Source organism: Schistocerca gregaria, chromosome 5, assembly GCF_023897955.1.
Source record: "Schistocerca gregaria isolate iqSchGreg1 chromosome 5, iqSchGreg1.2, whole genome shotgun sequence".
Taxonomy (NCBI): Eukaryota; Metazoa; Arthropoda; class Insecta; order Orthoptera; family Acrididae; genus Schistocerca; species Schistocerca gregaria.
This window is the reverse complement of record NC_064924.1, coordinates 266,066,927-266,139,015: the sequence shown is the minus strand read 5'-3', so window position 1 is coordinate 266,139,015 and position 72,089 is coordinate 266,066,927.

The window sequence follows — 72,089 nt, the reverse complement described above, 5'->3', positions numbered from 1 at the left end:
ATAAATTTATATTTAAAGATGCTATAACTTTCATGGTATTGTATGCCTATGACAACCTGCATCGATCTACACCACATAAGTTCACAGACCTTCTGCCTTCAGCAGGAATACCAGACAAATTGAGTCAGTGATATAGTCAGTACATAAGTTTCTTTTTTTTTTAACTGTAGTTTACTGTACTTCTGCAATTTCTTTTAATACTTTCCAGGTCAGCCAGTAAGACACCACCTGAATATTCAGAGAGATCTCTCCGATAGTTATCTCACGCATAGAGTGGTTGCCGTGTATCTTCAGATTTCAGACTTTTTTCAGACTTCTAAATAGAAAAGTTATGCTAGCAGACTGCGCCACGCATGATCACTGCATTTAGTTTTACGACGAGGTGGGTGGTCAACGTGTTATTGAAATCACATTACAAACTTATTACAAATGTTCATGTATGACTACTTTTCTTTAGTTTCGCTAAGTTGTTCACTATGTGATCAAAAGTATCCGGACACCTGGCTGAAAATGGTTTATAAGTTCCTGGTGTCCTCCATCAGTAATGCTGGAATTCAATATGGTGTTGGCCCACCATTAGCCTTCATGACAGCTTGCACTCTCGAAGGCTTACTTTCAGTCAAGTGCAGGAAGGTTTCTTTTAGAATGGCAGCTCATTCTTCAAGGAGTGCTGCACTGAGGGGGGTATCGATGTCGGTCGGTGAAGCCTGGCACGAAGTCGGCGTTCCAAAACATCCCAGAGGTGTTCTACAGGATTCGGGTCAGGACTCCGTGCAGGCCATACCATTACAGGGATGCTGTTGTTGTGTAACCACTTCGCCACAGGACGTGCATTATGAACAGGTGCACGATCGTGTTGAAAGATGCAATCGCCATCCCCGTATTGCTCTTCAACAGTCGGAAGCAAGATGGTGCTTAAAACATGTGTAGGCCTGTGCTGTGATAGTGGCACGCAAAAAAACAGGAGATGCAAGCCCCCTCCATGAAAAACACATCATCACCATAACGATGCCGGCTCCAAATTTTAATATTTTCAGTAAAGACTCTGCCAGATGACGTTCACCAGACAAAGTGGTTCAAATGTCTCTGAGCACTATGGGACTTAAGTTCGCAGGTCATCAGTCCCCTAGAACTTAGAACTACTTAAACCTAACTAACCTAAGAACATAACACACATCCATGCCCAAGGCAGGATTCGAACCTGCGACCGTAGCGCTCGCGCGGTTCTAGACTGAAGCGCCTAGAACCGCTCAGCCACTCCGGCCGGCGTTCACCGGACATTCGCCATCTCTACTCTCTGCAATCTGATCGCCACATTGTGCACAGAGATTCGTCTCTCCACACAACATTTTTTCACTGTTCAATCGTCCTATATTTATGCTCCTTACACTAAGCAAGGCGTCGTTTCACATTTACCGGCGTGATTTGTGGCTTATGAGCAGACGCTGGACCATGATATCCAAGTTTTCTCACCTCCCACCTACCTGCCATAGTACTTGCAGTGGATCCTGGTGCAGTTCGGAGTTCCTTTGTGACGGTCCGGATAGATGTCTGCCTATTACACGTAACGACCCTCTACAACTGTCGGCTGTCCCTGTCAGTCAACAGTCGAGGCCCGTCTGTACGGGTCCCTTCATGTTTCCACTTCACTATCACATTGCGAACAATGGACCTAGAAATGTTTAGGAGTGTAGAAATCTCGCGTACAGACATATGATACAAGTGGCACCCAATCACCTGACAACGTCTGAAGTCCGTGAGTTCCGCAGAGCGCCCCATTCTGCTCTCTCACGATGTATAATGACTACTGAGGTCCCTGATACGGAGTACCTGGCGGTAGGTGGCCGCACAATTCACCTAATATGAAAAACGTATGTTTTTGGGGATATCCGGGTACTTTTGATCACTTAGTGTACCTTCCCTCCACTGTGCCATGGCGGTCAATGCGAGGGGGCGCTTTTATTCGACAAGAAGATCTTTGCAATAATTTCGAAAGGTCGGGTAGAGAAACTATCCGCGTAAGATCGGCGCTGCGGTGCGAACTGAGAGACGAGTGCAGACAACGGTTGCGAGAAGGAATTGATAGGAGTACCGTGGGCGTGGACGGAGAGTGGAGACTGGCCCGGAGTCAGTAGGCTGCTGCTGCCTTGGTCGGCTACGATTGTCCTTCGCTGAAGCGGTCCGTGGAGCTATCAAATGGTGCCTCGTGTCTATCAGTACCAGTATTTACGCTGCCCGCTGGGACCAATTCTGGCTATTAAAAGCGGTGAGCATTGCTGCGCACCGGAGAAAACTGATAGTAACGACTGTCTGTTATGTGGCGAGTTGGATGTGATGAATCGAGCTTAATGCTTGGCACCGTGTATGCTGGTCAAAGGTCTCACAAGTGTAGTGGGCACAAACACGCATTTGCATGTGACTTTGTGGTATAGCTTGGTCAGCTGCATTACATGATCTAATCTGTTAGCATTCACAACTGCAAACCCTCCCTTGCCTTGTCGTCTATGCTGTAATTACATAAATTGAACCTCATTATTGCAGACTGCCACTAACTTGGTACATTCATGTATCATTATTGTCAGGTATTATCTCAATTCTCATGTGCCATGCGCCACTTTAAGCAACATAAACGTTTGATGTGGCCAACTATTATTCCTTAGTAACATTATGAGCTTGATCTGTTTTAGTGCACTACCACTCGGGTCCTGTAATCGGTCGCCTTTCCCACCATGTTGTTGGGCAAGCAATTCAAGTTGTATGTGGTGGTCCAAGTAATCTGGACCGATCAATTGATGGAGGGAGGAAACTGCACAATGCAGTAACCGTATTTGTAATGTCGCAGAGACAAAGGACAATTGGTTGGCACCTTGGACTTGGATTATTATGAACTAACTTGTGTACATAGCGGTTCTGTCAAATTTATTATGTTTAAAGGTTTGTTAAAGTGCTTCGCTTAATTTGTTTGCCACTTGGCAATTGAACTGTGTTTAAGTGTATGCGTACCAGTATTTACTTACATTCTGTGTGGGTGCACGAAATTCATTTAATCACCTTTTAATATTTGTAAATTATTATCAGCCAGTTATTGAATGTGGGTTTTACCATTTTAGCCAGTTGTGTGTCCTGAGAAACGATTGTTTCTGAAATGAAATGTCTAACAGTCATATGTGTTGCGATTCTTAATATTATAAATTTTAACACTCAGATTCTTAACTTCAGTATTTGTTAACCTCAAGCTGTGGCACGAATTCAGGGAGTTGCAAGTAGTCTAGATGTTGATTGCCTTAATAATGGCTAAATATGTAAAGCAAACATCTTACTTAAAATACCATTTTATTGGGATTTGTTGAAGTCATTTATGATATAGTGTTCTTAAGAAAATTTTTATCTTTTTAAATGAACATTATTTTAAATATATCTTGGATTGGTCAAGCTGAGTGAGGCAAGGAAAAAAACTGAAGATTTCACTATCATAAATACATGGTACATCAAATTAAGTTTGCTAATTGTTAAGTAAATTTGGGTTACCCTTGAGGTACCCTTGGGTTCCCCTTTCACACCACATCCCTTGTGCTGACCTTTGCCGCCCCTTCCTGAAACTCTTTTCATTCACTAAGTTCCTTTCCCTTTCTTAAATCACAGATAGCGTTACAAATTATTTATTGGATCCACAGAGAAGAGAGCACTTACCCAGGGAATGTTTCTGGATACGATAAACAAGTAATCCGAATACTTGAAGAACATGAACATCAGGTGAACGCCAGAGTGATTTTTAGCAGAACACACCTGATTTCCCGGCCATAAATGACGATGGGGCACTGAGATGTCCACTTCCTCCTTCTTCGTTTTGCTGCTCATCTATAGAGCCTGATAAACAAGTTGTTGACCATACTTATACAAACCTCGAACCATCACCTTCACTTTAGCAAGTATCTACTGAAAGCAACATCGATGTACGCTATATACAGTTACAATGGTTCTACGAAAACCATAGCCCTGTTTCTCCAAATTTCTCCCCAGTCTAAACGTTCAACACCTCCGAAACCAGAGGAAATTTGACAGAGTAGACAGTATCAAAGAAGAACGAGGTTCAAGTGCTCATAAACCATTCCACCAGCTTTTGACTGCTCTAAACCGAATAAGCTATACATTGCGATAAATTACACGGAACGTTAGTAACGCTAAGAATTTACTGGAAATAATATTCGTTCGATGAAATGAACGAGCTGGTATAGATAACATTTTACGCTCGAGTTTCTCTTCCAACAAGATCTAAATGTGGACTCTACGGGTATCGCGTAATCTGTTCAGAACATTAAGCACAGCTCTTGCAGAGATAATGCGTATTACGGGTAATGGCACTTCAGAGAATGACGCATTACGACCTCGAAATGTCGGCTAATTGTTAGTAAAGGGCACTGAAATAACTCAGCGTCTGCATTATCTGTATTTCTATTGGCGTCCATGATTCAATAAAGCTGTCTAGTAGTTTCTAGTAACATATTTTCGTCACGCTAACGAAGTAGTGCAAAAAGTAGAAAACGTAGAACACTTAATAGGAGTGCGATACATTCAGCATCCACAAGTTTTGCGTAAAAAAATGATAATTTTATTGTGTATCTTAATTTTGACAAGTAAAGATTTTAACCTTGACATCTACAGGTTTTAATGAAGTGTTTGTAGAGGTAAAAGTAAAATACAAAAATCTACTTAATACAGTGTGTGCATGTGTAATGTACGAGTAACAAATGTACCAGACGCCACCTGTCGGTAATAGCTTTATAACTAATATAAACGACGTGCATTCTGCCAACCATTTTTATGTGACGCAGCATGTGAATGTTGCTGTGAGTAAATGGGTTACTCCTATAACAGAAGTTGAAGACATGTTATGGTACATTTGATGTTGGTCGGACAGGATGAAAAAGGTTTGCATTTGTGAAATAGTAAATTACTATCATTATCGTTTCAGATCTGAAGATGGTTCTAGAGGAACCAAAACCGGTCATGTGAATAAACATTTTTGCAATCAAGACGGATTATAAGTAACATAAAACTGCAATATTTACCATATGTGAGTGGTTACTGCATGGTGGTGTCGAACATAGGCCGCAGTCACATTAATGTAACTGAATCGTGTACAATACGCAGTGCCCATATTACAAGTACTTATATGATTACAAAAAACTGTTAAATTATATTCCTATTGTTACTTTAAAACTGTAGAAAGTCATTAACTATCTTGTTTTGTATATGGAATCGTATACTTACATATAATGAAGTTACCGGTGACTGTAAGATAACGCTCAAACAATCAAAATTCTTTTCAACTTCGGAAACGAACAACAAATTGAACTCATTTTTTCCGATTTCCGCTACAAAAGAGCTTACTTTTGAAGTTTTTCCACGCACATAGTTCCCAATGCCTTGCAGCTATCGTGTCTGGAGAACAGACAGACTTTGCAACTCTTTCGCTACTTCTTTTCTCCGAAGGTTACGTCAAAAAATTTGCCGTTTACAGTGCGTCACAAGATAGCGAAAGCTCGAGAACAGAAAAAAAGATGCGAACCTTTAACAGGCTTTCATATTGAAGTGTGTAACTTAAGAGAAGAAATAACGTTAGACAAAGTTGCGACTGAAGTTATAACAAGCAATTATTTGCTTGCTTTTACTTAATTGCAGAAGGCGGCAGTGATTCACAACAAGTACTGCCTGCTCACCATACAGATTTCTCATGCTGCTTTCTCCCCTTCCCCCACCCTCTCTCCCATTCCCCTTCTTCCGGGGAAAATAAAAGTCTGGTGGTGTTTGCTGTAGTTGGTGCTAGAAGACTTGCGTTGTTCACAACTCGCAAAGGTCTCTGCTTAGTAGGAATTATACGCGATTCTGTGGAGAGCTGCAAGCGTGAGGCAGCGCACAGTCGCAATTAGATAGAAGGGCCCTTCCCCTGCTGCATCCTTATGTGCTCCCAATAATCTACGAGTGGTGCTTTGCACTTCGTTCCTGGGATAGAAGTGAGCTCTCACTCCGCGAAATGTGTCTTTCTCCCTTAGTCATACCGCGTTTCAGTGGAATACTGTGGGAGTGTAAAACAAAAAGAAGAAATTGTAACTTAGAGTTCAACAGAATCTTGTCAAAAATGTGCATCTTAAGATAGCAACTTTTTAAAGAAAATATAAGTATATTCTACACAAAATCAAAACTGTAGGGCTTGTATACTACTGTAATCATTCATACCGGATCCTTGTTGTTGTTTACCTTTTGTTATTTATATGGGTTTCATAACATAACATTTACATTTTTTGTTGGATGATAATACACGGAGGATCTCTCAGCGTTGTCAAAGTGTTTCAAAATGATTGTGCCACAGAAACTGTGGCGTATTTGAACGACTGGCTCCCTTGTCGAAAATATATTACACAGTATACTCATCTAATACTTTTTTTATTCTGCTTTTGGAAGTACATTCGACGCAAAGCACCACAAATATTAGGCGTTCTGACCACCTACCCACAAATTCTGTTTTCGGTAAACTGTGAGCTTTTATTAACCATCACTACAATCATTTATCATCTGTGTAGCTTTGCTCCTTGCATGATAACAGATCTGGGATTCACCAACAGACATTTTTTGTACTTATATACGTCTCTAATAGCCAGCAAATTAAGACAGAATCGTGCGATTCTCTACAGGTTATTCAACATTAGTATATACACACTCGAAGGATCCGGCGATGTAACCTACGAGGAAGGAAAGCACCCCACAACATAATGCGAATGTAAGAGAAACAATGTCGTGCAATGACTAATATCTTATTAAGTGAGAATTGCAAGAGATGGCCCAATTAAGCATGAAGGTGTGGGCGTTGCACCTCATACAGACATATTACTAAAGAAATTCATAAAACCACAAATTATTTACCCCCTGTATCAAATATATAAACATTTAATAAATGGACAAGAGATTGCAAATACGAACTATTGCCCTGGTGGAGGAACATGGAAACATGGAAACACAATATGCAACTAAATCTCGAACAGGGCCAATTACTGTCAAGAGCGTTAGTTTTTTGAGGAATATTCCCCAGAAAAGTAAGAATGAACCCAAGTTATTTCATTGCAACTAGCTGGCTATGAATATAAGATCTGCAAAATAGCACCCAGATGCAAATTAACTAACTTTACGTCGCTCTCGCCTCAGCAGCTGTATCAACGGAGCATGCTTAATGCAGGTGTGGAAAAGCAGTAGCGGCTGAATATTCCGCGTTCACCTAAGCCTTTGTACTTCGCTCTAAGTGGGAGGCATCTATCTCTGCAGTTCTCTGCATCGCCCGGCAGCAAGTATCCTCCCCCCTCTCTCTGCAGCAAGTATCTCCTCGCTAGCCTACAGAGCAGTATCTTTCTCTCTTGTCTCTTGTCTCTTGAAGGAACGTGGTCTCTCAAATTTAGGTGGTTCTGCCATTATCGAATCTCGTCAACCATTTGCAGCAGACCTCGGGAGTTCCGACCAATAATAATTTTATACACAATTTTAACGATTTTCTGCTCTCACAGATTTTGTCATGGTTAACCAATATGATAGATTTCCAACCACAGCCAGCCAAAAGTCCCCATGTACATACGAGTGAGAACTCCCCCATCCTCCTTAAATAATTACTGTAAGCCGCCCATAGAAGTCCTTACTAGGATTTTAAAAAACATTCCTACTTCGCATAGCAGTGTTCAGCAAGTCGTCCGACGCTATCAGGCTCTGTGTTTTCATCTCGACTTAAAATCTTATCTTTCTAAAAAGGATTTCTACGGAACACAGCCCGCTTCTGCGAAGGTCCTGTTGTGCAGACATGGCACACTGCCATCCCAATTCCCTAACTGCCTACATACGCCATCCCTGAATTGCTCTTCAACAGTGGGAAGCAAGAAGGTGCTTCAAACATCAGGGTAAGCCTCCGCTGTGATAGTGCCACGCAAAACAACAACGGGTGCAAACCCCCTCCATGAAAATACCTGGAACAGCGTCAGGTCTGCGTCTTTTAGCTATTCTCCTTGATCGCTGTTCGTCTTAGTCCCTTCACTGCATGTGTTCCCGTTTTTATGTGCTTGGGCGCTGATGACCACGCTGTTTAGCGCCCGTAATCCTCAAACACACACACACACACACACACACACACACATGAAAATACCACCGCATCCGAATTTTACTGTTGGCACTGCACACGATGACAGATGATGTTCACCTGGCATTCGTCATAGCCACATCCTACCATCGGATCGCCACATTTTGTACCATGATTCGTCAGTCCACACAACGTTTTTCCACTGTGAAATCGTCCAATGAGTACGCTCCTTACACTAAGCGAGGCGTTGTTTGGAATTTACTGACGTGATGTATGGTTTATGAGTAGCCGCTCGACCATGAAATCCAAGTTTTCTCACCTCCCACCTAACTGTCATAGTACTTGCAGTGGATCTTGCAGTTTGGAATTCCTGCATAATGGTCTGTATAGATGTCACCCTATTACACATTATCACCGTCTTCATCAGTTGGCGGCCTCTGTCAGTCAACAGACGAGGTCGGCCTGTACGCTTTTGTGCTGTACGTCTCCCTTCACGTTTCCGCTTCACTGTCGCATCGAAAACAGTGGACATAGGGATGTTTCGGAGTGTGGAAATTTCGCGTACAGACTTATGACACAAGTGATACCCAATCATCTGACCACGTTCGATGTCCTTGAGATCCGTGGAGCGCCCCATTCTGCTCTCTAACTATACTCCTGGAAATTGAAATAAGAACACCGTGAATTCATTGTCCCAGGAAGGGGAAACTTTATTGACACATTCCTGGGGTCAGATACATCACATGATCACACTGACAGAACCACAGGCACATAGACACAGGCAACAGAGCATGCACAATGTCGGCACTAGTACAGTGTATATCCACCTTTCGCAGCAATGCAGGCTGCTATACTCCCATGGAGACGATCGTAGAGATGCTGGATGTAGTCCTGTGGAACGGCTTGCCATGCCATTTCCACCTGGCGCCTCAGTTGGACCAGCCTTCGTGCTGGACGTGCAGACCGCGTGAGACGACGCTTCATCCAGTCCCAAACATGCTCAATGGCGGACAGATCCGGAGATCTTGCTGGCCAGGGTAGTTGACTTACACCTTCTAGAGCACGTTGGGTGGCACAGAATACATGCGGACGTGCATTGTCCTGTTGGAACAGCAAGTTCCCTTGCCGGTCTAGGAATGGTAGAACGATGAGTTCGATGACGGTTTGGATGTACCGTGCACTATTCAGTGTCCCCTCGACGATCACCAGAGGTGTACGGCCAGTGTAGGAGATCGCTCCCCACACCATGATGCCGGGTGTTGGCCCTGTGTGCCTTGGTCGTATGCAGTCCTTATTGTGGATCTCACCTGCACGGCGCCAAACACGCATACGACCATCATTGGCACCAAGGCAGAAGCGACTCTCATCGCTGAAGACGACACGTCTCCATTCGTCCCTCCATTCACGCCTGTCGCGACACCACTGGAGGCGGGCTGCACGATGTTGAGGCGTGAGCGGAAGACGGCCTAACGGTGTGCGGGACCGTAGCCCAGCTTCATGGAGACGGTTGCGAATGGTCCTCGCCGATACCCCAGGAGCAACAGTGTCCCTAATTTGCTGGGAAGTGGCGGTGCGGTCCCCTACGGTACTGCGTAGGATCCTACGGTCTTGGCGTGCATCCGTGCGTCGCTGTGGTCCGGTCCCAGGTCGACGGGCACGTGCACCTTCCGCCGACCACTGGCGACAACATCGATGTACTGTGGAGACCTCACGCCCCACGTGTTGAGCAATTCGGCGGTACGTCTACCCGGCCTCCCGCATGCCCACTATACGCTCTCGCTCAAAGTCCGTCAACTGCACATACGGTTCACGTCCACGCTGTCGCGGCATGCTACCAGTGTTAAAGACTGCGATGGAGCTCCGTATGCCACGGCAAACTGGCTGACACTGACGGCGGCGGTGCACAAATGCTGCGCAGCTAGCGCCATTCGACAGCCAGCACCGCGGTTCCTGGTGTGTCCACTGTGCCGTGCGTGTGATCATTGCTTGTACAGCCCTCTCGCAGTGTCCGGAGCAAGTATGGTGGGTCTGACACACCGGTGTCAATGTGTTCTTTTTTCCATTTTCAGGAGTGTATGTCTAATGACTAATGAGGCAGCTGATATGGAGTACCTATCAGCAGGTGGCCGCACAGTTCACCTAATAAGAAAAACGTATGTTTTTGGGGACGTACGGATACTTTTGATCACCTAGTGTATGTGTAGCCTTCCTAGTATCTCATAAACAGTTTGAGATATCGAAATAAGATTTTAGCAAGCAATAGTATGCAAGAATGAGAGTATTTTGAAGTATCATTAAAAGGCGATCTTCCATATCTAACCAATATCCTAGCAAATACAGATTTTTCTAATGAAATTATGTCATTTTTAGGGGCCAGAGATAGTTGATGAAAAGCAGATTGTTACAGATTCCTAGAAACCAGAAGAAGTTTTCAAGACTTGGATCAGACATTCATAATAGTCAACTACTTAAGCGATACGAGATTGCCTGTAGCCACGCCAAATGTGAATGTCTTCTGATATTATTTTCAGAACAACTTAAATGATTTATATAACGTACAGAATTTTCCAAATGCACATTTGTGTAAAATTCACATAAAATTCTGGTACGATGTTTTATAGTTATGTAAATTTCCGTTCAATCGTACTACAAGCAGTTGCAGATCCTCAGGGAAAATTCATTGTAATCGATGTCGGGGAATATGGGAAGGAAAGCGATGGTCGTATATTTTATTCTTCTCGTGTATTTCACTTGATACAAGAACACAAGCTTAATATGACGCTGGACTCTCGGCTACTGAAGAAATCATGTGTGGTGATTTTTGTATTCGTTAGAGACACATCTGAAGCATTTTGTCCAATCTTAGAGTCGATGAGGTTTGGATACATGGAATGAATATTTTCAGCAAACACTTTTCCAGTACACAACGATTAATTGAATGTGCTTTCGGAATACTAGCATAATGTGGAAGACAACAGAAACTTCGCGAGAATTTACTGACGGTATAGTGAATCGTATATGCACTCCACGAGCACCTGAGTATTAAGGAGCAAAATATCGCAGATATCGAGCGTTCTATCCAAATCACTTGTCAGGCAGGACGAAATGTCAGTAGAGTTTCAAATGTAGCTGTCCAAATGGAAAAACTGTTTCTCACACAATAAAACGTGATATTCATGTGTTTCTCAGCTATGCTGCCTCAACTCTATTATCGTTCTCGTTTTATGACAATGGTTCAAATAAAATATTAAAACAATGTACTATATACCTGCAGTTTGTTTAATTTTGTTGGAACAGGTTCACGTAACTTCTTCAAACTGAATCAGTTGTGGTAATTGTTGTTCTGCTGGTCCCATAAAGGACGCCGCGTATAAATGGCTCCTATCAAGGCTAATGACATTAACTTAACAGTACAACAAATTAGCTCAAATGCCAGCAACAGTACTCACTCTGCTGTCCGGAGCAGCAACTGAATACTGCCGGTGGTACCCGAATGCAGCCGGAGTCCCTCGAACGCTCTCAGAACCAAACGTCTTTTATTCGCACAGCGCCGCTCTGTATCGCTCTGCTTACAGCGCCACCATAATGACGCGCACTTATAAGCGTAACTCCCCATCGCACACCCCTCGGATTTAGTGGTAATATGGCGCAGTGGATAGCCCTTCAAAAACTTAACACAGATCAAGCACGAAAACAGGAAGGAGATGTACTGAATTACGGCAAATAGAAGGAGGGTCCAAGAACAAGAAGTCTAAGGAAGAGCAGATTGAAACAGCTACAGCGTTGTGGGTGAGTGGTCATGGCGTTGCACTGTTGAAATGTTTGTTCTCTTTCTGTAATCTTGACAGTTGTCATACTATACATTGGTTACAGAATATGAGTCATGTGGTAAGAATACGTTACTGACGCTAGTAAATGTGATGATTAGTGAGAGCAGTCGAGATATCACACATATATCTCACAGAAATGAAATCAACAAATAAACGGGTGTGAACTATGTTACAACAAAGGAATTCACGAGCAAGAATTTCAAAATGCAACGCAACTGGAATACGTTAAAATCATACGTTTTGACAGAGCACAGAGAAACTGTGTAATACTGAAACTGTTGCGTTTGTGACAAACTACTACGCTTTCATCATTTCTTTGGGGGTGATCACATTCACATTCATACGAACAACTACATCGAGCAAGGAGGCATATCTCTCTCACTTACCATTCGTACACATTCGGTGCGTCGATAAGAGATTCGTATCATATGACACACGCACTCTCATTAACGCCGTGTATGACTAACCAGACGTCTTTTCCCGGTGGAGAATTCGGCTGACTTGTTGCCTTGTCATTAAACGTTTTCGGCTGCTAATAGTACTCTACTAATAGGTAATCCAAAATATATGAAGATGACATGTATGGGAAACATATCAGATAGAATTACTAATTTATTCAAAAATTCTGGAATAACAATAGAATTCACAACTGACAATAATTTAAAACAAAAATTAAGACATAGCATAAGTAAAGATAATGAAAAATTTACCAGATCAGGAGTGTATAAGATGCAATGTAGAGACTGTGAGAAAATATATATCGGCCAAATAGGTCGAAATTTTGCAGTAAGGTACAAAGAACATACGTCGTGTACCTCGCGAACAAAATCTGTATTCGGCCATCACATAACATTCAATAATCATGCTCAGGGGACAGTAGAGCAGAATATACAGTTTCTTCATTATGCAAATAAAGGTTTACTTATGAATATCTTAGAAGAAATCGAGATATTTGCTCATTTGAAAACCAAATCGCCAATGCTGCTCAAAGAACAATAAGACTATCGCGAAAAATATTTTTACGACCTTTTTGACGAAATTTTATAATGAAGATACACCTACTCTTTTGTTTTAAAATATAAGATTAGTTACACCCATGGCAAAAGCTATGTATGAAAAATATGCTATATAACATAAAATCTTTATTTTAATTGAAATTGATTACTATAAAAGCTATTAGATCGATGACTTCTAAATATTTAATCAGCGGTCTCATCAGTTATTCAGAGAAACATAATTCGGAACATACTCTTGCCAGCTACCCTACTGTTATAAAGAATGTTGCTATGCAAACGAGTAAAGTAAGACGATTCTGCAACATCCATCAAAGATGCAATTGTGATGTAGGCAACTGTGTATAATTAATGTATACCACAATTCCAAGGACGTTTAGATCTTTGATTTAACTGACACAGTAATAGTATTAAGGTTGCCCATAGAGGGCATAGCTATTACACATCGTAGTTTACCGTTTTTATCTAAAATACACTCCTGGGAAATGGAAAAAAAACACATTGACACCGGTGTGTCAGACCCACTATACTTGCTCCGGACACTGCGAGAAGGCTGTACAAGCAATGATCACACGCACGGCACAGCGGACACACCAGGAACCGCGGTGCTGGCCGTCGAATGGCGCTAGCTGCGCAGCATTTGTGCACCGCCGCCGTCAGTGTCAGCCAGTTTGCCGTGGCATACGGAGCTCCATCGCAGTCTTTAACACTGGTAGCATGCCGCGACAGCGTGGACGTGAACCGTATGTGCAGTTGACGGACTTTGAGCGAGGGCGTATAGTGGGCATGCGGGAGGCCGGGTGGACGTACCGCCGAATTGCTCAACACGTGGGGCGTGAGGTCTCCACAGTACATCGATGTTGTCGCCAGTGGTCGGCGGAAGGTGCACGTGCCCGTCGACCTGGGACCGGACCGCAGCGACGCACGGATGCACGCCAAGACCGTAGGATCCTACGCAGTGCCATAGGGGACCACACCGCCACTTCCCAGCAAATTAGGGACACTGTTGCTCCTGAGGTATCGCCGAGGACCATTCGCAACCGTCTCCATGAAGCTGGGCTACGGTCCCGCACACCGTTAGGCTGTCTTCCACTCACGCCCCAACATCGTGCAGCCCGCCTCCAGTGGTGTCGCGACAGGCGTGAATGGAGGGACGAATGGAGACGTGTCGTCTTCAGCGATGAGAGTCGTTTCTGCCTTGGTGCCAATGATGCTCGTATGCGTGTTTGGCGCTGTGCAGGTGAGCGCCACAATAAGGACTGCATACGACCAAGGCACACAGGGTCAACACCCGGCATCATGGTGTGGGGAGCGATCTCCTACACTGGCCGTACACCTCTGGTGATCGTCGAGGGGACACTGAATAGTGCACGGTACATCCAAACAGTCATCGAACCCATCTTTCTACCATTCCTAGACCGGTAAGGGAACTTGCTGTTCCAACAGGACAATGCACGTCTGTATGTATACCGTGCCACCCAACGTGCTCTAGAAGGTGTAAGTCAACTACCCTGGCCAGCAAGATCTCCGGATCTGTTCCCATTGAGCATGTTTGGGACTGGATGAAGCGTCGTCTCACGCGGTCTGCACGTCCAGCACGAACGCTGGTCCAACTGAGGCGCCAGGTGGAAATGGCATGGCAAGCCGTTCCACAGGACTACATCCAACATCTCTACGATTGTCTCCATGGGAGAATAGCAGCCTGCATTGCTGCGAAAGGTGGATATACACTGTACTAGTGCCGACATTGTGCATGCTCTGTTGCCTGTGTCTATGTGCCTGTGGTTCTGTCAGTGTGATCATGTGATGTATCTGACCCCAGGAATGTGTCAATAAAGTTTCCCCTTCCTGGGACAATGAATTCACGGTGTTCTTATTTCAATTTCCAGGAGTGTACAAATAAGTTCTACACATACTATCTATCTGTTAATCAGACATTTTAAATGAATCAATTTTATGTTATTAGTGTATTTCGTATTTTTATACTTTGACGATAGCGTCATATTATGAACGCTGATTGACAGTTGTGGAGTAGTGTGAGAGGAAGTAGGCGGAGCCTGTGCATATTTAAGCTCATGCTCAGCTTTCATAACCCTCAGTTGACTTCGGAGCAGCTGAGGACAGCAACGCCTACCACCCTCCAAGGAAGCAAATGGGTATAATAAGTTTTATTTTGCCTTGTTAAAATTTGTCGTCATTAGACACTTTTTTATATTATTTTAAGATTGTTTTCTAGTTTTTCTAAAATTAATTCACAGGCCTTAAGATGGTTATATAAATATAAACGAAACCGGTCACCTATGTTATTGAGACACAAGTGTTGTGATCAAGACTGAATGAAGGTAAAATATGCTAATAGAACAGTTGTGCAGGATTAACTTTCATGATAGGTCACTTCCTTACACCGCGCTGCTACAAACGGACGTTACACCACGACACAGACACAAATATGAGTGAAGCGAACAGCGGGAAAAAACAAGAAGAAATTCTACGAGGGTGGTTTGAATATGGGTCGTCTGCTTGAGGGTGCAACACCGTGAACACATAACCATGACGTCACGGTACTGAAACGTTATTCAATATTTCACCTGTTAACCTTGGATCGTTTACTGTTTCTATTTTTCTTTTTTTTCAGAGTCCGGTATGCGTTCTGCCGGTTTTTATGCTTGATCTGTGTTCAGTTTTTGACGGGATGTACACAGGGCTCTGCTCGCCGCATTGCTCTGTGATCGTGCCATGCCACTCCCCTATAACCGCAGCCTAAGAAGATCCCTGACAGCTCTTGTACGATGACCTCGACAGCTACAAGCACATGCCTCGACGAATCCCGAAAAACGATTTTGTTACTGTCACTACGGCAACATTTCGGTGTTGTAGCTACATAGGCTATTTTATGTGTGTAATACAAAACATGTATTGAGTTGAACAATATTACGCGAATTAGAGAAAAATAAATATTTTTTCAAAAAGCAATTTACCCTTTGATTCTTGAATTATTTCGTATTTGTGAAAGTGCTTTTGTTAGTTCATATGTGCTACTCGATACGATTCAGAGTATTGTATACAACGATTATAGAATCTTTAATTTGTTGAGTCCGTACTTCCACACTCTTAGTTTCATAACGCATAAAATAATGAAAGGAGAAAAATTCTTCGCTGTACAGCTGTCCCATCAGGCACGAATTTTCAATTTACTACTTCTTTACTACTGTCTGTATTCTTGAAACTTTTTGCAGACATTGTTCACTTATAGCAGCGAATGTATGTGCAAAATTATATCACTGCGTGGTGCAAAGTTCAGGAGATATGACATCTTAAACTCTGAAATGCGTGTAAAATCGGCACGAGGTTCGAATTTCATAAGACCTCTGTTCGCAACACGTTTAGAACACATTATCTGTATACACCACTGAATATATCTACAAACGTATATCTTTGTACACCACCGGGAGAGGGAGATTGACAGAGATTTGGAAGAGTAGTACATTTACAGAGAAAGGTGGAAGAGGGGATGGATAGAGAGCAGTAGGAGTAGTAAATGCACAGAGAGACAGGAGGAGATGGACAGAGAATACAGACAGAGGATATAGTATAATAAAAAATATATAATAAATGTTTAGATATATAGAAATAATGAGATTAATTTTTCGGCGAGTCGGACAAGCACAATAAGCTGAACTATGCCTGTAAATGTGGAAATAATCTTTTCATGTTAGTTCCAGATTACCAAAATAGTCTTTCTATTGTTGTAGATTTATGCTTACCAATTTATAATACTATGTCCGATAGCTGTATCCGCCTACAAAATCTTGACCGTGTTCATCATTCTTTTCGTAATCGGATCTTCGTAATAACTCCTAAGTACACACGTAGGCTTCTTGGATTTTTATATATTACTGTACTACTTGGAATAATAACTCAAATTTTCACTGATAAAATACGACTCTATTATTTCTTCTACACACATAAAAAATACAGACTTTTTACGTATTCTCGTACCCAAAGAGGCTACCGCCGATTTCACTCTAAAATAATGTGCGCCTACCTTCGTTCATTAACAGAGAGCAAGTCCTTCCTTTTACCGAGGAACAGGAAAAACATTTTATGTTTTTCAACATTTGAAAATCAAAAATACATGACAGAAGGCGCAGGCTCTACACCGGGGTACCGCTTCACCTTTTCTCTTTGCCTCTAAAGAAAACGAAGACATAAAAGCAAGAAATGCAAAAGGTACATCACAGGGAGGTAGACGTAGAAAAAGCGGAAAAGGAGATATACAGAGAAGGGGGCTGAGGAGATGGACAGAGAGAGGGGGAAGGTAGAAATCGACTAACAGAATTGAAATAAATACATGCCCAGGCCAATGCGGGCACTCAGTTGTAAAATGTTTCGAACTAACTGAACCTCAAATTATTGTAGATATTATTACCAAATTTGGTAAATTTTTATGATTTACTGACCTAAAATGGTGCTGAATTTTCTATGTAGTTTTCTATTCACAAAGAGTAGATACGATACCACGCTTTTGTTATGTTGCACAAAGTCAGATTCTCTGTGGAAAAGGAAAGACATATTCCCGAAAGACTTTAATGATGACGTCTGCGTCAGGAAAGCCATCCAGCCTCAAAGTTAAATACGGATAAATATGGCTAAACTTGAGTACAACAGAGCCAGTACTAGATATGGTACTGATTAATGAAAAGAAGATTGTTAAATACTTTTGGGACGATGTTTGGATGTTAACATTTGCTCTGGAAGTTCCTAATTTAACTATTCACTAGTACTAAAAATTACGAAAGAAATAATAGTACTAAAAATGCCTTATAAATTTAACTCAGACTTGGTGTTATTTACTTTCACGTGGATCGGCACTGAATGATATAAAAAAATTTATGTGGATCGTATACCAACGCTTCTGGTGATGTGTTATTGCACAAACTCTCTCCGAGCTAGCGACACATCACGCGTAGTGCGGGCTTGTGTATGCAGTCCACTAAAGACCCACTCGTAACACGGTGGAGGCTGGTTTACGTAGGTAGTTGAGCCGTAGGAAGTGGTCCATGACTGGCTGCCATAAAATTGGCTGTACGACCTGGCATGGAGACAGTGTTAGCTCCAAACTGACCTACACTTCTAAAGCGGACATTCAGGCACCGAGCGCAGTATAGATTACCTTTGATGAATTTACAAATAACACTTGGTTGTAAACATGCGGGATTTTCTAGTTCCTCGGTGATGCTATTTTTCATAGTCGCGGTTCGTGGGCACATCTGAACTCAAGGTATTATTTTACCATCACAGCCCGCAAAAGTACGCAGTAACAGCGGTTTCGTCTCATTTGCAGAATATCAGCAACTACATTTCGCAGTAAATTCTTTTGCAATATCATCCGGTTTCGAGGCCTCCTTCACAAGAAACTTGCACGGACACAGAAGTGGTATATTTTGTGACATCTTTCCCTCTTCACTATGTCAGGAAAACACTTCATGATGTAAGAAGAAAAGAATGACAAACAACGCATTTAAACAGGGATATCCACTGCCTCTTCTATTATTTGTATCTTTATGGACGAAACTAGTTCTCAGTAAAAATTACTTACAGCTGGGTAACTGAAATATTTCAAAGAAATGAGATATATTGTATCTGTTCACACACTGTGTGATTATTTATCTTATTGGTATCTCTAAGCGGATATTCCATAAAGTACTACAAAGTATTTGGCCCATTCAAGTGTGGTACAGACCATCACAGGTTGTTCTGGGGTGTTGAATACTAGTACAAATGATTCAGAAATGAGACTTGACGCCACCGTAGTTAGAAGATAGTTTCTTTTCCTGTCACAAGGGGTTGCTGCAGAAATTTATGAAATACGGCCTTGGCTAGACTGCAGCCACATACATAAGAAGTTGTGGGCCGCTGATCCTAGCCTCTCGCCTTTTAAGAAATTATGGAAAACATGATGGTTACGGAACAAGAATTTGATCAGCAGTGGAGTCCATAGCTGTGACAGGTTCCCGTTCATTGTGGTAGCTGTGCTCGCTCTATCTGTAGGCCTGGTACCGCAATAACGGAGACGTGACAAGGTCAATATTTTTCACCTACCCTCACCTTCAAGTCTACCCCACTGTCTGTCAAGGCGGGGGCTTACTTGCGCTATTTGGTCCACTGTCACATTCTCATTCTTTTCTATTTTGTAATTTCTTTTAACATTTTATACTGGTTCCTAACTTTGCTAGTACTGGAGGTGATCTCTTTGCAGCCGGTCGGGGTGGCCGAGCGGTTCTAGGCGCTACAGTCTGGAACCAAACGACCGCTGCGGTCGCAGGTTCGAATCGTGCATCGGGCATGGATGTGTGTGATGTCGTTAGGTTAGTTAGGTTTAAGTAGTTTTAAGTTCTAGGGGACTGATGACCTCAGAAGTTAAGTTCCATAGTGCTCAGAGCTATTTTTTTGATATCTTTGCAGATCAAGTGATATATCATTTTCCACAGTGACCGTAGCGTAATTGACAGAAATAGTTGACACTATTCAGGGACACATGGTGGTTTCATCCATCCCAGGAGATGCTTGTAGAGAAACTGTTCAAATACCTTTCTCAGCATTATGTGGGGCAGGCAAGGCAGAAGTGGAATTTGAATAAATCAAAATTGAACACTATTCATGAGCACAGAGTTATTTGTGAGATAGTTGCTTACAGAAATAACGAACAGGTATCTCAATCCTATTATAAGATTGCTACAAGAAAGTTTGTCAGCTTGCAGGAAAAAAAAATGAATATATTCATCATATCGTGTTTCTTCTGTTATTAGTTTCTTTTGTTCATCAATTGCAAGAAAACTCAGTGGACGAACCTGACCTTTTCTTAGAATTATCGACTGTCAGAATTTAATCTTTCCTTAAATTAATGGTAGAGGGGGCCCCATCTCAGATTGTAACTATTCTGTTTCAAACAAGTTTTTATTGTTTTCGTCAACGGTTCCTTTCCGTTTTCTTATAGCTCCATTAAGTCAGTAAGTAGATAAATATCTTTATGTTGCATCACAGACCCCTGAAATTGCTTTCTATTACAATTTTGTACAGATTTATAAAATAAGTATACCTTTAGAGTTGTTTCTAAATTTTAAAACTTGTCAAACTTTAACAAGTATATGTATAAATAAATATAATCATGTTGCATTTTATCTTCATTCTATTTAGGTAATGGTTCACGTTATTACTCTGCATGATGTTCAGTAATAATATCATCACTCTTAAATCTGTTTTTCACAATAATGTCTACTTATTTTGCTGCTACACTGAAAGAAGGATGGAATTTATAACAGCTCTAGGGAACGTGCTGCAGCCTGTAAAAGGAAGAGAAAACTACGGGCTTTCTTGGCTTTGCTCCTAAAAAGAGCACTCAATGTTTAACATCGAAATGCAGTGACCCATATTTCTGATCGTACCACCAATTCTGTTCTGCACATCTCATGTATCCCTCCGCCTGGAAGATTCAGGGAAAGTCTCCACGACGCAAAACTCAGCAAATCGAACCCGTTGTTGATTTGGTCCGTCTTGTTGGATTGGATAGTGAGAACTGGTAAATAAATACATGCCACAAAGTCCTCACTTGGCCAACTTAAATGGTTCTCTTAAAAAAAAATGGTTCAAATGGCTCTGAGCTGTATGGGACTTAACAACTCAGGTCATCAGTCTCCTAGAACTTAGAACTGCTTAAACCAACTAACCTAAAGACATCACACACAGCCATGCCCGAGGCAGGATTCGAACCTGCGACTGTAGCGGTCGCGTGGGTCCAGACTAAAGCGCCTAGAAACCCTCGGCCACAACAGCCGGCGATTCTTTTCACGTTAATATGAATTCAGAACTGTAACAGGTCTTATATTTTAATTAACCTGCTTGGGAAAAATTTTAAATGTTAAATTAAAAAGTAATACTAATGACTGTTAGACTACATATGAATTAATAGGCCGCGAGGGATTAGCCGAATGGTCTAAAGCGCTGCAGTCATGGACTGAGCGGTTGGTTCCGGCGGAGGTTCGAGTCCTCCCTCGGGCATGAGTGTGTGTGTTTGTCGTTAGGATAATTTAGGTTAAGTAGTGTATAAGCTTCGGGACTGATGACCATAGCACTTAAGTCCCATAAGATTGCACACACATTTAAACATTTTTTTTTTGAATTAATAGGTATGACGGTTTGGCACAACTTACCGATCGAGGTGGCGCAGTGTTAAGCACTCTGTACTGGACTAGACAACGGCTTAATACGAGTTCGACCATCAAAATTTAGGCCAATTTCCTTTCCAGTCTTTAAAACCTTCTGAGCCTGTGATCCGTCTCTACACTCAGCGATATGCGCTTACACAGGTGCCGTTAGTACGGCACACGCAATGTATAAAAGGGCAGTGCACCGCTGGAGCTGTCATTCGTATTCAGGTGATTCAGGTGAAGACGTTTCCGACATGATTCTGGCCGCACGACGGGGATTAACAGACTTTGAACGCAGAGTGGTGGTTTGAGCGAGACGCATGGGACAATATTTTTCGGATATCGTGAGGGAATTCAATGTTCCAGTATCCACAGTGTCAAGAGTGCCCCGAGAATATCAAATTTCAGGCTTCAGCACTCAACAGGGACAACGGAGTGGCTGATGGCCTTCACTAAACGTCCGAGAGCAGCGGCGTTTGCTTAGAGTTGTCACTGCTAACATACAAGCAAGACTGCTTGAAATAACTGCAGAAATCTATTTGAGGCGTATGCTGAAAGTGCCCATTAGGACAATGCGGTGAAATCTGGTGTAATTGGCCTATGACAGCAGACAACCGAAGCGAATGCTTTTGATAACAGCAAGACATCGACTACAGCGCTACTAATGGGCTCTCGACCATATCGGTTGGACACTAAACGACTGGAGAACCGTGGCCTAGTCAGATGAGATCCTATTTCAGTTGATAACAGCTGATTGTAGAGTTCAATGGCAGCGGAGGCCACACGAAGCCATGGATCCAGGTTGTCTACAAGTCACTGTGCAAGCTGGAGGTAACTCCGAAGTGGTGTGGGCTGAGTTTACATGGAACGGACTGAGTCCTCTGATGCAACTGAACCATTATTAACTGGAAATGGTTATGTTCGGCTACTTGGAGACCATTTTCAGCCATTTCCAAACAACGATCGAATTTCATGTGGATGACAATGCTCTGTCACCTGGCCAGAATTTTTTGCGGCTGGATTGAAGAACGTTCTAGACAATTTGAGCGTATGACCGGCCACACAGATCGTCCGACATGAATCCTATCGAACATTTATGGGATATAATCGAGAGGTCAGTTCGTGCAAAAAATCATGCAGGGGCTACGCTCCCGCAATAACAGAACGCTATAGAGGCAGCATGGCTCTCTATTTTTATAATGGACTTCCAGCAACTTGTTGAGTTCGTGCCACGTCGAGTAACTGCTCTACACCTGGGAAAAGGAGGGCCGACACGATATGGGGGGAGGGGGGGGGGGGTTTGGTGGTATCCTATGACTTTCTTCGCCTCAGTGTAGTTACCTCACTCCTTTATTTTGGCATGAATTGTCTTTCTGTTTTATGTGCTGACGATCCAGTTACTCTCACAGAAACCGAAGAGAAACTCTCTAAATGCGTGGTTTTCAAATACATGAGTACAGTTAGATGAATTACAGTCCAGTACTAGATACCATTGGAGTTGCTGGAGAAGTTACTAAATATTTTCTAAGTAGGCTTTTGTTGTTAGAAATAAAATACTTTATTCCATTTCAATTTTGACCAACTGATCATTTACTTTTCCTCTATTATACTATTCGTGATATATCACAGTAATTATCGTTTCGTGCTAACCAGCCAAAGAAACAAAAAATGGAATGTCCACAGAAAACAAATAGCAAGAAAAACAGATACCAGACTTAGGTTCACTGAGTGAAGTTGATGGAGATGTCATTCATTCGCAAAATAAGCGGCTTACCGAAAACTTCAACTGATTCTTGAGAAGTGCTCATCAGCCTGTGACCCTTATCCAGCAGGACTAATAGGAGATTTAGGGAAGACCCAACGAAGAGCGCCGCGGTTTAATACATGATCTTTTACTTGGCACTAGATGTGCAATAAACTCCACAAGCTACAAGAGAGGTATTTTGGATCACAATGCACGTTAGTGAGCGTCGGTCAAAGAAGCTTTGGATAATATTTTGATTCACATACGCCTTATGAAAAGATCGACATGTGAAAATCAGAGGAATTAGACCTCACGTAGAGATTTACCGACAGTTATTGTTCCCAGGAAACTTTCGTGAACAGAACCTGGAAGAGAAGTAAATAAGGTGTCTGTGTGGATCAAGTTCGGTAAAAGCTCGCAGCGCTGTATCATATGTTAGAACCAAGATTAAGTAAAACGCTTACTGGAAGATATTCAAAAAGATCTGTGTATCGTATATGGTAGAAAACCACTTCGATATGATCCTTTAGTCCAAGGTCATTTGGGTCAACGATGTGGGTAAATTAAGACTGAGGTTCCTGTGCGACTTTTGGAAAAACATTCGTCGACAACGAGGTCATTAGAAGAAGATCAACTTGGATAGGACAACGATTGGGATGGGAAGTGCGTCCTCACTTTTTCAACAGAAAAAAAAAACATCCCGGCATCTGCCTTAATTGATTTAGAGAAATAGTGGTAAATCTAAACCAAGATTGTTGGATGGTGTTTTCACGCTCTCTCGTCCCGAATGTGCATCCAGTGTGCTACCGACTGCATCACCTCATTCTGTCACCGGATTTCCTCCACTGGATTATTTTTTGTTTGACCACATGACGTGTCGGATTTCAGATAACAGGAGCAGGAGAACTGCTTGTTTGGGTTATAACAGCGGCAGATGTAAGTGAACGCTGCTACGATTATAGATTATTCACTTGAGTTGTTTACATCAAGTATTCCCGCGACCGTTTGAAACATCGTAATTACATTTTCCCCCAAAATGAACTGCGAAGCAGTCCTCGCAAAAATTACATATAGTCTCTTTTCATTACTATGTTAATTATAGAGGTCTTATTCTTGTTATTATACCAAACTATCATTCGGGGTGATGGGGAGCTCCAACTCGACGCAGCTGAGGGGATCCAATTACACAGGTAGAATGGTAGGGGAACGTTTAATTTAAAACAAACTAACACACTCGGCTAACTGTGCGTGGACTGCATTTCGTACTGGTAGAAAAATAACGCGGATTCTCAGGACACTATACTAGTTAAAGACGGTAACGGTTCTGCTCTTTCTATCAGAGTCTTCAAAGAACGCTGCACGTCAAAAATTTAATGGATGAGTAAAAAAAGGGACTGAAGCATAAGGATTGTTAAATAATAACTGCGTGTCTTGAATTCAATGTCAAGATACACATATACATTAAAAATTACATCAACAACAGTAACAAACAGGAAACCTCAATAGAATGTAGTGGTAAACACTTCCCCCAATCCACTCACACCATCAGTTAAAATGTTTAGAATTACAACGGCCTAAAGCACTTCAACGTCGATTGTGAGACTGTAATGCTTCTGACATCTAATCTTATGGTGAGGCAGCTTTATCTGTGCTGTAGGCCCACGTTAAATACATGAACATTCACGAAAAGAGGTCACGCTGATTTCTCTGACATTCACTCAAATGTAGACTCGATGACGGTGTGCTTTAGGCCCTTATGTTTCTCAGCGTTTCAGTTGCTCCAAATGCCCTCCATCTAGTGCATGTACATAAACAGTCGCTGTTGCAAGGACTTCTGGGCAAAGTGAAGAGATTCCTTAGCTGTCAGTGCACATGCTGTAGCAAGACAATGTCTGTAATCTTCTTGGTTCGCCGGCACTTGTCGATATATTTCATCTTAGATTTATCCCAGAGAAAAAAACCAGCTGGACTCAAATCAGGCGAACCCGCAAACCATTTGATGAAATCTATCCAGAGACCAGCAAAGAACTGGGTGAGAGTTTTCCAGCCACAAGTAAGTCTTCCATCAGGCATCCATAGTGCTGATACTGCATGCATCTACATACACCGAAGCGCCAGAGAAATTGGTATAGGCATGTGTATTCAAATACAATTATATGTAAACATGTAGAAGAGGCGCTGCGGTCGGCAACGCCGATATAATACAACAACAGTCTGGCAAATTTGTTGGATGGGTTATTGCTGCTCCAGTGGCAGGCTATCAAGATTTAAGGGTGTTTGAACGTGGTGTTATAGTCGACACACGAGTGATGGAACAGAAAGCGAGGAAGTTGTGATTTTCCCGTACGACCATTTCACGAGTGTACCATGAATATCAGGAATACGGTAAAACATCAAATTTCCGACATCGCTGCGGCCGGAAAAATATCCTACAAGAACGGGACCAACGACGACTGAAGAGAACCATTGAGTGTCACAGAAGTGTAACCGTTCCGCAAATTGCTGTAGATTTCAATGCTGGGACATCAACAAGTGTCAGTTCATTCAACGAAACATCATTGATATGGGCTTTCGGAGCCGAAGACCCACTCGTTTACCCCTGATAACTGCAAGAAAGAAAGCCTAACACCTGTCATGGGCTCGTCAACACAGACATTGGATGGATGGTTCAAATGGCTCTGAGCACTATGGGACTTAACTTCTGAGATCATCAGTCCCCTAGAACTTAGAACCACTTAAACCTAACTAACCTAAGGACATCACACACATCCATGTCGGAGGCAGTGCGGTTCCAGGCTGTAGCACCTCGAACCGCTCGGGCACCCCGGCCGGCTTGAATGGTTGATGACTGCTTGAATACTGCTCAGCAGCGTGGGATCCGTACCAGATAGGGTTGATAGAAGAGATAGAGAAGATCCAAAGGAGAGCAGCGCGCTTCGTAACAGAATCATTTAGTAATCGCGAAAGCGTTATGGAGATGATAGATAATTTCTAGTGGAAGACTCTGGAGTAGAGACGCTAAGCAGCTCGGTACTCGCTTTTGTTGAAGTTTCGAGAACATACCTTCACCGGAGTCAAGCAGTATATTGTTCCCTCCTACGTATATCTCGCGAAGAGACCTTGAGGATAAAATCAGAGAGATTAGAGCCCACACAGAGGCATACCGACAATCATTATTTTCCACGAACAATACGAGACTGGAATAGAAGGGTGAACCGATAGAGGTATTCAAGGAGTATGGATGTAGATGTAGATGTAGGTGTAGACTGGAAACATGTTGCCTGGTCGGACGAGTTTCGTTTCAAATTGTATGAGGGGATGGACGTGTACTGTTATGGAGACAACCTCATTAATCCGTGGACCCTACATGTCTCCAGGAACACTTATCTGATGTTAAAAATTTCGCTGGCTACAAGCTTCCTTGACAAGGACATTATTGAACATATCTTGGATGCCTTGCAACGTGCTGTTCATGAGAGATCTCAAACCAGGAGAACTCTTACGGATTTATGGACAGTCCTACAGGTTTCATGGTGTCAGTTCCCTCCCGCATAGACATTAGTCGAGTCCATGCCACGTCGTGTTGCAGCACGCGGGGCCCTACACGATATTAGTCAGGTGTACGAGTTTCTTTGGCTCTTTAGTGTATTTCATGTGCAGCTTCTTCTAGGAGTGCCTGCAGTGCTTGAGTAAGAAATTATGCATATGTTCTATCGATTAAGGTGTCTTCAATAAAGTAAGAACCAATCATATAATCTCCAACAAAATACCCCCCCACCGACCATAAATGTTCAACCTGAAGTTCAACCTGCCTCAGCCGTTGATGATTCTTAGAGAACGAATAACGCATATTCCTTACATTCTGCTTTCAATTATATGTATAGATTCAAAAATAATGGAACTTGTTTGAAGAAAGAACGTGTTATCCTGACATCGCATCCGAACCGAGTGACATAATTCCATGCGTCTTCTATAATCCTGTTAGTTAATCGGTTAGGGAAATGACAGATTATATGTTTGCGAGCAAAATAAGAACACCGCCGGGCTGCTCGTTCCACAGGTACTCGCAGTTTCTCCGGAGCTAACATACGGATTTAGAGTAACAGCTGTCAGAACATCTACTTCGTTCGTTCCTCTGGTCTCCTTGCAGGTTTGCTACTTACCGATAGTATTACAGTGCCCTCCCAATAAAATATTTTGTACGTTAGCTTAAGTGTCATTCGCGTCTAACACCCTCTGTAAGGATGTATTCATGCGTACAACTCTTCTCGTTCTTTCTTCATTCTCCGTAACTGGATAACATGCCTAATTTCTCTTGGTTTGCGGAAGACATTTGTTTTTTCAAACGACTCACGTGAACGACATATACTGAATGAAAGCTGGATTTCTTTTGTGCTTCTTTTATAGTGCCATCGCGGAGGTGCAACACTTCCTTATTCAAGTATGAAATTATGAACTTCCACATGACAAAAATTCAAAACAGAAAAATCCTAACTTCTAAAGTATTATAATCATTCCGTCTGCTACTAACTGGATTTTGAAGCTTAAAACGCTAGTTAGTTAATATCTTTTAAAACTAAAGTACTAGGAGCACAAATTATTATTTTTCCCTATTAAAAAGCTAAGTTAACCACGACATCACTGCAATTAATACAGCTATGTAAAGAGACTATATTTCGTTTAGTGAGGACTTTCTCCAAATTCTTCTGAATGAAATCAGAATTACGAAATATTAAACGGTTCTGGTTACATTTGAGGTGAGCAGCTTAGCTTAAAGGCATTGTATACGAAGAACCAGGTGGTTGCCGCCTCCAGAAAATCTTCCAGGTGGGTGCACACCGCACAGGCAGCGCATTAGCATCCATACTCGGCTCTCTGAGCAGCACAGAGAACTTCAAAAAGAGCTGTGGGCAGTAGTTAGTCATCAGTCTACTGACTGGTTTGATGCGGCCCGCCACGAATTCCTTTCCTGTGCTAACCTCTTCATCTCAGAGTAGCACTTGCAACCTACGTCCTCAATTATTTGCTTGACGTATTCCAATCTCTGTCTTCCTCTACAGTTTTTGCCCTCTACAGCTCCCTCTAGTACCATGGAAGTCATTCCCTCATGTCTTAGCAGATGTCCTATCATCCTGTCCCTTCTCCTTATCAGTGCTTTCCACATATTCCTTTCCTCTCCGATTCTGCGTAGAACCTCCTCATTCCTTATCTTATCAGTCCAACTAATTTTCAACATTCGTCTATAGCACCACATCTCAAATGCTTCGATTCCCTTCTGTTCCGGTTTTCCCACAGTCCATGTTTCACTACCATACAACGCTGTACTCCAGACGTACATCCTCAGAAATTTCTTCCTCAAATTAAGGCCGGTATTTGATATAAGTAGACTTCTCTTGGCCAGAAATGCCTTTTTTGCCATAGCGAGTCTGCTTTTGATGTCCTTCTTGCTCCGTCTGTCATTGGTTATTTTACTGCCTAGGTAGCAGAATTCCTTAACTTCATTGACTTCGTGACCATCAATCCTGATGTTAAGTTTCTCGCTGTTCTCATTTCTACTACTTCTCATAACCTTCGTCTTTCTCCGATTTACTCTCAAACCATACTGTGTACTCATTAGACTGTTCATTCCGTTCAGCAGATCATTTAATTCTTCTTCACTTTCACTCAGGATAGCAATGTCATCAGCGAATCGTATCACTGATATCCTTTCACCTTGTATTTTAATTCCACTCCTGAACCTTTCTTTTATTTCAATCATTGCTTCCTCCATGTACAGATTGAAGAGTAGTGGCGAAAGGCTACAGCCTTGTCTTACTCCCTTCTTAATACGAGCACTTCGTTATTGATCGTCCACTCTTATTATTCCCTCTTGGTTGTTGTACATATTGTATATGACCCGTCTCTCCCTATAGCTTACCCCTACTTTTTTCAGAGTCTTGAAGAGCTTGCATCATTTTATATTGTCGAACGCTTTTTCCAGGTCGACAAATCCTATGAACGTGTCTTGATTTTTCTTTAGCCTTGCTTCCATTATTAGCCGTAGCGTCAGAATTGCCTCTCTCGTGCCTTTACTTTTCCTAAAGCCAAACTGATCGTCACCTAGCGCATTCTCAATTTTCATTTCCATTCTTCTGTATATTATTCTTGTAAGCAGCTTCGATGCATGAGCTGTTAAACTGATTGTGCGATAATTCTCGCACTTTTCAGCTCTTGCCGTCTTCGGAATTTTGTGGATGATGCTTTTCCGAAAGTCAGTTGGTATGTCGCCAGACTCATATATTCTACACAGCAACATGAATAGTCGTTTTGTTGCCACTTCCCCTTATGATTTTAGAAATTCTGATGGAATGTTATCTATCCCTTCTGCCTTATTTGACCGTAAGTCCTCCAAAGCTCTTTTAAATTCCGATTCTAATACTGGATCCCGTATCTCTTCTAAATCGACTCCTGTTTCTTCTTCTATCACATCAGACAAATCTTCACCATTATAGAGGCTTTCAATGTATTCTTTCCACCTATCTGCTCTCTCCTCTGCATTTAACAGTGGAATTCCCGTTGCACTCTTAATGTTACCATCGTTGCTTTTGGTGTCATCAAAGGTTGTTCTGACTTTCCTGTATGCTGAGTCTGTCCTTCCGACAATCATATCTTTTTCGATGTCTTCACATTTTCCCTGCAGCCATTTCGTCTTAGCTTCCCTGCACTTCCTATTTATTTCATTCCTCAGCGACTTGTATTTCTGTATTCCTGATTTTCGCGGAACATGTTTGTACTTCTTCCTTTCATCAGTCAACTGAAGTATTTCCTCTGTTACCCATGGTTTCTTCGCAGCTACCTTCTTTGTACCTATGTTTTCCTTCCCAACTTCTGTGATGGCCCTCTTTAGAGACGTCCATTCCTCTTCAACTGTGTTGCCTACTGCACTATTCCTTATTGCTGTATCTATAGCGTTAGAGAACTTCAAACGTATCTCGTCATTCCTTAGAACTCCCGTATCCCACTTCTTAGCGTATAGATTCTTCCTGACTAATGTCTTGAACTTCCTACTCTTCATCACTACTATATTGTGATCTGAGTCTATATCTGCACCTGGGTACGCCTTACAATCCAGTATCTGATTTCGGAATCTCTGTCTGACCATGATGTAATCCAATTGAAATCTTCCCGTATCTCCCGGCGTTTTCCAAGTATACCTCCTCCTCCTTCTTGAACAGGGTATTCGCTATTACTAGGTGAAACTTGTTACAGAACTCAATTAGTCTTTCTCCTCTTTTATTCCTTGTCCCAAGCCCATATTCTCCTGTAAGCTTTTCTTCTACTCCTTCCCCTACAACTGCATTCCAGTTCCTATCAGAGATAAAAGGACTCTGGTACTGCGCTCGCACTTTGTAATGAGAAAGCATAAAACTTTCCTTGGATCGACTAATGGAGGGGTTTTCTCGCTCTTCTAGTTGACAAACTGTTTGTCCGTTAGTAGGCCCAGATAAAGGCCACAGCAACCGTTATTGTAACACGTGTTTTGTCCATCTAGTGGCGGGTAGTTTACAACATAACGAGATTCTGCACCAAGAAAACTTTGATGTTAAATGATTCTGGCTTCCAAAGCCAACACGCTCATACGGAAGTCTCTTAACGCAAAAAACAAAAACTTATTTAAAAATAAACTAGGGTAACAATATTGTGCATGAGCCCTCAGGCAGACTTCTACTTACTACAACAATAATAAAAATGTTGTATAAATTTCCCACTGTCGGCAGTATTACTAAAAATTTTAATTGAAAAATAGTCTTGTACAAATAAAATAACTATTTTTATTTTAAAAGGTGACTGGTTTCTATCTGTGTGATGTCGTCTTCAGACCAGTTGCTTTACGATGTCAGAGACGGCGTGAAGCTCACCTGCTAGATCTTCTCGCCTTCCCACAGCGTTTTATACTCCGTTCTGCCGTATCTGATATCGTGAAGTAACCGGTCTGAAGGCGATCTCACACAGATAGAAACTAGTCACCTTTTAAAATAAAAATAAATTGTTTTATGTGGCCAGGACTGTTTTTTAATTTAAATTTTAATAGTGCTTCCTGACCGTATTACTTTGATGAACAATATTTCAAAATATATATATATATATATATATATATATATATATATATATATATATATATATATATATATATATATTCGGAGCGTGAAATGTCAGATCCCTTAATCGGGCAGGTAAGTTAGAAAATTTAAAAAGGGAAATGGATAGGTTAAAGTTAGATATAGTGGGAACTAGTGAAGTTCGGTGGCAGGAGGAACATGACTTCTGGTCAGGTGACTACCGTGTTATACACACAAAATCAAATAGGGGTAATGCAGGAGTAGGTTTAATAATGAATAGGAAAATAGGAATGCGGGTAAGCTACTACAAACAGCATAGTGAACGCATTATTGTGGCCAAGATAGATACGAAGCCCACACCTACTACAGTAGTACAAGTTTATATGCCAACTAGCTCTGCAGATGACGAAGAAATTGAAGAAATGTATGATCAAATAAAAGAAATTATTCAGATAGTGAAGGGTGACGAAAATTTAATAGTCATGGGTGACTGGAATTTTGTAGTAGGAAAAGGGAGAGAAGGAAACGTAGTAGGTGAATATGGACTGGGGCAAAGAAATGAAAGAGGAAGCCGCCTGGTAGAATTTTGCACAGAGCACAACTTAATCATAGGTAACACTTGGTTCAAGAATCATAAACGAAGGCTGTATACATGGAAGAAGCCTGGAGATACTGACAGGTTTCAGATAGATTATATAATGGTACGACAGAGATTTAGGAAGCAGGTTTTAAATTGTAAGACATTTCCAGGGGCAGATGTGGACTCTGACCACAATCTGTTGGTTATGACCTGTAGATTAAAACTGAAGAAACTGAAAAAAGGTGGGAATTTAAGGAGATGGGACCTGGATAAACTAAAAGAACCAGAGGTTGTACGGAGTTTCAAGGTGATCATAAGGGAGCAATTGACAGGAATGGGGGAAATAAATACAATAGAAGAAGAACGGGTAGCTTTGAGGGATGAAGTAAAGAAGGCAGCAGAGGATCAAGTAGGAAAAAAGACGAGGGCTAGTAGAAATCCTTGGGTAACAGAATAAATCTTGAATTTAATTGATGAAAGGAGCAAATATAAAAATGCAGTAAATGAAGCAGGCAAAAAGGAATACAGACGTCTCAAAAATGACATCGACAGGAAGTGCAAAATGGCCAAGCAGGGATGGCTAGAGGACAAATGTAAGGATGTAGAGGCTTAACTCACTAGGGGTAAGATAAATACTGCCTACAGGAAAATTAAAGAGACTTTGGAGAAAAAAGGACGACTTGTATGAATATTAAGAGCTCAGATGGAAACCCAGTTCTTACCAAAGAAGGGAAAGCAGAAAGATGGAAGGAGTATATAGAGGGTCTGTCTATACAAGGGCGATGTACTTGAGGACAATATTATGGAAATGGAAGAGGATGTAGATGAAGATGAAATGGGAGATACGATACTGCGTGAAGAGTTTGACACAGCACTGAAAGACCTGAGTCGAAACAAGGCCCCCGGAGTAGACAACATTCCATTGGAACTACTGACGGCCTTGGGAGAGCCAGTCCTGACAAAACTGTACCATCTGGTGAGCAAGATGTATGAAACAGGTGAAATACCCTCCCACTTCAAGAAGAATATAATAACTCCAATCCCAAAGAAATCAGGTGATCACAGATGTGAAAATTACCGAACAATCAGTTTAATAAGCCACAGCTGCATAATACTAACGCGAGTTCTTTACAGAAGAATGGAAAAACTAGTAGAAGCCGACCTCGGGGAAGATCAGTTTCGATTCCGTTGAAATGTTGGAACACGTGAGGCAATACTGACCCTACGACTTCTCTTAGAAGCTAGATTAAGGATGGGCAAACCTACATCTCTAGCATTTGTAGACGTAGAGAAAGCTTTTGACAATGTTGACTGGAATACTCTCTTTCAAATTCTGAAGGTGGCAGGGGTAAAATACAGGGAGCGAAAGGCTATTTACAATTTGTACAGAAACCACATGGCAGTTATGAGAGCCGAGGGACATGAAAGGGAAGCAATGGTGGGGAAGGGAGTGAGACAGGGCTGTAGTGTATCCCCGATGTTATTCAATCTGTATATTGAGCAAGCAGTGAAGGAAACAAAAGAAAAATTCGGAGTAGGTATTAAAGTCCATGGAGAAGAAATAAAAACTTTGAGGTTCGCCGATGACATCGTAATTCTGTCAGAGACAGCAAAGGACTTGGAAGAGCAGTTGAACGGAATGGATAGTGTCTTGAAAGGAGGATATAAGATGACCATGAACAAAAGCAAAACGAGGATAATGGAATGTAGTCGAATTAAGTCGGGTGATGCTGAGGGAATTAGATTAGGAAGTGAGACACTTCCTAATCTACTTACGTATAATACGTATAATGCTTACTTAGTGGGAGGGTATTTCGCCTGTTTCATACATCTTGCTCACCAGATGGTACAGTTTTGTCAGGACTGGCTCTCCCAAGACCGTCAGTAGTTCCAATGGAATGTTGTCTACTCTGGGGGCCTTGTTTCGACTCAGGTCTTTCAGTGCTATGTCAAACTCTTCACGCAGTATCGTATCTCCCATTTCATCTTCATCTACATCCTCTTCCATTTCCATAATATTGTCCTCAAGTACATCGTAATCTTCCTACTTACACTAAGTAGTAAAGGAGTTTTGCTATTTGGGGAGCAAAATAACTGATGATCGTCTAAGTAGAGAGGATATAAAATGTAGACTGGCAATGGCAAGGAAACTGTTTCTGAAGAAGAGAAATTTGTTAACACCGAGTATAGATTAAAGAGTCAGGAAGTCGTTTCTGAAAGTATTTGTATGGATTGTAGCCATGTATGGAAGTGAATCATGGACGATAAATAGTTTGGACAAGAAGAGAACAGAAGCTTTCGAAATGTGGTGCTACAGAAGAATGCTGAAGATTAGATGGGTAGATCACATAACTAATGAGGAAGTATTGAATAGGATTGGGGAGAAGAGAAGTTTGTGGCACAACATGACTAGAAGAAGCGATAAGTTAGTAGGACATGTTCTGAGGCATACAGGGATCACCAATTTAGTATTGGAGGGCAGCGTGGAGGGTAAAAATCGTAGAGGGAGACCAAGAGATGAAAACGCTAAACAGATTCAGAAGGATGTAGGATGCAGTAGGTACTGGGAGATGAAGAAGCTTGCACAGGATAGAGTAGCATGGAGAGCTGCATCAAACCAGTTTCAGGACTGAAGACCACAACAACAACATTTCAAAAAATTTTAATATTGGTTTTATATATTCTTTGTAGTTGTTAGTGACGACGGAGATATATACAGGGTGTCCCACTTAAACATTTCAGCACAAATATCTTTGGAACAACAATAGATATTAAAAAACTACTTTGGAGAACATGAATGTAAGAGATTGATTCGTGAAATTAAATACTATTATACATTCTAAAATGTCAGTAAATATTATTTTCAAGGAAATTTGTTTTAAATGAGCACCCCTTATTATTTGTTACGCAATAAATAACATGAAAAGTCACAAAAAGAATGGTGCTGGTTGCATGACAATACGTCAACTACTTCCTGATAAACTGCAAAATGAAGCTGATGAAATAAACGAAACGCTTCGTTACTGCACATCGTGAGATGCAAGCATGCACACAAAGTTAATCTCAAATTGCGATGCGATTGACGTACAAAATCTTACTTTCACTGTTGTCACGATTGCAGGGAGTAATAACAGGGTTTCCTGCCACCAACAGTGATACGTGTGTAACAGTTTCCCTCTATCTACGTACACACCACGGAACAGTACCAGTCGCCGTATGCCTACCAGTTAGCTACCCATCACGACTTCTCACCTCAGCAGTTGTACACAGGAAGCGTCGTCTACCGATTTCACCGCCATGAACGTTTTGTCTCGAGAAATGTGAAAAATGTGGTATATCAGCAGATTCTAACAGCAATGGACAACATGAAAGCCCATACTACCGTTGCATCTGCTGCATAACACCCAAAACGCTTATATCAGTGAGTCGATCAGTTCTGGAGCGTGTACAGCGACGTTGCCATATAAATGGCGATTTCTTCGAACATGTGTTGTAGCTTTTCGAATGAGAGAAATGTGATTGAATGCTGGCGCACATTTCGAGTGTTTCTGAGAACACGTATGTTTTGTAGGTACACTTGTACATTGATGTAATAGTTCACAATGTGTAAAAGTTTGATTGTAAAGTAGTCATTCAAGATGTTCCGTGAGATGTTCTACATATCATTAAGTAACTATGTACAACTATGTAGAACCAGCATTAGCTCCCTGTTAAGATCCTCCGTCAAGGTTTACTCTGCCCTGTGATATTCGGTATTTTGTTACCGTTATGTCCATTCCAGTACTGTGGTAAAGATCAACAAAGCACAAACGAGTAAACCCTTTCCTTATTTTTCATTTCGTGTGACTGGACATCTTTAGTGTTTCCAGTTCACTTAATAACAGTGGAAAGAGCAACAAAAGCAGCGTTTGTCGCATCATAGTAAGTCAATCATAACGTGATTACATGCGATATGGGATCCACGCTTGCATTTCGGGAATGAGATGCAAGCGTCAACTTCGCTTTGAAATATCTCGGGATACAACTGACTCATTGCAATGCCATTCTTTTTGTGAAATTTTCATTTTATTGATTGCGTAAGAAATAATATGGGTTATCGATTAAAAAAAAGAAAAAGAACATAAGTACGTGTTGCTCACGTTTTAGAATGTCTCATAGTGCTTACTTTCACGAACCCAAGTCTTATATCCAGTGTGTATTGTTGTTCCAGAGATATTTGCGTTTAATGTGGGCCACCCTATATATGGTGTGGCAATATGTACGTAGTGTAATGACATTCCTTTAAGCTGGGCCACTGCTTCCTGATACTGCATAATATGTGAGGCTTGTGCTGATCGATTACAATGGCTTATTATCTCTGACTATACTAATTTTAATTATTAAGGAAACTGAAGTACGTAATAGATATAAAACTGACACTAGTTCTCATCAGAATATATTTAATATGGCAACAGACACTGGAAATGACAGTGGTACCTTTTCATTTGTAATCGGATGAAATCCTTTGTATCTGACCACAATTTACATGCCCACTTCAAGTCTGTTATTCAGGAACAAGCACGTATATGTCACTTTCCAAGCATGAATAAAACTTGAGAACAGTCCCTACAGTTTCTTTCTAATTCTCTCATCCTACAGGGTACGTAATCATCAATCGAATGAAGTTTCCGTTCACACGTAGTGCAATTACAATGAATATAATGAGTATGCCAAAAAGAAATGACATTTTTCGGTTGTTTATTACGAACAAATTATAAAAGATAGAAACACAATGCACATGTCACTAGACAGAGGAAAGTTCAACGTCTTGTATCAGCTCGCTGTAGTTTGTTGGTAATAACATGAAGACTACACCACAAGAGAAATCACTTCCTGTGTTGTAATATGAGCGAAGTCAATCCGTTGTTAAACTACGACGCGCATTCCACATCCTCGGCAAGATCAGAGTCATAGGATACCTCCTAAGATGGAGTCGGACCTCTTTTGCTCGGCATCCTGCCGCATCTCGACGTGGCATGGACTCCTCAGAAATATTAAGCCATGCTGCCTCTACAGGCGTCCATAACTCCAAAAGTGTTGCCGGTGCTGAATTATGCGCAAGAACTGACCTCTCGAATACGTCCCATAAATATTCGATGGGATTCATGACGAGTGATCGAGAATGTTCCTCACACCAATCGCGAACCATTGTGACCCTTTGATATGGCACGTTGTCATCAGTTAAAATACCACCATTTTTTCGTAACTTGAATCCCGTGACTGGCTGCAAACGATCTACAAGTAGTCGAACACTACGATTTTCATGAATCATCGGTTAAGTTGGGCATAGAACCCAGTCCATTCCATGTAAACACAGCCCACGCCATTATGCAGACACCATCAGCTTTTACAGTGCCTTGTTGACAACTTGGGTCCTGTTGCGGATTCGGTGTGTTGAACCCGGGGCCACCAGATGGCAGAGCTGAAGGCGGGACCCATCGCGCGATATTTCGTCAGGAGGCCGAGCGAGTTCAAGAGCGTCGAGGGGCAGTGCAGAGTAATACAGCGGTATTCGGTAACAATGCTTTATTCAGCTAATTTACAGTCCTCAATGGTGAAGCACAATGTCAGCGCGCCGTCCACTGCTTTCCCGCAAGTCCAGCCGGCTCAGCAGACTCCTGGTACGCCGACGCCGCTGCTGCCGTCATCAAGGCCTCCGGCCGATAGAAGTCGGCCGCCGCTCTCCTGGTCGCCGCCCGTCGATGCGTTATGACTTGCTGCCTGCGATTGCGGAGACTGCTACAGCTCTGGTCCTCGCCACTCTCTGTCCCGTTTGGCCTGCTCTGTCCGACTATGGGACGAAGGTGGATGTACTGGCCAACCGTGGTCCTCGGACCGCCGCTGTTCCCAGGACAGGACCAGACTCGAGCCCGCACCCTCCTGGATACTGTGCCACAACTTGCCGCTAGTGGTGCTTGCCGGATGGCAATACCCACCACCGTCTCTGGCGGTGTCACAGCGCTGCTGCGCCTCCCGCAGCGTACGCCTCGCCTGCACCCCGGTACGCCAGGTGGGAGGTGAACATAGCCCATAGACTGGAGTGGAACCGAGCCCATTCTACACCAACTGCAGAGCGCTGTCACTGCCCTCTTCCTGGCAGACCGTGAAATCTCCAAATTCCAGGTTTCCGTTCCGTCCCGCCCTCGTGTTGTGTCCCCAGAGGAGGATATAGCCTGAACAAGTATATAGAAACAAAGTACAAGTTAATGCCGAATACTTATAACATTGCTGCCAGACCGGTCCCTATAAGCGTAGACCAGCATAGGTCTGTGCAGACGCTCAACTGACTTGGTACACACTGTCAAGCTAAAATTGCCTATCTATTATTTTGGTTTCTCCCTCACTTCTGACGTAGTGTCAGAGAGAGACAGAAACCATGGCAGTGATAAATTCCCACACGTTTGCCATTTACAAACCTCCACTGCTGGCTCTGGCCTAGTGCCCAGCATCATACATCGCAATAACTTAAAGCAACTTCTTCCTCGTTGTTGCTCCACTCAAAACAAATCGTGCTCGCAATGCCGCTGTCGCAGCTCCGTGCCCGCGAGTGCCATGTTTACCTTGCCTGGCCTGCTGGCTGTCCTCTGTTACCACACACTACCAGTGGCCCCAGATTTCATCGCCCAACCGCAGCTTCATTGAATTTTGATAAAATTTCTCTTTCCCTCGACTGGGACTGATATTAGCGCAGCAGTCCATGGCTTTGTAGGGTCTGCGCTACACTAGAACCATACCATCAGCGTTTACGAACTGACAGCTGACAGGTGACGGTTTTCCAACCGTCTAGAGTCCAGCCGATATGGTCACGAGTCGAGGAGTGGCGCAGCAGACGATGTCGTCCTGTTAGCAAAGGCACTCGCGTCGGTTGTCTCCTACCATAGCCCTTTAACTCAAATTTCGCCGCTATGTCCTAAAAGATACGTTCATCGTACTTCCCACAAATCTACACAAACGCCGCTGTTCCTGGTCGTTAAGTGAGGACTGTCAGCCAGTGCGTTGTCCGTGGTGAGAGGTAACGCCTGAAATCTGTTACACTCTGCACCCTTTTGACATTGTGGATTTTGGAATACTGAATTCCCTAATTATGTGTCCATAGTGTCCAAGTCAACCTTCTTCAGCAAACTACCACCAAACTCCTCTCTTCCATTTCTCCCTAGATAATTCATAGTTCCAGTGGTTCAAACGGCTCTGAGCACTATGGGACTTAACTTCTGAGGTCATCAGTCCCCTAGAACGTAGAACTACTTAAACCTACCTAATCTAAGAGCATCACACACATCTATGCCCGAGGCAAGATTCGACCCTGCGACCGTAGCGGTCACGCAGTTCCAGACTGTAGCGCCTAGAACCGCTCATCCACTCCGGCCTTCGATTCACAGTTCGAATTAATTCCTGACTGCAAATCCTTGCTCAGCCTAAACATAGTTTGGAAATTAACGCTCTTTGCTAGCGTTCCTACTCTCCCACGGTCACTTGCGGTCTTCTTTTCTTTTTTTTTTTTAGCAATGTGATTTTTCCATTAGAACCAAAATTTCACATACGCTATTAAAATACCCAGTAGGATCATCTCATTATATTAAATACCGAGTAAAATTTTTGCATATACATCGTATACAATCATAACATTAACTCAAACGACTACAGAAAATATACAGAATAATTATTTACATGTTTTGCCAGTTTTGTATGAGCACATAATAATACATACATGCAGATAACTCGTTATTAATTAAACAAAATCTACTTACGAAAATCTCCCGCTATAGACTTCCACGTTCCGTTTTTTGTGTTTCTGCTACCAGACATTGCCACAGATTATCCTCTGAAACGTGAAGTGCGCATAAAGATAAACTGTAATTTTAGTTAATCCCTGTAAAGTGAATTTAGAAGCAACCACTAAGCCCAAAACCTTGTCTGTTCCTGGTTCAAAAGTTGCCATCGGCATTTACAGTAACACATGCGATCAAGTATTACTTAATGTTTTTACAAAGGTACAAGTATTCAGACACAGGTAGGCAACATGAAAATCAAAACGTGGTGTGTACTGCATTTTCGAAACTGCAGTTTTAGTTCCGCCTGCTTGGTACAACCTCCATAATCCGCAATTGTTCGGCGGTAGGACAACAGGGCAGGCTGATCGGCCTCATCCGCTTAACGAAGCAAAACGATTGCCGCATTTTCAAAACGCCAGTGTAACACTGCATTTGCGAATTAACATCGCAAATACGGCATCGGATATCCACTCCCGCGCACTGGAACGAAACGCCGCACTTGGCACGTGTGTGTTATCAATTTCGTGACGGGTTGCGACACTCAGCGTTAATTCTGATCGCTCACGAGGCAAATAAAGACCCTGCTGTTTGGCGAGGAGACGCAGAAATAATTACTCTTTTTTGGTTGTGTGAGTACTAATGAAACGTACTTTCTCGACATACAGGGTGGACATGGGAATAACATGGTTAGCAAAGCGTTTGCTATGGGAGTTTCGGAAAATAACATGTAAAACTTCTCTCTTCATTTCCATTCTTTTTCTCTCCGTGAATATAAAGTCGCTTAATAATAGAACGAAAAATAAAAAATATGGAAAAAGTGGGATACAATCATTACCCTTGCAAACTTAGTGAAAGCTTCCGATCGTGGACAGCAGAACTGGATATTCTAAATCCAGGGAAGGGAAAAGCCCAGAGCCATAGTTCCAATGTTTATCTTGGTAATGGAAGAGAGACTGAAGAAAAATGGAACCATGCTCATAGGATCAATGGACCTGGAAAAAGCGTTCAGCAGTATAAAAACGTGCAAGATGTTCGACATTTTGATGCAGATAGGAGTATGCTATAGGGGAAATATGAGTAATGTACAATATATACAGGAAACCAAGAGAAAACAATAACACTTGACGACAAATAACGACACGCTCGGATTAACAAGAGTCTAAGGCAGGGATGCAGTCTTTCGCGACTACAGTTCAATTTATCCATCGAAGAAGCACCGACGGAAATAAAAGTTCTAGAGCGGGATTAAAATTCAGGGTGGAAGGACACGAATGACAACCAGAATGAGATTTTCAGTCTGCAGCGGAGTGTGCGCTAATATGAAACTTCCTGACAGATTGAAACTGTGTGCCCGACCGAGACTCGAACTCGGGAACTTTGCCTTTCGCGGGCAAGTGCTCTCGGTAGGGCACACAGTTTTAATCTGCCAGGAAGTTTCATATCAGCGCCCACTCCGCTACAGAGTGAAAATCTCATTCTGGAAACATCCCCCAGGCTGTGGCTAAGCCACGTCTCCGCAATATCCTTTCTTTCAGCAGTGCTAGTTCTGCATGGTTCGCAGAAGAGCTTCTGTAAAGTTTGGAAGGTAGGAGACGAGATACTGGCAGAAGTACAACTGTGAGTACCGGGCGTGAGTCGTGCTTCGGTAGCTCAGATGGTAGAGCACTTGCCCGCGAAAGGCAAAGGTTCCGAGTTCGAGTCTCGGTCGGGCACACAGTTTTAATCTGCCAGGAAGTATCAATGACAACATTCGCTGATGACTTCCAACACTCAGTGAAAGTGAAGAAGAATTACAGGATCCTCTGAGTGGAATGAACAGCCTAATGAGTGCATAATACAGATTGAGAGTAAATCGAAGAAAGAGAAAAGGAATGAGAAGTTGCAGAAGTAAGAAAAGAGAGATGCGTAACATCAGGACTGGTTTCACGAGGTAGACGAAGTTAAGGAATTCTGATATCTTGGAAGGAAAAGAAATGACGGAAGAAGCAAGGAAGACATAAAAAGGAGACTAGAACATGCAAAGAGAGCATTACTGACCAATATAATTTGCTGGTATCAAAGATAGCGCTCAGTCTGAGGAATAAACTCCTGAGAATGTAATTTTGGAGAACAATATTGGATGGCATTCAATCATGGACCGTGGGGGAACCGGAACAGAAGAGATTCGAAACTTTTGAGATGTGATGCTATAGAAGAATGTTCAAAATTAGGTGGACTGATGAGGAATGAAGAGGTTCTCTGTGGACCCTACAAAGAGAGGATCTTATGGAAAACACTGCAAAGAAGAAGGAACAGGATGGTGGTGCGTCGCATTGTCTTTGGATTAGACACCGCAAGTTTACTGAAAAGATATAATGACCACATGTTTAATAGCGTCTTAGTCCACATATCAAACAGAATACAGCAGTGATTCTGCTTGGTATGGATTCGACAAGTCCCTGGTAGGTTTTCGGAGGTATGCAATACCATACGTTACAGCTCAGGCTAAACATTTCCCGTCAATTACGGGCCAGTAATTTTCTTGCGCGTGTCTGGCGCCCAACATGTATTCCAAGGTGTACAAATCAGGGGAATTTGCTGGCCAAGACGTCAATATGAGTTCACTATATGTTCATGCATCCAAGTTGTTTACAAAAATAATATGGAGAAGAATGAAAAAGAAAACTGAGGATGCTCTAGGTGACGATCAGTTTGGCTTTAGGAAAAGTAAAGGCACGAGAGAGACAATTCTGACGGTGCGATTATAATGGAAGCAAGGTTAAAGAAAAATCTAGACATGTTCGTAGGATTTGTCGATCTGGAAAAAGCGTTCGATAATGTAAAATGGTGAAAGATGTTAAAAATTCTGAAAAAAGTAGGGCTAAGCTATACGGAGAGACAGGTCATGTACAACATGTACAACAGCCAGGTGGGAATAATAAGAGTGGACGACCAAGAACGAAGTGCTCGTATTAAAAAGGGTGGAAGACAAGGATGTAGCCTTTCGCCCCTACTGTTTAATCTGTACATCGATGAAAAATGATGGAAATAAAAGAAAAGATGTCAATGATACAATTCGCTGATGACATTGCTATCCTGAGAGAAAGTGAATAAGAGTTACATGATCTGCTGAACGGAATGAACAGTCTAATGACTACAGAGTATGGACTAAGAGTAAATCGAAGAAAGACAAAGGTAACGAGAAGTAGTAGCAATGACAACAGCGAGAAATTTGACGGTCACGAAGTAGATGAAGGTAAGGAATTGTGCTACCTAGACAGTAAAATAACCAATGACGGACGAAGCAAGGAGGACATCAAAAACTAGCTACGGCAAAAAAGGCACTCCTGGCCAAGAGAAGTCTACTAATATCAAATATCGGCCCCAGAGAAAGAAATTTCTGAGAATGTACGTGTGGAGTACAGAACTGTATGGTAGTGAAACATGGTCTGTGGAAAACCGGAACATAAGAGAATCGAAGCATCTGAGATGTGGTGCTACAGACGAATGTTGAATATTAGGTGGACTGATAAAGTAAGGAATGAGGAGGTTCTACGCAGAATCGTGGAGGAAAGGAATATGCGGAAAACACCGATAAAGAGAAGGGACAGGATGACAGGACATCTGTTAAGATATGGGGGAATGACGTCCGTGGTCCTAGAGGGAACTGTAGAGGGCAAAAACTGTAGACGAAGCCAGAGTTTGGAATACATCCAGCAAATAACAGGACGCAGATTGCAAGTGCTACTCTGAGATGGAGAGGTTAGCACTGGATAGGTATTCGTGGTGGGCAACATCAAACCAGTCAGAAGACTGACCAAAAACAATGCTTTCCGAATCGCTGCAGTGCCATTCTGACCTTGTAACATGGACAGTTATCCTGCTGCAAGATGTCATCACCGTAGGGGAAGACATTAAGCACGACGAGATGCAACTGGTCCTCAATAATGTTGACGTAGTCGACAGCTGTCATGGTGCCTTCGATTACTACCACAAGTCCCATGGAAGCTCAACTTCCAAGCGCTGTGGTCGAGCGGTTCTAGGCGCTTCAGTCTGGAACCGCGCGACCGCTATGATCACAGGTTCGAATCCTGCCTCGGGCATGGATGTGTGTGATGTCCTTAGTTTAGTTAGGTTTAAGTAGTTCTAACTTCTAGAGGACTGACGACCTCGGATGTTAAGTCCCATTGTGCTCAGAGCCATTTGAACCATTTTGAGGCCCAACTGAACGTACCGCATTGCTTAATTTTGAATTTGGAGATAACAGTGATTAAATTCCTTATAATCAAATATTCAAAATGACAGTCACAATAGCATTATTCATTTTGCCGCCAACCGGTTTCAACCCGTGATGGGGTCATCTTCAGGGCAATTTACACCATTTGGTCGCTCGCTGGATTCGTCATCCTGCCTGTGCACGGTTTGGCATAGTTACCAACCGTGCACAGGCAGGTACTGTTGTAGTTATAGCCATCATTGTTCTTCTCAAATTGTGCTGGAATATTTGTGAGGAATTTAATTTGCAAATATATGTATTGTGACGGTGCAGTTAAAATGTCTACCTCCGTAAAGAGGTCCCGAAATTTTCCAGAATTACGAATTTTCAATTCAGAGCTTTTTTCTCGAACGCAACATACGTACCTTACTGCTCGCTTTTGTTCAGTCATAACTTTCTTTGTAAGTGATGAATTACGCCAGGACGTTATTCCGTAAGACATCACTGGTCCGAAACTTTGTAAAAACAAATGAGGAGGTTAATTTTTTTGTTCCCAAGACTAGAAATTTCATAATTATTTCATTTAGGCACCTAGCAGGAATCTTACAACGTAGTAGATGATGTGTAAGAATTCGGTGAATCTGTAAAGTGGTCGTAGTTCAATGGAGCATTGTGCATTCTGAGCTCAAAGAAGGCATGAATCGATCGTATACTTTCGGATCTAGTAAAATCTGTAAATTTATATGAACGAGGCGACTTAAAGTCTGATTTAAGAAAAAGATCAGCATTATATAATGGAGCAGCCGGCGTCGTTAATACTATAACAAAAATAACTGTATAACTATTTTTTGTTCAATGAATTGACTCTGTAACTCTGGCCCGCCTTTAGACCCGTCTTCTTATGTACTCAAATGCCAAGATGTAATTAAGCTGTGTACTATTAGGCGGGTAGGAATCAATATTACTGTTGGACGTATATTCACATTACGTTATGTTTTCGACATGATAATTAAAAATCTGTAATTACCCATCGTAACTGGGAACAACGACACCAGAGTTTCATTCCCCACACATTATTTTATGAGTGAGCCATCACTGGTTTGCCCAAGCAAAGAACAAGGTTCGCACGTGTAAGTGAATGACAAGGAACAAAGAAATATAAATAAAAATAAGCGTTTCACAACATAAAAACAGTGGTTACAAATATGAACAGAATCAATAGGGCTTCAACTATCAGGAAGAGGTCAGAAAAGTACACTACTGGCTATTAAAATTCCTACACCACAAATACGACGTGCTACAGACGCGAAATTTAACCGACAGGAAGAAGATGCTATGATATGCAAATGCTTAGCTTTTCAGAGTATTCACACAAGGTTGGTGCCGGTGGCGACACATACAACGTGCTGACATGAGGAAAGTTTCCAATCGACTTCTCATGCACAAACAGCAGTTGACCGGCGTTGCCTGGTGAAACGTTGTTGTGATGCCTCGTGTAAGGAGGAGAAATGCATTTCCGATTTTAATAAATGTCGGATTGTAGCGTATCGCGATTCTCAGGATCTATGCACCCGATTGTGTGAAAATGTAATCACATGGCAGTTGTATAATATATTTGTCCAATGAATACCCGTGAACGCGTTGGTCGACATCCAATGACTGTTAGCAGAATACGGAATCGGTGGGTTCAGAAGAGTGATACGGAACACCGTGCTGGATCCCAAAGGTCTCGTATCACTAGCAGTCGAGATGACAGGCATCTTATCTGCACGGCTGTAACGGATCGTGCAGCCACGTCTCGATCCCTGAGTCAACAGATAAGGACGTTTGCAAGACAACAACCATCTGCACGAACAGTCGACGACGTATGCAGCAGCGTGGACAATCACATCGGAGACGATGGCTGCGGTTATCCTTCACGCTGCATCACAGTCAGGAGCGTCTGCGATAAGGTACTGAACGACGAACCTGAGTGCACGAATGGCAAAACGCCATCTCTTCGGATGAATCCAGGTTCTGTTTACAGCATCACGATGGTCGCATCCGTGTTTGACGACATTGCGGTGAACACACATTGGAAGCGTGTATTCGTCACCGCCATACTGGCGTATCACCCGGCGTGATGGTATGGGGTGCCATTGGTTACACGTCTCGGTCACCTCTTGTCCGCATTGACGGCACTTTGAACAGTGGACGTTACATTTCAGATGTGTTACGACCGTGGCTCTACCCCACATGCGATCCCTGTGAAATCCTACATATCAGCAGGACAATGCACGACCGCATGTTGCAGGTCCTGTACGGGCCTTTCTGGATACAGAAGATTTTCGACTGGTGCCCTGGCCAGCACATTGTTCAGATCTCTCGCCAATTGAAAACGTCTGGTCAATGGTGGCCGAGTAACTGGCTCGTCACAATGTGCCAGTCACTACTCTTGATGAACTGTGGTATCGTGTTGAAGCTGCATCGGCAGCTGTACCTCTACACGTCGTCCAACTGTGTTTGACTAAATGCCCAGGCGTATCAAGGCCGTTATTACGGCCATAGGTGGTTGTTCTGGATACTGATTTCTCAGGATCAATGCACCTGAATTGTGTGAAAATGTAATCACATAGCAGTTGTAGTATAATATATTTGTCCAATGAATACCCGTTTATTATCGGCATTTCTTGGTGATGTAGCAATTTTAATGGCCAGTAATGTAAATTAGCGACGTGAACAAAATGGATCAAATGGCTCTGAGCACTATGGGACTTAACATCTGTGGTCAACATTTCCCTAGAACTTAGAACTACTTAAACCTAACTAACCTAAGGACATCACACCCATCCATGCCCGAGATAGGATTCGAACCTGCGACCGTAGCAGTCGCGCGGTTCCGGACTGAGCACCTAGAACCGCTAGACCACCGCGGCCGGCGCGACTTGAACAGCCTACCGCAAGCACGATCTTACCTCACTACGTAAAGTGCTCATTGCGGGCTATGTGGGGGCCACATACTCTCCTCTCGTGTTCTTCACCGTGCGTGGGAGGGACAACGGCAGACGATCAACCGCTTTAGCCAACTAAGATGCTTAGTAACATTATCAGCTGCGAAATAAGAATCAGTCCTGCCCTGTAAGACATTATATATCAATGGTTTTGGATAGCAGAAACTTTTTTCTTGCTGTGATCCACGACGCTACTAGCCTGACTTTTTTTTCGCTCAGAACCGCTGCAGGGCACCATGACTGCCTACTTTGAATGTTACCAAAAGGGCCACTCGATATCGAACGCAGCACCCGGGCCTGATCAAAATCTTTCGCTCACATCAACGTGCCTACCCTTTCTAAGGTAGCCCCCCTTCACAATTATTTCCTATTTCCACAACTAGTAGTAACCTTAGTCTGAAAGTTTATCAAGGTGTACCCTGCTTTCTGGCAACTTAATTATTTTCTTCTCTTTCCTTTGTACAGAACATCTTGAAAATGTTATGAAATTAAAAGGACTGCTAATCAATCAGGTACATTAATTTCAATTATGCTAACAATCTATTGCTAAAGGCCTTGCCGCAGTGGTACCACCGGTCGCATCAGCAAAGTTAAGCGCTGTCGGGCCGGGCTATCACTTGGATGGGTGACCATCGGGTCTTCCGAGCGTTGTTGCCAAGCGGGGTGCACTCAGCCCTTCTGAGGCAAACTGAGGAGCTACTTGATCGAGAAGTAGCGCTCCGGTCTCGAAAACTGACATACGGCTAGGAGAGCGGTGTGCTGACCATATGCCCCTCCATATCCGTATCCAGTGACGCTTGTGGGCTGAGGATGACACGGCGGCCAGTCGGTGCCTTTGCGCCTCCAAGGCCTGTGTGGGAGGAGTTAGTTAACAATCTGTTCATATTACATGACATGTATTCGTAGTTGCGGATATGAACTACCGCCACATGTACAATGGAATGACGGCAATGAAAGCTTGGGGCGGACAGGGACTCGAGCGCGGATTTGCCGCTTGTAGCTAGCAGCCGCCTTACCATTTGGTTATCCGAGTACGACTCACGGCCGGACCCAAACTTCCATATCCATTTGCGAAGGAACTTTGTCACGTAACTCGGAATAACAAGGGCACTACAATACCGTATTTATCCGCCAACTCCGGACAAGCGACTTTCAAGCCAAATGTCCCTCCTGTACGGGAATATACATTATGGACGTACGAGCACAGATTGTACATACATGGCTGATGACAAACTGAAGTTTGTGCCATCCCGTCAGTCGTGCTTGAGGAGCCAAATGCGAAGCGACCGGTCGCAATAAACGGAATATCCGGGTTCGAGTTCCAATCCGCCACGAATTTTCACTGTTGTCATTCCATTATACAGCGGATGGTAGTCCATATTCGCAACTGTATTCCATGACGGCTGCAGTAGTCGTAGTGCCTGTTCCTTCGAACATACATGCATGTACGAAGGAACTTTGAATTTGGAACAACGCAGGCACTGCAATATCGTATCCTGTTCTCATTAACTGTTCTCAAATTTTCCATTTTCCATGTTTCTTGTTACTAGCAATATTCTAATACCTATCTGCTACAATTTCACTAACGTTACACGCTAAGTAACCGAATCCTGGAATGATGAAATGTTAAAGACTGTTTAGCTAAGCTGCACTAGACGTATACCATGTTGGACAGAGTCCATCCACTTTTGCTATCAATGTCTTCAGTAGATGTCTATCTGCCGGGATCCCCAAAACATACCCTGCCGAATGAAGACTACTGTTTCATTTTGTTTATTGCTTCCATCAAATGTTTCTTACTATTATCTACTCACATGTTTCTGTGCTCCTCACAGACTTCAGTTTGAAATCCGTTATCCTGAATGTCAACGTTTCACATAAACAGAAAATTACTGCTTCATAAATTGTTAATGTGAAACGGTTGTACTCTGCCCTAGTGACCAGTTTCTTACAAGGAACCCCTTCAGTGCGAGGTAGAAAGCTTAATCTGTAGTAGAGCACATTTGAAAGTGTTGTATTTACAATTATAACAGCTGCCTATGACTCGTCATGTGGATCAGGAGGGCGACCGAAAATGAGTATTCGGTAGGTGCTGAGATTAACCCTGTTTGGGATGTATGTATCACACTTCACAAAAATGGAATCGTCGACATGCAAAAAATGTGTCAGAACAAACCATTAACTTGCAGCATCAACACCAAATGAAAACTGGCGCGCCACATTCATCACGGAAGTCTGCGCCATCAAAATCGAAGGTGAACTCATTGGGAGTTACTAATCGTGCTGGACGTTCAGCTAGGTATTCACTCTTAACGAAGGCGTATAGAATCATACTGATGCAACGGGGTGATGAGAACTGATGGAATATCACGACACGCAGCCGTATGTGAAACAGTGTGCTGTCGAGCTTATTGTGAAGCTGGCTGTCCTATAAGGCGTTGCAGTTAGTGCTGTGTTTCAGTGTTTCATAGGGACGGTACAACAATCACCTAGACGCTGAATTTATCCAGTGGTCGCATGTAATATAAATTGCAATGTCACACACTTTTCAGGTGGGATAATTTGCCGTAAAGGGGTATGATTTGTAAATGCATACCAGGAACGAAGCAAAAGCAAATTATTTTGAGCAGCTCTTGGCCAAAAGCAATGCTCATATCATAGTTGTAGTTCTATTACACCAACTTCCCACTCTTGCTTGCTGTAACATAAATGTTCCCTACTGCCCTTGCAAGGTAACACACACGAGAAAGAACTGTAGGGGACAGAACAGCTCCAACTTCTCGTAGTACAATAAATAACTTTCCATCCAATTTACCATCCGGAATAACAATCGGCATAGTTAGTTGTATGCGAATGCGCTAAGCCATTGGTGTTAGTCATTTTGAGGCAACTCCCTTAGTACCTTTAATTTCCAGGGTTCCTTTTATAAGCATTTCTTATTCAAATCCTTCTTCGTCGGAGGTGAAATCAAATTCTTTACTGAATGATGAGCTTGTAACCTACAATTATGGATAAAGGGATATAAGCAGAAAGGTTAGAGCCCATTTACCATCATGAGTCATTTCCTTTTACTACCTTCTTGATATAAACACCTCAAAAACAGGTAGACCTTCCTTAATAACAGCTTCAGTTAAATGAAATAACCAAATAAAAAACGACAGGCCTTCTTTAATAACACGTTCAAATTAGTAAAATTACCAAATAGAAAACAGGAAGACCTTCAATAATAACAGCTTCAAATAGTTCAAATCACTCTGAGCACTATGGAGCTTAATATCTGAGGTCATCAGTCCCCTAGAAGTTAGAACTACTTAAATCTAACTAACCTAAGGACACCACACACATCCATGCCCGAGGCAGGATTCGAACCTGCAAACGTAGCAGTCGCGCTGTTCCGGACTGAAGCGCCTAGAACCGCTCGGCGACCGCGGACGGCTAATAACAGCTTCATTTAAGCAAATTACCAAATAGAAAACAGGCAGGCCTTCAATGATAACAGCTTCAGTTGAGTAAAATTACAAAATGGAAGACCTTCTTTAATAACAGCTTCAGTTAAGTAAAATTACCAAATAGAAAACAGAGAAGGCCTTCATGAGTAACTGCTTCAGTAAAGTGGCCATGAGTCTGAATTGTCTCCTCACAAAGGGTGCACCAGAAGGCTTATATGCAGGCAGTACAATACTACACCAAATAGGAAGGTCAAGAAAGGTTATAACGAGAGTACTGGCGTTCCAAGGCCGTTTTCTTTGGCTACAGACTGGCAAAAGAAGTATTAACAAACCAACGATAATTATGTGAAAGCAACAAATAACTAGCCCGCGTCACTGCAAGATACTGCCTCTACAACGGCGGCAAAAAGCCCGAAAGAAAACTTTGTTGCCAAACCCAAATACATTGCGATGTAATTAACAGAGCGCTGACGTCTGCAATGCCCGAAACTGGCACCCGAACGCGTTACAGAAGAAAGGTACTTACCGGGTGTTCGAAGACTTTTGGTACTGCGCGACGACGGGTGGCGGGGAGGGGGGGCGGGAAGGGGGAGATCTGACAACAATGAAGTAGCGTAATACGTTATCGCTCCGGTTCAGGAGACACTATGGGCTCACACACTTTAGGATATCCTAGGATACCCTGTTAACAGACAAAGCAAGGCCAGTATCGACTCAGGAAAATCAAACAACAGCCACAAATCAAGGAAGCAACTAGTGGTGAAAAGATCAGCTAATAAATTACAATAATCGTAACAGATCTCGGCATATCAATAAGAAAATAACAGTTAAGGCTTCAAAGTCCAAAACTTAACTGAAGCTAAAGCTTTCCGGTTTCAAAGTCGGCCCAGAATTCAGCATATAGAAACTGGCATCAACTCTCTCATCGATGTGCCGCATCCCAGAGCTGGCTGCACAGGCTACGCACGAAGACAGCCACGGATTCAAATCGGCCCACAAAACTATGCTCAGCAACCATTCGCCGAACTCCGTGCCCGAGACGCTTTCGCAAGTGCTCGCCTTACTCGCACGGTGGGCCTCTCACACCGTCCTCCTTGCTACGTCACCACTCCCCAGCTCTCCACGCCACGACACGCCCCGTCCCTCAGCAAAGATCTTACTGGCCTTAAACCAGAGGGACATCACACGATAGATCGACCTAGTGGGGCCAGGAATTCGAAAGGCGACGCCAGCAACCCCGCCATGTATCGGGGATAAGTATGTTTATCTCATCTACAAATTTTCGGTCTGATTCCACAGTTTACTGTGGATCGTCAAGCTGGCGATTTGTTTAAAATTTCGTTAACTTACGTCTTCCAATTCTGTGACACTGAAGCTATGCAATCACCTGTTACCTCCCTTGAAATCACTGTAATGTATGCCACTCGCATTTGATCCGAATAACGTAGTAGGTCACTATCAATCACGTCCTGAGCATCTTTGAAATGGGCTAACACCACTTTTTGTAACAATTGAACCTTTTCCTCCCTTGAACGCCTACAATTTCTCTTTCACACTACACTGTCATATTATGCGAATTTATTGGAAATCTGTTCACAACCCTTTTTCACTATGCAACGGATTATCTCCCATGTACGTAATTTATTATCAGCTGCGCGGGCCGCTGTGACCGAGCGGTTCTACGCTTTTCAGTCCGGAACCGCGCTCCTGCTACGGTCACAGGTTCTAATCCTGCCTCGGGCATGGATGTGTGTCATGTCCTTAGGTTAGTTGGGTTTAAGCAGATCTATGTCTAGCTGACTGATGACCTTACATGTTATGTCTCATAGTGCTTAGAGCCATTTGAACCATTTGAACTATCCGCTGCTTTTTTTTTATCTCCATAGGGAGATGCTTGATGAGAGATAACAGGACACAAGTTAACAGGAATAAGGGGTTATTACGACAACAGTAGAAATATTTAATAACAAAGGAAAACTCTTCTAAAAAAAATAACACAAATTCTCAGACCTTAACAGGCATACAGTGGAACTCACAATGAATAAACGTATTGGGACGTGAAGACTTTGCCACGGATAATCCCTAACGACAGAGGCTGACCTTTCAGTCCCGCTGCTGTGGCTTCCTTACGGGCTCTGACTGATCAGAATGAATTGGCCGAGAGCTTCGCTGGAGCGAGCTGCCGATGTGTTGGCTTGCCCCGCTCTATATAGCCCGGGCGTGAAGGAATTCCTGCGGATCCAGTTCCGCACACCTGACACGGCGGAGGAAATACCTCCCTTGTACGGAGGACCTCTGGTGCCTCTTGTGCCACTGTCTGTCGTCCTTGGTGTGACGCAGTCCTGAAACGCAACGCCTTGTGCACATGCAAACCCGTGAAGCTTCAGTGTCTGAGGGACTGCCGATCCCTCAAGGCGAACGGTGGGTACATGGCACTTTCCACAACGATTGTCCTTTGCTACGTTTCATTGGAGACGGGATTTGTGGCTCCCTGTCCGACAAGGACTATGAACTACATGGCTCGACGCCTTTTTCAGTGTCACTTTTACCCATTAAGCACGTACCGCCAGCATTACACTCCTCATGTACATAGTGCACACAGTCGAGCGTGTATACCATTACACATTCCTCTGACGCATCTTGCTCAAACGCTAATATTTTACCTGACACTTCTTCCTCTCTCTGCGAAATCCCTTGTGTTCCTTTTGACGAATGTCAGCTTTAGCAACTGCTGTAGACATAATACCATATTTTCTGTGTTTATCATTACCATTGCTCTTCTTTTTATCAACGCCACTAGCACTATTGCGAGCTACTCGTCTACTAAGCAGTTCAGCTACACTCCGTAGCCATATACTGTGCTCACCACTGGATACCTCCAGTCCTGCCCCCCCTCCCCCACCTCCTGTTAGCAGCCAATGTTGCATGGTACACAATATGTGGGGTCGAATGCCGTAAACATGATCGGCCTTTTGCGACTTCCCACTCAAGGGGTTTCTTGTTTGTCAATGTGCTACTCTAAAACAGTATCTGTCAGTTGCTTCCGGTCTTAGTAATTCTAGGTTTGACAGCAACTGTGTTAGTTAAAAACGCATCCCTCGTCTTTGTAACCTTATGTTCCTTTTACTCCGAAGCATTACCAGCGATGCCTTTCCAATGTCTACATCTACATCTACATCTACATGACTACTCTGCAATTCACATTTAAGTGCTTGGCAGAGGGTTCATCGAACCACAATCATACTATCTCTCTACTATTCCACTCCCGAACAGCGAGCGGGAAAAACGAACACCTAAACCTTTCTGTTCGAGCTCTGATTTCTCTTATTTTATTTTGATGATCATTCCTACCTATGTAGGTTGGGCTCAACAAAATATTTTCGCATTCGGAAGAGAAAGTTGGTGACTGAAATTTCGTAAAAAGCTCTCGCCGCGACGAAAAACGTCTATGCTGTAATGACTTCCATCCCAACTCGTGTATCATATCTGCCACACTCTCTCCTCTATAACGCGATAATACAAAAGGAGCTGCCCTTCTTTGCACCCTTTCGATGTCCTCCGTCAATCCCACCTGGTAAGGATCCCACACCGCGCAGCAATATTCTAACAGAGGACGAACGAGTGTAGTGTAAGCTGTCTCTTTAGTGGACTTGTTGCATCTTCTAAGTGTCCTGCCAATGAAACGCAACCTTTGGCTCGCCTTCCCGACAATATTATCTATGTGGTCCTTCCAACTGAAGTTGTTCGTAATTTTAACACCCAGGTACTTAGTTGAATTGACAGCCTTGAGAATTGTACTATTTATCGAGTAATCGAATTCCAACGGAGTTCTTTTGGAACTCATGTGGATCATCTCACACTTTTCGTTATTTAGCGTCAACTGCCACCTGACACACCATACAGCAATCTTTTCTAAATCGCTTTGCAGCTGATACTGGTCTTCGGATGACCTTACTAGACGGTAAATTATAGCATCATCTGCGAACAGTCTAAGAGAACTGCTCAGATTGTCACCCAGGTCATTTATATAGATCAGGAACAGTAGAGGTCCCAGGACGCTTCCCTGGGGAACACCTGATATCACTTCAGTTTTACTCGATGATTTGCCGTCTATTACTACGAACTGCGACCTTCCTGACAGGAAATCACGAATCCAGTCGCACAACTGAGACGATACCCCATAGCTCCGCAGCTTGATTAGAAGTCGCTTGTGAGGAACAGTGTCAAAAGCTTTCCGGAAATCTAGAAATAATGTCGGTACATGGGAAGAAACTCAGAAGTTCTAACACAGAATAGAGTTTTGCGCTCGTGTTTAGAAGTAATAGGTTTTCAATATTTCGATTCCCTTGAGCTAAGATGTTTCTGACCTCTCATTATGCTCTTCAGCCCTCACAGACACTACACATTGGGGAGTGGTTGATGGCTTGCAGTCCAGTGACAATTTCTCAATCTGGATACATTCATCTTTCAAGCCATTATCAGAAAGTAATTCATGTCATCAGTATCCTATGGTATGCCCTTAGAGTCCTGTTATTAACGTGCAAAAGACAGTGTCTTGTAATTATTTATCATTTATTATTAAATATGAGATGATTTTTTGGAGATTTCATACACAGAACACGGACGCAGTGTTCAAAGTACAAAAAAGCCATTACAATCATAAATGAAAGTACTAGTCCATCTCCCTGTACGGATATGTTTCAACAGCTGGGGATTCTCGCTGAACCATTGTGTACGAGGTTGTGCTGAAAAGTAATGACTCCAAGTTTTTTATTCGGGTCTCAATATCGGCTGCATATTACTCAGTCGACTGTGCCTCTTCGCTGATGCAAGCTAAAGCGTGTAATAAGGCGGTCTGTAACGCAAATATGTCTGTGCATCAGTAACAGCGTGCTGTAATTGAGTATCGATTTTGATGGAGCATCCTCTCCTCCAGAATGACAATGCCAGTCCACAAACTAGCGCTGCGACATCCGCAACAGTCCTCTGCTTTGCGTTCACTGTCATGCCATCGATCATCCACTATACAGTTCCGACCATCCCCCCCCCCCACCCCCCCACATCATTTTTCACCTGGTTGTTAAAGAAATCTTTGAGGATTTCACTACGATACTGATGAAGCTGTGAGGTTGTGGCTCCGTTAAAAAAAAGCCAAACATTCTACAGTGACTGTATCAACAATCTGGTCTCTCGCTGGCTGAAATGCTTTAGTCACCAGGATTACTACGTTGAGAAATAAATGTGTAGGCCTGGAGAATAAAGAGGTAGAATGTTAATAGCTTTTTTTATTTATAATGCTATAAAAGTTTAGCTATAAAAGTTCGCATGCATTTCTTCTCAGCACACCTTCGTACATATACAAGTCTATAGCGCACAACAAGAACAACACGAATTATCTAACAAACAGCAACATTGATGATCACGTAAGAAGAATAAAGACACCACTAAAACTCAAAGATTTAAAAAGTGAGGTAAAGCACAACCCTTCAATAATTTATACTACCATACATAGTCAAAGATTATTTGGATAACACAGAGTAGTTATTTGGAGAGTGAACTGTCGTAGCTTAATGATTCCCAAGGCAACATCCTACGACCAGGATCTGCTACGGAAAATTCTAACCACTTTCCACCTTCTTGAGCTCAACATTTCTCTCGTGGTGGTAAGATGCTGTTTGAGCTGCTTCTGACGGGGTAAGGGGACAACAGGAAGAATTCGATGAATAGATGGAGGTATCACAATGTTTCTCATGCCAACCGAAAGTGTGTATGTGTGTATGTGTGTGTGTGTGTGTGTGTGTGTGTGTGTGTGTGTGTGTGTGTGTGTGTGTGTGTGTGTGTGTGTGCACGCGATATAGTGCTGATGAGTTGTGTTACAGTATTTTTACGATAAGATAATATTACAGTATGCATGAATTAGTTTTTCATAAAAATTGTTTCCGTTTTCACTTAAGTTTAGGTGCTTTATGTCATCTTCTAAATAATCAGTGGATGAATAAATAACTAACTGAGACCCAGCTGGATGCTCAACAAGGATAAATCGAGCCACCGGCACATCACGAGAGGAGCGACGAGTGCGACTTCGCAGTGTGGTCAACCAGAGCCTGTGGCTGATGTCAGCTGTTGTCCTACTGTAGAGAACACCGCAGTCTTTGAACTAGTAGGTCGCGATTGGGTCCGCTACAACATGCTGCGTTCCCTCAAGGGGTGAAATAAGGAAATCGTCATGAGTTTTAATTTTATCTAGACAACATAAAAGTTTCCTGAATCTTGAGATATAGATATTTTTATATATTTGTTTAAATCTGCGAAGGGGTTATGTGCTCATTTACCTAATATGATGTTAAGACATAAGGGAATTACAGACATTGGCTTCAAGCGGGCATTGATTGAAATTAAAGGGTAAAGTTATAAATTTGTGCCGGAGCAGGATTTGCACTCACGTCTCCTACTTACTAGACAGATACTCTGATCACTGAGCCATTCTGACTCAGCAGTCAATGCAACTGCAAGGACCACACTGGCCCGCATCCTGTTAGACTCAAATTCTCAACTTACCCACACACTACTAATGTAGTGCCCCTTGCACATTATCCTCATTGCGGGCGGCGTTTCGCCTATTACCATAAGCGTTCGAGCTTGGTGTGCATCTGCACTGAGGAGATCCACAGCCGTCTTGCCTTATATATATATATATGATGTTGTCCTCCCCAGCTGTGAAGGAATGACCTCGAGATGGACATTTAACTGCTTCTTTCTCGAGACCTTAGAATAAATAAACCTTCATAATAGTTTTCAGTATGTATATAACCTTAACTCCATTGAAGGCGGCTATACAACAGTGTTTCCAGCACAGATACCCCCAATAGCTATTTCTTTTGACCTTCAAAGGACCTCCTATACTACTTACAGGCTTGATACTCTCGGACTGCTCCTAGAAGGCGGCTTGCGGTGACGTCTTTTTATCTTTCTCCATCCTCTTGCATCGTTATCATAAATGAAGTGTTATTCATATATCCAGTTTTCAGAAGATGACTGTGCAAAAAATACAAGACAAGTAAAAAATAGACATCAGTGGACAGAGCTTCTCTCCAGGTTCTGAACTCACTCTGCAAGTACTCAGTACAGGACCGTACTTGATGCGGAAACGTCACTACGTGCGTGAAATGAATTCAGGTCGCCGCTGTTGCTGCAAGGGAAGGCGCACTGCCATCAGCCCGCATTGGACATCTGTTCATTAGGTTGCCTGTCGGCAGGCGTGCGCTAATTCGATACGACAGTTCGGAGCGGATGATTTGTCTACACAAGCATGCCTCTAGTTGCGCGCCCTACAGCTACGCTACAGCGCGTGAGACTGATCCAGAGTAGTAAGTACGCTTTGCACACTGATAAGTATACGTAGTTTACGCGCTGTCATCGGCTGAAACCTCACAGGTATGCATGAATAAAACGGTATAGAATCGATGCAATCGATGTCATCTTGATTCATCCTTCTAAAAAGACAATAGTAAGAAATCTCTCTCTCCCTCTCCCTCTCTCTCTCTCTCTCTCTCTGCTACATTAAACGTATAAAGTGCATATCGAAACGTACTATATTGTTATCATAATTGACGATGTATTTGCCTTTCATTCTTCATACACCCTCACAACAATTAGCATTAAACATTTGCTTACGCAACTGGTTACTGCTGTGAGATATTTACAGAAAAACATTTTATTTGCCATCAGCTGGATATATTGCATTTATCTTGAACCGTTTTGGTTATTTCAAGCATTATCAACTGGAAGACTGAACAAACAGAAAAAATCATATTTAGTATCCACAGACCAAAAAATCCATATACAAGAGTTGTACCTCTGAATACCATCATCATACTAATATACAATACCATACTCATAAAATTATAACATATGTTGGTTTAAGTATGTGTAGTTCTCATAGAAGACACTTTCGTATGACAAATGTAACAGTGACAAAACGTGGAATGCAACGTAACTATATTTTCACAGTAACTTTAAAAACATAGTTTCCTTACGCAACATTCGTAGAACGTTGTTTGGTGACTGTAACCACATAGCGCTAACACTGAAATTAGTATTTTTAACTATCGTCCGAATAAAATTACTTGATAGTTGACACTTCATGCGTCGCGTTATAGACGGTTTCCTCAAATCAGAGCCCTCAACGTTATGCCGTAACCGCTCGCCTTTATCAAACTGCCGCGACAATTAGTTCACTTCCTCACTTCCAGTTCCTTTTCCGGCTTTTATTATTGATGTCTTTGGATCCCGAATCCTGGGTCTGGCCCTTTTATTTCGTGCGTCATCACATATGATAACCATACCAAAAACTGCGCACACACACACACACAAAATGATGCTAACGAAACGCACATCTTTCATTTACAGCACTAGCTAAACACTGTTTAAGCAAAAGGCGCGATTCATTTTCTCGAGTATACTTATTACGATCACATAGATCGGTTTACGTTAGATAAGCTTCGCATGACTTTGCGTGGAGCTGAAATTTTGATAGCTGCAGTTAATCGCAACGTCTGGGCCACCAAAGTCATAAATATAATAACTTTCTGCAGTAAAATAGCTTGTCACAATGGTCAGCTTGTAGTGTAACGTCAAATGCCCTTTATTGTTCCCATGATTGAGACGGAACCAACAGACCACACAACAGAATGTTATTTTCACCTGACAAAATAAATGGAACTACGTAGGAAACAATGAAAACTGCTTTACATCTTGCCGTCTGCTATAAGGCGAGTATGTCCACCAAGTACCGGCTCTTCCAAAATTTTACCAATCTGCTACAATATTAAGAAAATAAACAAGAAACAAAATTCACAAAGTAATACGTTAAAATAAAAAGTAGTATCCCTCAGAGACTTCCGCACTTCGCTATTTTCTGCCACCGAATTTATATACAACTTCGTAGACGAAATCCTCAGCGTTGGTAACCATGTTCATCTGAGTCCCTCTGTCCAGCCACACCGGCAGAATTCACAAGGTATTCGGACAAAATTTCAAACTATTTGCGACATTACTGGTACCAGAATATGTTGTAAACACGAGTTATGAACACGAAAGAGGGAAAAAAGATATTATCATACAATGCGATGCAAACCTACTTTCTTGCTTTCCGTAACTCGACATCTCTAACCACATGTCCGCGCTGAATACAAGCATTTGACAATATTATTATTGATATTAGTATGTTCTGTATGCTTTTACTGCAGATATATTATTAATTTACACTACTTACAAGAAATTTTACCAAGGGTAATGTGCTTCAATGAGACAAAAACAACATTAGAAATATACTCGTAAACCTGCAAGCGGGTGGAACAGTTCTGTCTATTCGTGGCCGCTTCGTCAGAGCTTAGATGGTGTTGTTGGAGTATGGGTACCTCCAGTATTTATTTTCACACTGGCCTCTACTGGTATAGTAATGCGCGGAGTGCAGCCCAGATGATGTCGGCAGGAATAACGTCACATAAGATCATGTACAGTCGAACACAGAAAGCTGTATCCCTTCCCTGAGTGGGTAATAGTGCGACAGCATTCAGTTTTGCACCAGAAACAGTGGTTACCAGTTACTGCGGAGAACGTGTTACAAAATATGTTTTCATCCATTTTGTTTTGCATACTAGCATACATTCTAAGAGAAATGGATAATTTTAGTGTGATTTCTGGCTAGCTTTCGAGGAGAAATGGCATAATTATAGGGCGATGATTATAGTTTCTGTAGCGCTTTAGCACATGATTACCGGCTGTCGCCGAAAAAGCCTATTATACCAACGCCTCCCTAGAATGCGACTGTGACGATCGCACAGACCACATTGAAGGAGATATGTATGCCGACCCGGAATCTCAAAGTGACTGTGAATCAAAATACCCCAACTTTTTTCCTAAATATTTCTCCAAGGAAGGTGGCATTACGTCAGATATCCCTCACTGTTCCCATTATTTAGACGGAACCAACGACCCCGCAACAAATGCCATTTATGTCAAACAAAAATAAACGGAATTACCAAGAAAAGAATATTTTTTAATGATATCGATTCCATTACGGAGACTGTTAGTCACGAGTTCGGTGAAAATGAATAGCTCTTGCTCATAGATTCCAGCAATATTAGCTTGAAAACAGTACTTATTCAACGTGAACTAACTGCCTTCTGTTGAAGCAGTTAATCTGGACGAGAAGATAGAATTTCAAGCTGTTAGTCACACATATCTAGTATGAAATAAACTGATTTCGTATACGTACTTATCCCAAGGCAAGCACATTTCTTCTCAGCATGCAGTCGTAAATACAAAACACTGTTGCTATCTATGAAAATGGGACAGCACAAACAGAAAAATAAACCGTCTTTGAATAAGATGGCCTGCTCGGAATGAATACCGCCTGGATAGAAGAACGTGGTGAACATTCCTTTTGTTGACCCCATGAGTGTGTATTTACCACCGCTGCACTTAAATTGGGTCTCATCCAAACTTTTGTAAGAGACATGAACGAAACTTCATGTATATTCATTTATTTGCGAGAGAAGTTTCCAAGAACCCAGATGTAAAAGTGAAGAAAGGAATATCTGTCGGACCGCAAATTAGGAGTTAATCCATTTGGGCCCACCGCTACACTATTAGTACATATGACAGGACTGGTCTTTAATTCATTTTTTGGACAACAAAGAATGTCTATAGCGCTGTTATGCTTATTTAAGGATTATTGAATATCTGTTCTTTCAGTCTTGTTGTAATATTTTTGAGAAACAGGTCATTGCTGAAAGGCAGAATTTAAACAGTTTTTTCTGCAGCCAGCAACTGATCACTCCATGGATTTACAGTAAGTATAACAATTAAAACATTTTATCATTCAGCTTCATTGAAATTTCTTTATATCTCAGGAACATATGCTACATTTTCACCGTTACATAAAGGTAACGCTAAGCACTAATGAGAACGCTTTAATGACCTTTAAATGTATTTTGATATATTTTTTACAAATTTTTATTTGTATATTTTTTTAGGAAACAATGTTTTGGGGATACTGGAACTATTAGATGAAATCTTATACTCCAAATTGCCTCCTTCCAAAGAATAACTCAACAGAGACAGATAGAAGAGGCACTATTCATTCTGCGATACAAAACAAATATGATGTTTCCGTGCAAACGGCATGACAACACTATTGTTTCTGCAGTACCAAATACAACCGCTGTTATCTCAGTAAGCAATGTTAGGAGACACTCTCAGCGGTCTAGGAGACACACCGAAGTTCGTCTACCATCCACCCTGGAAGAACACAAGGACATGAGGGGAAGAGATCGGATGGATCAAATGTGAATCAGTACAAGAAAAATACTCCAGGAAAAATACTCGGAACAGGAAATAACAATGGGCTCTTTTCCATTGGTTATTGGATGTCACTCTACATAACACCTTGATACTCTACTGAAAAAGTGGAAATACAGTCTCTCACGTAAATTTTTGAACATAAGTTGTGCAGCTGAACTTGAAAAGTTATACGACTCCACCGAAATGGTCTGAGCGAATCCTGCACTACAGTACTGTAGCAGACGAGCTCCAGTTTGATGGAATGAAGAACACGATTCTGAAAATATAAGACCTCAGAAAACAAGACTATGCGGTGGAAGAAACTGTAAGACATACCGAGTCCAGAACATGTAATGTGGAATTTTGTGTTGTACATTTGTCTGCTCATCATACCAACTAATTTGTTGTTTTTGCTCTTGATTCGTAATTTGTATTCATTTACAATATATTTCATTTGCTACAAAAATATGTAATTTTTCAATATGAATGTATGTTATGCCCGCGGTAGTGCTTAGTGTTACATATGTGATATGATATATATTATTTTAAAATTAGAATGGTAAAAATTGCTTTTTCAGATCAAAGTTTCCTTTTAAAAGAAGACAAATTAAAAGCAATAACGGAAAAAGTTAACAAAACACTTTTCTGGCGCTGATGGGTTAATGTCTGACGTTTTGCCTTATTTCTTGAGTGACGTTGAAAGAATGAGATGACTGTCTTTCACAAGTCTCTGTAAGAACATCTCAAGCAACCAAGAACTACATCTACATCTCCATGATTACTCTGCAATTCACAATTAAGTGTTTGGTAAAGGGCTCATCGAACCACCTTCACCCTATTTCGCTACCGTTCCAGTCTCGAACAGAGAGCAGAAAAGACGACCACTTAAATGTTTCCGTGTGAGCTCTGATTTCTCTTATTTTATTATGATGATCATTACTCCTTATGTCGGTGGGCACAGCAAAATATTTTTTTCATTCGGAGGAGAAGGTTGGTAATTGTTTTAATGAGTGTCACCCCAATTCGTGCATTATATTCACTTTGCTCTCTCCCCTAATTCGAGACAATATAAAACGAGCTGCTCTTCTTTGAACTTTATCGATGTTCTCCTTAACACTAAATAATGCGGATCCGACACCGCATAGCAATACTCCAGGAGATGAGGGATATGCATAGTGTACGTAGTGTCTTTAGTAGACCTGTTGCATTTTCTAAGTTTTCTGCCAATAAATCGCGGACGTTGATTCACAGGTTCATTGTTTTCTGTTCTTTCCTAACACAACTATTACATTTTTTACAACTACAATACCTACTTTGCTAGGCCTATCTCGTCCTGTGTTTTCCCTGCACCCTTTTAGACCGACGCCCTTTCTGTAGTTTCTGAGAAGCTCTAACGCAAAAAAAACTCCCAGTCCCCACTGCACAGCCCCCACTACCCATGTAGCCGCTTCTTGTATGTACTGGACATCCGATCTATTAAGCAGAACCAGAAAAACCACTTCCTTGGGTGCAAGTCGAGGAATCTGCTGGCTACATGGGCGCAGACCCATCTGAGTTTTCGATTTAGACAATCCCCTTGGCTCTGCTCAAAAATTCCGCACTCATTCCTGTCGATGACGTTACATATAAGCTTCACCTTCATGTCGCAGTCTTTGCCATTTCAGCTAACCTCCCGAAACTAAGGAGAACCTCTTGCGATCCAAATCGAAACATAGTGTTGCTACCGACAAGAGCCACCAACTGCAATTGGCTGCACCCTGTGTTCTTCTAGGCATTCCAAAGCACCTGTTCCAAAGCTGTAATGACTCCTCCCGGAGAGTACACAGAGTGCATATTGGGTTCCTTTCACTCCTTACCAACCAAATCTCTAAGGGGCCCCATCGTGCGCGTAGTGCTGTAGCTCCCAACTACAGGTCATCCCATCGTCTGTGACTGTCCGTATCTTGCAGACTGAGAGGTTTCCCCTGAACAGTACAAGTAACTGCGTCTGGCTCAGGATGTTTATCGGACACAGACAGCATCTGAAACATGTGCATCAGATGAACTGAAGAGGCCCTTCAATCGCCCCACTGGAAAGCCTTTCACTGCCCTTGGTGCTGATCATTGGTACGAGCCACAAGCTATGCAACTGAAGCCAGTGCCACCTGGAGAAGTGAGGGGTGATCAACTCAGCTTGCGCTGAACGCGGCATTCATAATTGCAATCTAAACTAAAGACTGTGGAAATATTCTCTAAACAGATGTTGAAGTGCCGAACTGTGCCCGGTAAATGCACAAACTCATGAAATTTAAGAGTTAAACTAAGGAGTCGTTGCTTATGTGTCAACTCACAAACCGAATGGTGTACTTCGATGTGCTGCTACTGTAAGATAAGCTACCACTAAATGAAGATTCCACTATGATCATACCACGTTATAGGATGTAACGTGTAAAACAGAAATTATTTTGTGACCATTTGGACTTCTTATTGGAAAACCTTAGTGACGAGCATGGATAACGACTCCACCAGGACATTTTTTTCAAATGCCAAACATTATCAAGGTAAATGAAGTACCGTAACGTTGTATGGTTGCTACTGGTTCTTACGATGCTCCTTACGCGAAGCTAAACATGAAATATTTTAGGTATGATTCTTTCCTTTAATTTACTCTTATCTTACTCATATCTCTGATTGTTTAGTGTGATGGCCGGTTTTTTAACTGTTAGCTTTTGTAAATCTCGCTGTGCGACCATATCATTATTCAATGTAAATACAATACATAATTTATCTTAAGTATTTATAAAAACTATTATACGAAGTCTGAGACCGACACAGAAATTCTAAAAGCACTTCGGGATTTAGGGAAGAATTCTGTTCCAGGTATATATTCTTCCTGCAACTGAAAAAAGTTTTTTTTTCTGTTTACCAGTATAACAATCGTCAGTTAATGTAATATTTCGTGATGTGGTGGAGAAATATCTTGTAGTGATGATTACCAACATTTTAAGTCTCTGTTGTTGGTTATAACCACCTCGACTTATTAAGAAGGCAGCAGTTATACATGTAAGTTTTCACAATATTTTAGATAAACATCATTCTAGCAGAAACTGATGCTTGAAATCAAAGCGACTCTTTTGTTGTTTGTACAGTTTCGCTGACAGTGTGTTCGGGGATATTCTTTCTCACGACTTTACTGTGTATATCCAGAAATGTATGCTGTACTGAAGGTACTGGCGTAAAACGAAAGTTTTCCATCTATTGCAGTTCTTTAACTGTCCTAAAAGCAAAAGATATGGCTCTGAGCACTATGGGACTTACATGCTGGGGTCATCAGTCCCCTAGAACTTAGAACTACTTAAACCTAACTAACCTAAGGACATCACACACATCCATGCCCGAGGCAGGATTCGAACCTGCGACCCTAGCGGTCACGCAATTCCAGACTGTAGCTCCTAGAACCGCTCGGCCACTCCAGCCGGCTTCATAAAAGCAATTCTTGGGTATAGACAACGGTGTACCTGAGATAAACAGGGTGAGCCATAACCCCTTCGACAAAGTTTCAGAGGTGGCAGGACGTAGCAAAAGAAAAAAAACTGTCTAGCAAACACGGGCACCAAAATGCACACCTTAACAGCTTTGAACACTTGTTAATCTTCGACACAGTAAAACACATATGTTCACTGCAACCTCTTTGCTTTCCATGTTTTGAGAGACCGTAGTATAGACCAAAAAACGAAAAACGTGTCTACTAAACTTGGGAATTAAAATGCTGACCTTAGGATCTACACATGTGATCGCTGGAAGAGTATGTAAGCTTCTCCTGATGAGGCGTGTGCCTTCGCGCGATGCTACAGAAGCACCGAGGACAAACACAAGGAACGTTTCACTAAGTGACAGATGTGGGGCCACTCATGCATATGCAGCCCTTAGCGCCACATCTCCAGCACTCAGGAAGAAATGCAAGCACATTAGGCCTCCCTCCGATTTCATCATATGCATGAGTCAGTTGCTATGTGTAAAGATTGTCGATGGATTGGAAATGCATCAGTGCTTTAAATCACCTAAATCAAAAAAGTAAGAAACCCACGTGAACCAGGAGGCTGTGCTACTGGTCGAGTACACGCTCTACTGATAGGCACAAAGTAACAACACAAGAGCGTCGCTTATGTTGCCATCGACTTCAGTCTTCGCACATTTGTTTCAGTCACCTTCTAGTCGTCGCAGCTCTCAATCGTGCTTACCCGATGTCCAAACAGAAGGAGATCTACCAGATCTACCACCATCGCGTGTCCTTGTTGCAAGGTACTGCGCTGGATAAGCCAGCAGACACTTTGTTTCTTACTAGCAGAGAAACCTGACGTTGCACCACGTATTTATTTATAGTTGTACATTCAAGGCCGTAGCATGCAGCGTATGCCTTATGCTTCGTGTTTATGAAGCCATGTGTCCAGCGCTGTGTCGTACAGTGATACAGGTTTGTAGCTATATTCAAGTGCACATGTGGATACCGTATGAAAATGTAGCAAATGTAGTCAATCACAACGGAGTCATAAATTTAAACGTCAGGCGCGATGCGGCAGTTTCTTACTCATCTCACTATTTATGACTTCATACCTTCTGCCTGTAAATCCCTCGTTTCGGGGTAGCGCCTTTGATCAATAATCAAAATGTATTCGGTGCTCGGTTCTAAACCCGTAACCGATTAAATTTTCATTAATAATCAGCACTGACTGCCGCAGACTTCCGGTATAAAAAGTCAACCTCATTTTGCCAACGACCTTGTCAAAGATGGCGGAGGAGCAGACAGAGATTCAGGACACCCTCTTGTCCTTGGGATGGGAAACTGACGCTAACGTTGGAAGAATCAGTAATGATCAACGGCATGAGGTTGCCGAAGGCAATGGAAACCACTGCATTAAAGAAACATAACGTGTATCCACGCGACATGTGGCCTGTAATTGACAAAATGTAATGATGATCTCTCCATTGGCATATGATTCCGGAATAGTCCCCTATTCGGATTTCTGGGAGGGGACTGCCAAAGGGAAAGTGGCTATGAGAAAAAGATTGAATAACCAACAAAAGAACAACACTCTACGAATCGGAGCGTGGAATGTCAGAGGCTTGATCGTGGTAGGCAAGGTAGAAATTCTCTCACAGCAGCAGGCTCAATTTAGATATATTAGGGGTCAATGAAGTGAAATGGAAAGAAGACAAGGATCCCAGGTCAGATGAGTATAGGTTAATACAAGGAAAATGCATAACGGAAGGAGGATTCGTTGTGAAGAGGAAGGTAGGGCGGGGAGTGTGTTACTGTGAACAGTTGAGTGACATGGTTGTTGTTGTCAGAATCGACAGCTAACCTACACCGAAAACGATAGTCCAGGTATACATGAAGACGTCGCAACCTGAAGGCGAAGAGTTATAGAAAGTATATGAGGTTATTGAAAAGGTAATATCGTACGTAAAGGGAGATGAAAATCTGATAGTCGTAGGGTAAGAAGCAGAAGGAAAGGTTACAGGAGAATATGGGCTTGGGGCAAGGAATGAGAGAATATTAAAAAATTCTAGGTTCTGCAATAAATTTCAGCTATTAACAGCGAATACTCCTTTCAAGAATCACAATAAGAGGAAGTATACTTAAAAAAAGACCGAGTGATACAGGAAGATTTCAGTTAGATTACATCATGGTTAGACACAGATCCCGCAATCAGATACTGGATTGTAAAGCGTACCCAGGAACAGATATAGACTCAGATAAAAATGCAATAGCGATGAAGATAGGCTAAGTTTTAAGAAATTAGTCAGGAAGTATTAATATTGAAAGAGGTGGGATACGGAAGTGCTAAGGAATGACGGGATGCACTTGAAGTTCTCTAAGGTTATAAATACACCAATAACGAGCAGCTCAGTAGGCAGTACAGTTAAAGAGGAACTGACATCTCTAAAAATGGGAACCACAGAAGTTGGGAAGAAAAACATAGGTACAAAGAAGATAAATGTGAAGACACCATGGGTAACAGAAGAAATACTTCAGTTGATTGATAAAAGAAGGAAGTAGAAAAATGTTCAAGGATATTCAGGTATACAGAAATGCAATTCGCTGAGGAATGAAAGAAATAGGGAGTGCAGGGACGCTAAGACGAAATGACTGCATGAAAAATCTGAAGAAATCGAAAAAGAAATGGTTATCGGAAGGACTGACTCAGCATACAGGAAAGTGAAAACAACCTTCGGTGAAATTAAAAGCAAGCGTGATAACACTGAGAGTGTAACGGGTATTCCACAGTTAAATGCAGAGGAGAGAGCGGATACGTGGAAGGAGTACACTCAAGGCCCATATGATGAGGAAGGTTTGTCTAATGTGACAGAAAATGAATCAGGAGTCAATCTAGTTGAGATTGGGGATCCAGTGTTAGAATCAGAATTTAAGGTAGCTTTGGAAGATTTAAGATCAAGTGAGGCAGAAGGGATGGATAAATTTGCATCAAAGTTTCTAAATTCATTGAGGAAGTGGCAACAAAACGAATATTCACGTTGGTGTGTAGAATGTATGACTCTGGTAACACACCACCTGACTTTCGCAAAAATATCTTCCACACAATTCCGAAGACTGCAAGAGCTGACAAGTGCGAGAATTATCGCACAATCAGCTTAACACCTCATGCATCTTGCTTACAAGAATAATATACAGAAGAATGGAAAAGAAAATTGAGGATGCGCTATCTGACGACCAGTTTGGCTTTAGAAAAGGTAAAGACATCAGAAAGTCAATTCTAGCGTTGCGGTTAATACTGGAAGCAAGACTAAAGAAAAATCAAGACACGTTCAAAGGATTTATCGAGCTGGAAAAAATTGTGGAAGATGTTCGAAATACTGAGAAACATAGGGGTAAGCTACAGGGAGAGACAGGTAATACACAATATGTAGAAGACCCAAGACGGAATAACAAGAGTCGAGGACCAAGAACGAAACGTTTCGATCGAAAAGAGTGTAAGACAGGTTTGTAATTTCTCGCCCCTGTTGTTCATCTGTACGTCAAAGAATCAATGAGAGAAATAAAAGAAAGGTTCAGGAGTGGGATTACAATTCACGGTGAAAGGATATCAATGATACGATTCGCTGATGACATTGCTAACCTGAGTGAAGGTGAAGAATAATTACATGATCTGCGAATGGAATGGACAGTCTAATTAGTACAGAACATGGACTGAGAATCAATCGAAGTAAGGCGAAAGTAATGAGTAGTATCAGAAATGAGAACAACAAGACACTTATCATCAGCATTGATCGCCACAAAGTAGATGCACTTAAGGAATTCTACTACCTAGGCAGCAAAATAACCAATGAAGGACGGAGCAAGGACATCAAAAGCAGCCCAGCACTAGCAAAAAGGGCATTCTTGTCCAAGAGAAGTCTACTAGTATCAAACAGAGGCCTTCATCTGTGGAATAAATTTCTGGGAATGTACGTTTGGAGCACAGAATTGTATGGTAGTGAAACGTGAATCGTGGGAAAACCGGAAGAGAAGAAAATCGAAGCAGCTAAGATATGGTGCTGCAGACGAGTGTTGCAAATTAGGTGGAATGATAAGGTAAAGAACGAGGAGGTTCTGTGCAGAATCGCAGAGGAAAGGAATGTGTGGAAAACACTGATAAGGGGAAGGGACAGGATTATATGGCATTTTTTAAGATATCTGGGAATGACTTCCATAGTACTAGAGGGAGCTGTAGAGGGCAAAAACTGTAGCAGATGTCGGAGATTGGAATACATACAGCATATAACTGAGGACGTAAGTTGCTAGTCTGCGCTGAAGAGCTATGGCACACGAGAGGAGATCGTAGGGGGCTGACACATGTCTCAAATAACAACTCTGAATTGTGTATCGGACAGTGATATAATTTTCTAGGTAAATTCAGCGGCATATGTGGATACTGTCTGCGAAATTTATAGCGAATAAAGTTAGCAGCAAAGAAGTAATAAATTTAAATGTCATGCATGATGCGGCAGTTTTTCACCATCTCATTGTGTATGACATCATATCTCCTGAACTCTATATCGTACGATGATATAATTTTGCACTTACATTTAGTGGTGTATTTGCATAATGCATGTAAAATGTGTCGCGAATTCAGTTAATAGCAAAGAAGTAATAAATTATGAGGTCATGCCTTCTGAGGTAATTGTAGTGCGTGGACAGAGGAAAAGTAGTAAGCGATACACTTTCTCCATACACCATTTTGTAGGGGTTGTCAGCGAGCTAAAGTTTCGTAAAGGTTTGAAATTATGTGTATAGTTGTTGCAAGTCACTAAGTGCTCTCATTCTCAAATACGGAATAGATAAAGTATGGGAAATCATGAGTGGTGGGCTATGCTACTTTTTCACCCTGATCCCAACCCCTCCCCACCTTTGATTGGTGGTACCTAAGCCCACAGGGACTATCGTCTGACGGTAACATATATATGTACCAAGTTTAGTTGAAATCGGTCTACCAGTGTAGGAGGAGATGTGGAACATACATACACACTCGCGTATGTACAATGATTTTTATAATATGTATGGATTCTTGGAATCTGCCGGTTGTAACAGTGATCAACACAAGCAGAAAAATGTATTTGTTTTAATCTTCCGCTTCTGACAAGTTGTTTCGAAAGAATTATCCTCAGGCCAGAACTGTGACAAAAAAATCACGGTACGTAGTTGAAACATTAATGTGTGAAACATTTTCGAAGCATATTTTCTCTGCAACAGCAAAGGTATGGTTTAGAGTGCAGGCTGAAAATACATAGGTAGCCCCTTACCTGTGGCACGCGTTCGGCAGGCTCGCTTCCGAAGTAGGTGCGTCAAAAACTAAAAGTAGAGCTTAGTGCTAAGCTTTAAACACGTACAAAACGCGACCAGCAGAGATACGAGTGCCCCCTAAGTCCATAGTTTATTTGTTTTTCTTCTTAAAATAAGACTTACACTATAAAAAATATCTGAATGATGAAAATAGCTGAACATATAAGTTTACGAAATCACGTAATAAGAAATAAGATAAAATCAGATAAAAACGTCCCTACCGTAATAAAACCAAAAAAGTAAATGTCAAGTCCAGGTGACCATGTATACTTTCACCGTTTCTGTACAGTTCATAGCCCCAAAAAAACAACGATATGACCATGAATCATTCAATCAAGGCAGTGTCGTATTAATAACAGAATTACACATTCTAATCATTGGTATTATTTTCATTGAAAGATATATAATATCCAGAGAGAATAGCAGTGCATTTCGGCTAAGTATTACTTTGTAGCTGTCAGTAGATGATCTTTGGCCGCATTTCCAACTTCCTGTTTATCCTGGCAGCGTCCGTGAGATCGTAGGTGTTCTCGGCGGCGCCCCTTCGCGTTTCCTCCACCCCGAGTCGCACTTCATCTACTGGCCACGGCCATGATCACAACTCCTGCGCAGTTGTGAGTAGTTGCATTCATTCGCTTTGGTATTAGGAGGAGGTCACAACACTAATTCATATAATCGTGTCGCGCTGTGAATGCTATCCCGTTGTGGCGCTTTAATCCAGTTCTTATTGTTGTTGTTCTGCTCTTCAGTCCTGAGACTGGTTTGATGCAGCTATCCATGCTACTCTATCCTGTGCAAGTTTCTTCATGTCCCAGCACCTACTGCAACCTACGTCCTTCTGAATCTGTTTAGTGTATTCATCTCTTGGTCTCTCTCTACGATTTTTACCCTCCACGCTGCCCTCCAATACTAAATTGGTGATCCCTTTATGCCTCAGAACATGTCCTACCAACCGATCCCTTCTTCTAGTTAAGTTGTGCCACAAACTTCTATTCTCCCCAATCCTATTAAATACCTCCTCATTAGTTATATGATCTACCCATCTAATCTTCAGCATTCATCTGTAGCAACACATTTCGAAAGCTTCTATTCTCTTCTTGTCCAAACTATTTATCGTCCATGTTTCACTTCCATACATGGCTACACTCCATACAAATACTTTCAGAAACGACTTCCTGATACTTTAATCTATACTCGGTGTTAACAAATTTATCTTCTTCAGAATTACTTTCCTTGCCATTGCCAGTCTACATTTTATATCCTCTCTACTTAGACGATCATCAGTTATTTTGCTCCCCAAATAGCAAAACTCCTTTACTACTGTAAGTGTCTCATTTCCTAATCTAATTACCGCACCCCACCCGATTTATTTCGACTACATTCCATTATCCTCGTTTTGCTTTTGTTGATGTTCATCTTATACCCTACTTTCATGACACTGTTCATTCCGTCCAACTGCTCTTCCAAGTCCTTTGCTGTCTCTGACAGAATTACAATATCATCGGCGAACCTCAAAGTTTTCATTTCTTTTCCATGGATTTTAATACCTACTCCGAATTTTTCTTTTGTTTCTTTCATGCTTGCTCAATATACAGATTGAATAACATCGGGGATGGGCTACAACCCTGTCTCACTCCGTACCCAACCACTGCTTCCCTTTCGTGCCCTTCGACTCTTATAACTGCCATCTGGTTTCTGTACAAATTGTAAATAGCCTTTCGCTCCCCTTCAGAATTTGAAAGAGAGTATTCCAGTCAACATTGTCAAAAGCTTTCTCTAAGTCTACAGATGCTAGAAATGTAGGTTTGCCTTTCCTTAATCTAGCTTGTAAGATAAGTCGCGTGTTCCAACATTTCTACGGAATCCAAACTGATCTTCCCCGAGGTCAGCT